The sequence below is a fragment of the Oncorhynchus mykiss genome, chromosome Y (assembly GCF_013265735.2).
Source record: "Oncorhynchus mykiss isolate Arlee chromosome Y, USDA_OmykA_1.1, whole genome shotgun sequence".
Taxonomy (NCBI): domain Eukaryota; kingdom Metazoa; phylum Chordata; class Actinopteri; order Salmoniformes; family Salmonidae; genus Oncorhynchus; species Oncorhynchus mykiss.
This window is the reverse complement of record NC_048593.1, coordinates 6773294-6845382: the sequence shown is the minus strand read 5'-3', so window position 1 is coordinate 6845382 and position 72089 is coordinate 6773294. Positions and strand designations below refer to the sequence as shown.

The window sequence follows — 72089 nt, the reverse complement described above, 5'->3', positions numbered from 1 at the left end:
TTTGGTGTGTCTCCCAGGTGGCTTGTGGCAAACTTTAAACAACACTTTTTATGGATATCTTTAAGAAATGGCTTTCTTCTTGCCACTCTTCCATAAAGGCCAGATTTGTGCAATATATGACTGATTGTTGTCCTATGGACAGAGTCTCCCACCTCAGCTGTAGATCTCTGCAGTTCATCCAGAGTGATCATGGGCCTCTTGGCTGCATCTCTGATCAGTCTTCTCCTTGTATGAGCTGAAAGTTGAGGGACGGCCAGGTCTTGGTAGATTTGCAGTAAAATATTCGAAATGACATTTGACACCTGGATTTTCACGTGCCCAAATGTTGTTTCATGGTATCACGTCAAAATGTTGCACTTTAATTTCACATGTGATCATGTTCACTTGTCACATGTTGCTTGACGTTATCACATTAACGTCACAGTAAATCAAATGATAACATGAGATCACATTTGTTTACATGTGGTTTTTCCATAAAGGCAACCGCACTTTCTATTTCCTATGCGTCACCGGCACATGTAAGTGTTAAGATTTACATGTTGGAAACATGCAAGTATTCCATAGAAATGTAATTGGCATAATACCTTTTACAGGGCTTTATATGGAATATATTTGATGCGGAAAGCTATTCTTTGGCCATTTCAGAGGCCATGATTAGGAATTAGTTTTATATTTGGTATGTACAGTGCTTTCGGAATGTATTCAGACCCCTTGGCTTTACTTGAACTGATCGAACATCTGAGAGACCTGAAAATAGCTGTGCTCGCTGCACACTCCCCATCCAAACACCCCAAATGCAAGTGTGCCAAACTTGTAGCGTCATACCCAAGAAGACTCGAAGCTGTAATTTCTGCCAAAGGAGCTTCAACACAGTACTGAGTCAACGGTCTGAATACTTATGAAAATGTAATTTTTCAAGGGGGAGGAGGGTTTATACATTTAACAATTTCTAATAAACTTTTTTTGCCTCGTCATTATGGATTATTGTCTCTAGATTGATGAGGGGGAAAAAACGATTTAATACATTTTAGATTAAGGCTGTAACATAACAAAATGTGAAAAAAAGTCAAGGGGTCTGAACTCTTTCTGAATACACTGTATTTTATAGCTATTCATTTGTATAATACTCATAATAATTAACTTCATTTCTAAAGCGCTTTTCATAATCTCAGCACATTAAAAATACCAAGCAATACATAATCATGAGTAGCCTAGCTATAGTTGGCTAGGTCAACTAATAGAGGCCAAGTCTTTGAGTACATGCATCCTCCCCAAGATGGAGAGGAACTGTTCAGGGCTTGATCAGAGGAAGGAGGTAAATGAAGATCAAGTCTGGTGACGATCTTGTAGAGGGATAGCTACTCAGGGAATCAGCCTGAATAATGTACCCACTGGGCTTCTCCTTCACCATATATGGCACCCACTTGGGTGATACCTCTGTGGCTCTGGGCGCCAGAAAGCTCACCACACGCAGTAAGTAAAGAGAGCTATAGTAGTCAGCTGCACAACTAAATGTATTCAACCCCTCTGAATCAGTTAGTGAGTTTAAAGACGAAGAACATTGAACGATACAAAACAAGCATCTAAACATGGAAACATAGACAATATTGCCTGGTGGGAGATAACAATGGAATGCTATATAAAGGTGAAGTAATCAGGCACAGGTGTGCGTAATGAGGGTAACCAGGCGTAACCAGGAAACTGGGCCCACTCCCTCTGCCAGTCCTGAGTGACCCCTTAGGAATCTCCCAATCTCCTAGTTGGTCCTCTCCACCTGCCCTTTGGACTGAGGCCAGTAGCCAGATGTGAGGCTGACCGTGACCCCCAGCTTCTCCATGAAGGCTCTTCATACACGTGACGTGAATTAGGGACCACTATGGCCTTCCGGAGGAGACTTGCATTATACCTCAGCGACCTCGAGAGCAGTAGGGGGACCAGAGAGGGCTAAAATGGCAGGATTTGGAAAATCTGTCCACAACAACCATAACAGTGGTGAAACCATTAGACAGGGGAAGATTAGTGACAAAATCTATCGACAGGTGGGTCCAAGTCCGCAGAGGCACGGGGAGGGGAAGGAGTTACCCTGCTGGTGCTTTCTGGGTAGACTTGGTTTGGGCACATACGGAGCAGGAGTTGACGTAGCGGGAGACGTCCTGCACCAAGGTAGGCCACCAGTACTTAATGGAGATGGATTGAGTGGTGTGGGTGCACCCATGTCAAAAGCTGATCCCTTACATCAGTGGGAAAGTAGGTGTGCTACGGAAGACAGCCAGTGCGGGTCCCCTCTTCAGAGCCTGGTGAATGTCCACATCCATGTCCCACAGCACAGAGGCAACAATTCAGGAAGAAGGTGTAATGGAACCACTCAGGACAGGAACCTCTACTGAATCTTGGAGTTGGGACAAGGCATCGGCTTTGATGTTCTTTGAACCTGGGCGGTATGACAAGGTGAAGTTGAATCTAATAAAGAAAAGGGTGCACCTTGCTTGGCACGGGTTCAGCCGCCTCGCTGCCCGTATGTACTCCAAGTTCTGATGATCGGTGAGGATGAAAAACAGGTCCGTGGCGCCCTCCAGCTAGTGTCTCCACCTCTAATGCCAACTTCACCGCCAGGAGCTCCCGATCACCGACGTCATAGTTTCTCTCTGCAGGAGACAGTTTTTTTAGAGTAAGTATGCACATGGATACAGTTTGGATTACCTTGGCATTGTGACAGGATGACCCTCACGTCCACTTTTGGCATCTACTACCACAAAGAGCAGCGCAGGATCTGGATGTTTCAGCAACTGGGTGGAGTTGAAATACTTTTTCAGCAGACGGAAGGCCTCATCAGCTGCACGATTACACGTCAACTTACGGGGACCACCTTTGCGGAGAGGCGATGGAGCTGAAGTTCCTGATGAAGCAGCATTAAAAGTAAACCACAAAAACATTGTAGTCCGTTTATGGTGGTTGGGAATGGCCATGACCTGACCTACAGTACCTTCCTTTCCTCCATAACCACTCTCGTCGAGCTGATCCGATATCCCAAGAAGGAGACGGCGACCTGATGGAACTGGCACTTCTCCGCTATCACGCACAGATGGTTCTCCAGGAGGCATCACAGGACCACCCAAACGTGGGCGATGTCCTCCTTCAAGGTGGCTGAGTAGATCAGGATGTTGTCGATATACACGACCACCTAGCTCCCAAGCATGTCCCGAAACACCTTGTTCACGAATACCTGGAATACAGACGGAGTATTGGCTAAATCATAAGGCATGACCAAGTTCTCTTGGTGCCCAGACACCGTGCTGAAGGCCATCTTCCATTCATTCCCCTCCCAGATGCGGATCAAATTGTAGGCACTCCGCAGGTCCAGCTTGGTAAAGAACTGGGCCCCGCGGGACTGTTCAATGGCGGCTGGCACCAACGGCAGGGGGTAGTGGTACTTGGTGGTGATGGCATTGAGACTTCTGTAGTCAGTACATGGACGAAGACCACCCCCTCCTTGGCCACAAAGAAACCAGCCGATGCAGGGGAGGAGGCAAAGAGCGCCAGAGTCCACTAGCGCTGTGAAAACACCACAAGGGACAGCAAGCGAGTGAAATCGGTACTAAGAAGGATTTGGTGGAGAGTGAACATGATGAATACTCATACCTACCCCAGACGACAGATGATCACTGGACCGTCCCTCTGCTCTGGTGACTCTCGGGTTAGAACGTAGCGGATACTGGTGAAGCTGGTTTCTGGTCTGGACACAATAGGGACAGAGCCCCAGTTGTTGCCGACGGCATCACTCAGCCGCGGGGAGGCGTGTGGCCCCTACATCCATGGGTTCAGACTGATTCAGATCAGTCAACGAAATAGGGAGAGAGGCGATGTGAGGGCCGAATCTCCCAAAGGAGGTTATCCAGGCGGCTGACTATCACGATGAGTGCATCCAATGAGAGGGTGTCATCTCAGCATGCTAGCTCCGTCTGGGCCTCCTCACACAATCCTATTCTGAATAAGGTGCGGAGCTCCGGCTCATTCCATCCGCTGGATGCTGCCACTGTACGAAAGGTCAGGGTGTACTCCGCAGTGGCCTGGTACTCCTGCCGTAGTTCGAATAAGCACTCACCCCCCTCTTTGCCCTCCGGTGGATGATCACAGACTCCTCTGAACAGAGCCATGAACCTTCCATAGGAACCCAGCTCATCCTCTCCTATCTCCCAGACGGCCGTAACCCCGCCCAGTTAACAGGGAAATAACTATGTCAACCTTGGACCTCTCGGTGGTGGGGGCTCCCGTTTGATGAGAAACATAGATGGCGCACTGGAGGAGAAAGCCACGGCATTTGGATGGAGTCCAGTAATTTGTCTGGAAGGGACAAATGGGCATCGCTGACCTGGGCAGACTGCTGAATGGGCTGGGGTGTTGGCTTGCTGGGTCATCTCAGGGTAGATTATCCTCCGCTCGTTGGGGGTGATGCCCCTTGGGGAAGATCTAGATGTAGAACACGGAGGACCTCATCCATCACCCTCCATAGATGCGCCAGCTGATTGTGGTGTTGGAAAAGTAGTTCTCACGGTTCGCCCACCATCTGGGAGATGTCTCGGTTAGCTGCTGTTTCCATTCTGTGAGGCAATATTCTGTAATGTAGACACATGGTGTAAGAAAGAAAGTGCAGTTAGTGAGTTTAATTGCGACGACCATTACCTGATACAAAACAAGAAAAACATCTAAACATGGAAACATAAACAATATTGCCTGGTGGGTGATAACAAGGAAGTGATGTATAAAGGGGAAGTAATCAGGGAGGTGATGAAGTCCAGGTGTGCCTAATGAGGTGCAGGTGTGCGTAATGAAGGTTGCCAGGTGTCCGTGAGGATGGGTTGCCAGGACCGGTGGATAGTAGACCAGCGACATTGAGCGGCAGAGAAAGGGAGCTGGAGTGGACGTGACATCCAGTTGCTCATTCTCAGTTTTCTTGAACGCATTAAAGTAGTACGTTGTGGCCATGGCATTCTACATACTTTTTACTAAACAGTACGTGCTAAATATGCAACATGCATTTATATGAGTTACAGTTCATGTAAAGAAATCAGTCATTTGACATAAATGAATGAGGCCGTAATATATGGATTTCACATGACTGGGCCGGGGTGCAGCTACGGGTGGGTCAGGCCAAGGCAATCAGAATGGGTTCTTCCCACAAAGGGGCTTTATTACAGACATAAATACATAAATACTCCTCAGCCCCCCCCCCCCCCCCCTCCAACTATGACCCCGCAGGCGAAGAAGCCAGATGTGTAGGTCCAGGACTGACGTGGTTACATGTGGTCTACTGTTGTGAGGCCGTTTGAAAGTACTACCAAATTCTCAAAGTCGATGTTGGAGGCAGCTTATGGTAGAGAAATACATGTTCAATTCTCTGGCAGCAGCTCTGGTGGATATTCCTGTAGTCAGCATGCCAATTGCATACTCCCTCAAAACTTGAGACATCTTTGGCATTGTCCTGTTTGACAAAATTGCACATTTTATTGTCCCCAGCACAAGGTGCACCTGTGTAATGATCATACTGTTTAATCAGCTTCTTGATATGCCAGAATGGTCAGGTGGATGGATTATCTTGGCAAAGGAGAAATGCTCACTAACAGGGATCATTTGTGCATAACATTTTAGAGAAATAAGCTTTTTGTGCATATGGAACATTTCTGGGATCTTTTATTTCACATTAGATGATAACTCAACCAAGTCTAAATGAAAACAAGATGTTAAACTGACATCTGTGTCCAGTGGGGAGAGACAGAGAGAGAAAGAGAAATAGAAGGAGAAACGTCTTGTCCCTACCGAATAGGTGAATCAGGAGCATTGTCACACTACCATTACTGTCCCATCTGTCCTCCGGTCGGGGTGTATTGGTTCATTAGCCAATACACACGGATGTGATGGGATAGCAGGCCTCTGATATCTGGCGCTTGTCTCTCCACACAAACCCTCCACGCTCTCTCCCCGCCGGGGCCTAATCACACCTGATTACCCATGGGTGTTTAGCTCCTATCCAAGCCTGCAATGCCCAGATCTCAATATCCCTTTAAAAACGCACACCGACGGGGAACGGGAATGGAGCACACAGGTAACAACATTTACTTTTGGTAAACAATCTGCGCTCTGCAGGGCAGTGCGGGACCATGCGGTATTAGGAACTCATCAATTAGCTGTCTGTGAGTGGAGAGATTTGTGATTAAAGAGGGAGAGAGGGGCAACGGGTGAGTAGAGGAAGTGTGTGGGACGGAGGGATAAGAGAGAAGGAAGGACAAAATCGTGTATGCACACGGCGTCGCCTCTTCAATGAAATTCCCAGAGGTTGCTAAGAGCATCGTCTAACCATCTCCCTCTAGGTGCTTTCGATATTATGCAAAATGCCTTTGTGAAAGATACAAGTCCCCCTGTCTCAATCCACAACAGCTACTTTCTCTGCTTCTGATGGACAGTAGCAGTGGCGGCAACAGGTAGGATCCATACCTGTGCACGACACAAGACATTTCAAAACATGATGGCATTGTCATCCCCCTGTGTGAAGTATATTGTGTGAATATAAACGAGAAGAATGTCATTAATATCAAACTGAATAGAACTCTCCATCCTTTCTCTCCACCATTACATTCACCTCTGTCCATATCTTTCTCTCTCCATCTCTCCTTAATGAACTGAGTGGTCCCTTGTTCAGCCGAGTGTAGAATGCGAGGAAAAGAGAAAATAAGTAATAAGTCAACATACAGTATACAGTTGAAGTCAGAGGTTTACATACACCTTAGCCAAATACATTTAAACTCCGTTTCACAATTCCTGACATTTAATCAGAGTAAAAATTCCCTGTCTTAGGTCAGTTAGGATCACCACTTTATTTTAAGAACGTGAAATGTCAGAATAATAGCAGAGAGAATGATTTAGTTCAGCTTTATTTCTTTCATCACATTCCCAGCTTGTCAGAATTTTACTATACACAATTAGTATTTGGTAGCATTGCCTTTAAATTGTTTAACTTGGGTAAAACGTTTTGAGTAGCCTTCCACAAGCTTCCCACAATAAGTTGGGTGAATCTTGGCCCAATTCCTCCCAACAAAGCTGGTGTAATTGAGTCAGGTTTGTAGGCCTCCTTGCCCACACACACTTTTTCAGTTCTGCCCACATATTTTCTATAGGATTGAGGTCAGGGCTTTGTGATGGCCACTCCAATACCTTGACTTTGTTGTCCTTGAGCCATTTTGCCACAACTTTGGAAGTATGCTTGGGGTCATTGTCCATTTGGAAGATTCATTTGCAACTTTGGAAGTATGCTTGGGGTCATTGTCCATTTGGAAGATTCATTTGTGACCAAGCTTTAACTTCCTGACTGATGTCTTGAGATGTTGCTTCAATATAACCACATCATTTTTCTACCTCATGATGCCATCTATTTTGTGAAGTACACCAGTCCCTCCTGCAGCAAAGCACCCCCACAACATGATGCTGCCACCCCCATGCTTCACCATTGGGATGGTGTTCTTCGGCTTGCAAGCCTCCCCCTTTCTCCTCCAAACATAACAGTGGTCATTATGGCCAAACAGTTCTATTTTTGTTTCATCAGACCAGAGGACATTTCTCCAAAGAGTACGATCTTTGTCCCGTGGTTTGGCTTTTTTATGGTGGTTTTGGAGCAGTGGCTTCTTCCTTGCTGAGCGGCCTTTCAGGTTATGTCAATATAGGACTCTTTTTACTGTGGATATAGATACTTTTGTACCTGTTTCCTCCAGCATCTTCACAGGGTTCTCTGCTGTTGTTCTGGAATTGATTTGCACTTTTCGCACCAAAGTACGTTCATCTATAGGAGAGAGAATGTTTTTGGTTTCCCGTTGGTTCTGAGAATGAAGCCATACGTTTCCTGACCAGTAAAACATAATTTAAAAAAAAAACATTCTTAGAGCGGAATTGAACATTTCGCATCTTCTGGGAACATATATTTTTAAGTTGCAGAGATGTTCTGAGAATGCTTTACACTGGACCCTTGAATGTTTTCCTGTGAGGTTTTATTAACACTCTGAGAAAGGAAATTATAGGTTTTTGAATGACTTCATTTCACTTTCACAGAATTTTTTTATTAAGACTTTTAATAACACTGCTTTCTTATTTTGTGTTCACTTCCTCTAACTCCAAGCTCAGGACAGAAATAGATTTCCTTATGCATTAATCATGCAAACACATTTATTTGTTATTGTGACAATTAGTGGGTGCGGTCAACACACGTGAAAACAGTTAACAAGGTAGAGAATAGAAAGAGTGTTGTAGATGCTGAGAACTAAATGTACAGTGCCTTGCAAAAGTATTCATCCCCCTCGGCATCTTTCCTATTTTGTTGCATTACAACGTTATTTAAATAGATTTTTATTTGGATTTCATGTAATGGACATACACAAAATAGTCCAAATTGGTGAAGTGAAATTAAAAAAATTACTTGTTTCAGAAAATTCTAAAAAAATAAAAAACGGAAAGGTGGTGAATGCATATGTATTGACCCCCTTTACTATGAAGCACCTAAATAAGATCTGGTGCAAACAATTACCTTCAGAAGTTACATAATTAGTTAAATAAAGTCCACGCGTGCAATCTAAGTTTCATATGATCTGTCATATGATCTCAGTATATATACACCTGTTCTGAAAGGTCCAAGAATCAGCAAAACCACTAAAGAAATGGACACCACCAAGAAGGCAACACCATGAAGACCATGGAGCTCTCCAAACAGGTCAGGGACAAAGTTGTGGAGAAGTACAGATCTGGGTTGGGTTATAAAAAATATCTGAAACTTTGAACAGCCCACGGAGCACCATTAAATCCATTATTAAAAAATTGAAAGAATATGGCACCACAACAAACCTGCCAAGTGAGGGCCGCCCACCAAAACTCACAGACCAGGCAAGGAGGGCATTAATCAGAGAAGCATCAAAGAGACCAAAGATTATCCTGAAAAAGCTGCAAAGCTCCACAGCGGAGATTGGAGTATTTATCCATAGGACCACTTTAAGACGGACACTCCACAGAGCTGGGCTGTACGGAAGAGTGGCCAGAAAGAGCCATTGCTTAAAGAAAAAAATGAGAGAACACGTTTTGTGTTCGCCAAAGGCATGTGGGAGTCTCCCCAAATATATGGAAGAACGTACTCTGGTCAGATGAGCCTGAAATGTAGTTTTTTGGCCATCAAGGAAAATGCTCTCATCACCCGGAGAACAGCATTTTTCATCGTCAGTGACTGGGAAACTGGTCAGAATTGAAGGAATGATGGATGGAGCTAAATACAGGTAAATTCTTGAGGGAAACCCGTTTCAGTCTTTGCCTTGTTAAAAGTTCATTTGTGGAGTTGCTTTCCTTCTTAATGCGTCTGACCCAATGATTTGCTTTGTGACAAGGTAGGCGTGGTATACAGAAGATAGCCCTATTTGGGGAAAAAAAAAAAATCCATATTATGGCAAGAACAGCTCAAATAAGCAAAGAGAAACGACAGTCCATCATTACTTTAAGACATGAAGGTCAGTCAATCCGGATTAATTCAAGAACTTTGAAAGTATCTTCAAGTGCAGCTGCATAAACATTCCAGCGCTATGATGAAACTGGCTCTCATGAGGACCGCCACAGGAAAGGAAGACCCAGAGTTACCTCTGAAATTGCAGCCCAAATAAATGCTTCACAGACACATCTCAACACCAAGTGTTCAGAGGAGACTGCGTGAATCAGGCCTTCATGGTCAAATTGCTGCAAAGAAACCACTACTAAAGGACACCAATGAAAAGAAGAGACGTGCTTGGTCCAAGAAATGAGCAATGGACATTAGACCGGTGGAAATCTGTCCTTTGGTCTGATGAGTCCAAATTTGACAGTTTTGGTTCCATCCGCCATGTCTTTGTGAGACGCAGAGTAGGTGAATGAATGATGTCCGCATGTGTAGTTCCCACAGTGAAATTGTTAGATATTACTTGTTAGATATTACTGTACTGTTGGAGCTAGAAACACAAGCATTTCGCTACACCTGCAATAACATGTATGTAACAAATAACATTTGATTTGATTTCCTCTGTGAAGCATGGAGGAGGAGGTGTGATGGTGTGGGGGTGTTTTGCTGGTGACACTGTCAGTGATTTAATTTACAATTCAAGGCACTCTTAACCAGCATGACCACGACAACATTCTGCAGCATATGCTTTCCCATCTGGTTTGCGCTTAGTGGGACTTTAATTTATTTTTCAACAGGACAATGACCCAACACACCTCCAGGCTGTGTGAGGACAATTTTACCAAGAGGGGGAGGAATGGAGTGCTGTATCAGATGACCTGGCCTCCACAACCACCCAACCTCAACCCAATTGAGATGGTTTGGGATGAGTTGGACCGTAGAATGAAGGAAAAGCAGCCAACAAGTGCTCAGCATATGTGGTTACTCCTTCAAGACTGCTGTTAAAGCATTCCAGGTGAAGCTGATTGAGAGAATGCCAAGAGTGTGCAAAGCTGTCATCAAGGCAAAAAGTGGCTACTTTGAAGAATTTACACAATGAAATATATAGTTTCATTTGTCACTTAGAAATGTCCTTGTCCATTAAAATTACATCAAATTGATCAGAAATACAGTGTAGACATGGTTAATGTTGTAAATTACTATTGTAGCTGGAAACGGCTGATTTTTTTATAAATATCTACAGAGGCGTACAGAGGCCCATTGTCAGCAACCATCACTTCTGTGTTCCAATGGCACACTGTGTTCGCTAATCCAAGTTGATCATTTTAAAAGGCTAATTGATCATTAGAAAACCCTTTTGCAATTATGCTAGCACAGCTGAAAACTGTTCTGATTAAAGAAGCAATTAAACTGGCCTTCTTTAGACTAGTTGTGTATCTAGAGCATCAGCATTTGTGGGTTCGATTACAGGCTCACAATGGTCAGAAACAAAGACCTTTCTTCTGAAACTTGTCAGTCTATTCATGTTCTGAGAAATGAAGACTATTCCATGCGAGAAATTGCCACGCTATGCACTACTCCCTTCACAGAACAGCGCAAACTGTCCCTAACCAGAATAGAAAGAGGAGTGGTAGACCCCGGTGCACAACTGAGCAAGAGGACAAGCACATTAGTGTCTAGTTTGAGAAACAGAAACCTCAACTGGCAACTTCATTAAATAATAGCAGTCTCAACATTAACAGTGAAGAGGCGACTCTGGCCTTCTAGAATGCTGTCCTTCTAGACAGAGTTCCTCTGTCCAGTGTCTGTGCTCTTTTGCCCATCTTAATCTTTTCTTTTTATTGGCCCGTCTGAGACATGGCTTTTTCTTTGCAACTCTGCCTAGAAGGCCAGCATCCCGGAGTCGCTTCTTCACTGTTGACGTTGAGATTGTTTTTTTGCGGGTACTATTTAATGAAGCTGCCAGTTGAGGACTTGTGAGAATGGCTCATAATTCCACTTTGACATTAGGGGTATTGTGTGTAGGCCAGTGACACAAAATGTCACTCCCTGGCCATAGTTTTTTGTATGTTTATATGTTTTGTTTGGTCAGGGTGTGATCTGAGTGGGCATTCTATGTTGTATGTCTAGTTTGTCTGTTTCTGTGTTCGGCCTGATATGGTTCTCAATCAGAGGCAGGTGTTAGTCATTGTCTCTGATTGGGAACCATATTTAGGTAGCCTGTTTTGTCATTGTGGGTTGTGGGTGATTGTCTATGTTAGTTGCTTGTGTCAGCACATTTCGTATATAGCTTCACGGTCGGTGTTCATTTATTGTTTTGTTCAGTTTACTTTGTGTTTTTGTCATCCATTAAAATGATGCATTAACACCACGCTGCGCTTTGGTCCGTTTCTTACAACGATCGTGACACAATCTCAAATTAATCAATTTTAAATGCAGGCTTTAACACAACAAAATGTGGGAAAAGTCAAGGGGTGTGAATACTTTCTGAAGGCACTGTAAATATAAGGCTGCGTTATATTTATTGTCTGAAATAGGTAGCCTAGGACATACAGTAATTATTGACACCATTGATAAAGTTGAGCAACAATGACTGTATAAAATAAATAATTAAAATAGTGAGCTATATTGTATGGTAAAAAAATAGGGAAATTATATAATTTTTGTTCTAATGCAATTGCTCAGAGAAATATATTTTGTTTAACAAGTAATAATTCATATTATGTAATATTTTTTTCTCTCAATAAAATAGGGGTCAAAATTGACATGCCTAAAGATTCTTCTAAATAATGTTGTCAAACGTTTAGTATTTGGTCCCATATTCCTAGCACGCAGATTATTTTGTATCCCATAGCAATGAATTGTCATTTTGAAGTCACTTTTATTATAAATAAGAATATAATGTTTCTGAACCCTTCTACATTAATGTTTATTATGGATAATCCTGAATGAATCGTGAATAATGATGAGTGAAAAAGTTACAGAAGGAACTTACTGTCACGACTTCCACCGAAGGTGGCTCCTCTCCCTGTTCGGGCGGTGCTCGGCGGTCGCCGTCGCCGCCCTACTAGCTGCTACCGATCCATTTTTCTTTTTCGTTTGTGTCTGTCTGTATTGTTTACACCTGTGTCCTATAAGTTGATTTTGGTGGGTTTATTTACCTCCGCTGCCTGTTAGTGCGGGATTGTTTTGCTGTGGTTACTGTGTTTGGGGTGCGTGTTTGCACCACAGGGTTTTTCTTTCACACAGCAGTTGTACCGGTTTGGTATGTGTGTAGGAGTAGAGGTTTCTCCCCCGTGTGTATCGTTTATTTTCCCTGTGTGTGTTGACCTCGTTTGGGCGTATTCCCCCCCCCCATGTTGTTGAGTTGGGACTTTCTGAATAAACCATTGTGTGGAGCGATGGGTAACGATGCTTCGTGGGTGTCAGTTGTTGATGTGTGCAGAGGGTCCCTGGTCCGAGCCCGGGTAGGGGCGAGGGGACGGACTAAAGTTATACTGTTACATTGATGCTGTTTACCCGGATCACTGGTTGCTGCAGAAAAGGAGGAGGTCAAAAGGGGGGTGAGTGTAACGGATGTGAAATGGCTAGCTAGTTAGCGGTGGTGCGCGCTAATAGCATTACAATCGGAGACGTCACTTACTCTGAGATCTTGAAGTAGTGGTTCCCCTTGCTCTGCAAGGGCCGTGGCTTTTGTGGAGCGATGGGTAACGATGCTTCGTGGGTGACTGTTGTTGATGTGTGCAGAGGGTCCCTGGTTCGAGCCCGCATAGGGGCGAGGGGACGGACTAAAGTTATACTGTTACATTGGTATTGTAATAAACTATTATTGTGGGACTTCCTTACTCTCCTGCTCTTGATTCCTGCACCTCCCTCCTTCAAGGAGGCACTTAACACTTACCCCCAAGACATGCCAAACTCTCACTATTACCAATAACAGAGGAGGTTAGCATGTCTTGGGGTTATGATTACATCTGATAAATACATCTTTACTATTAGGCCTACAAAGATCCTATTAAATTAATAGGGATTCCATATGTAATTGTATGTTTAAGCACCAGTTTCTTTTTGAGCATGTGCAAGCGTGTCCACGCATAGGAGGTACTGTAGTGGGAAGAAATGAAATCTACTTTCACCCCTGCCTATAACAAAAAATCAAGAACCCTGCCTGCTAGACTCTTATAAAGTTATTATGTAATGTTATGACATGATGTTCCAATACTGCTGTAAAAACATACTTCAAATAAGATGGAACTAGTTCTGAAAACATTGCTTCACTGTTCTGTTAATATTGATGTGTAGTGTAAAATTATGCAGTTGCCAAACATTTAAACAAATGGAATTTCAAGCTTCTTACATTATGATATTTTATTAGGGTTTTGTCCAAACATAGTTATAGCTTTTCTACAGAAAGGGCAAGTAGATTTGAACCTGCTATCTGCCATCTTCTAGCCATGTAGTCTACTTAGTCTGCTGCACAACCAGGACCCTAATGTTTCCATTGGATTTCCCTTTGCACTGAAATCCCTAAATTATTATTAAGTATCAATACTTATTTTTGCAAAGATAAAAGCCCCGACCTGGAAGTCAGAGCAAAGCTGTGAACAGCTTTCTATTTGTATCAGTACCATTCCAGTGGTGCAGTGGATTCATTCCAGGGATAACACTCCAAAGCTCCCATGTTCGGTCTCCGCTAGTGACATTCAATAAAATACAGCAAAACTATATTTGTACAATCGATGTCTAATAAACTGTCATGTAATTGTCAAATGTGTTTTTCTATTCTAATTGCTGGAAACCACATTCCTCAAAGAAATCACTCAAGGAACATAGGAAGAACATGAATGGAATATTTTGTGCACCTTAATACAAACTGTCATCATAACTGGATATATTTTTTGTTTTGGGAACCTAAACTCAGCAACAACAAAAAAAATGTCCTCTCACTGTCAACTGCGTTTATTTTCAGCAAACTTAACATGTGTAAATATTTGTATGAACATAACAAGATTCATCAACTGAGACATAAACTGAACAAGTTCCACAGACATGTGACTAACAAATGTGTGTCCCTGAACAAAGGGGGGGGGGGTCAAAATGTAAAGTAACAGTCGGCCACCAGCTGCATTAAGTACTGCAGTGCATCTCCTCCTCATGGACTGCACCAGATTTGCAAGTTCTTGCTGTGAGATGTTACCCCACTCTTCCACCAAGGCACCTGCAAGTTCCTGGACATTTCTGGGGGGTATGGCTCTAGCCCTCACCCTCCGATCCAACAGGTCCCAGACGTGCTCAATGGGATTGAGATCCGGGCTCTTTTGCTGGCCAAGGCAGGGCACTAACATTCACGAAATCATGCACAGAACGAGCAGTATGGCTGCTGGCATTGTCATGCTGGAGGGTCATGTCAGGATGAGCCTGCACGAAGGGTACCACATGAGGGAGGAGGATGTATACCCTGTAATGCACAGTGTTGAGATTGCCTGCAATCAGTCCGATGATGCTGTGACAGACCTCCCCAGACCATGACGGACCCTCCACCTCCAAATCGATCCCGCTACAGAGTACAGGCCTCGGTGTAACTTTTTGTCAGTCCTGTCTGGTCCAGCGACGGTGGGTTTGTGCCCATAGGCGACATTGTTGCCGGTAATGTCTGGTGAGGACCTGCCTTACAGCAGGCCTACAAGCTCTCAGTCCAGCCTCTCTCAGCCTATTGCGGACAGTCTGAGCACTGATGGAGGGATTGTGCGTTCCTGGTGTAACTCGGGCAGTTGTTGTTGCCATCCTGTACCTGTCTCGCAGGTGTGATGTTCGGATGTACCGATCCTGTGTAGGTGTTGTTACACGTGGTCTGCCACTGCGAGGATGATCAGCTGTCCGTCCTGTCTCCCTGTAGCGCTGTCTTAGGCGTCTCACAGTATGGACATTGCAATTTATTGCCCTGGCCACATCTGTAGTCCTCATGCCTTCTTGCAGCATGCCTAAGGCACGCTCACGCAGATGACCAGGGACCCTGGGCATCTTTCTTTTGGTGTTTTTCAGAGTCATTAGAAAGGCCTCTTTAGTATCCTAAGTTTTCATAACTGTGACCTTAATTGCCTACCGTCTATAAGCTTTTAGTGTCTTAATGACCGTTCCACAGGTGTATGTTCATTAATTGTTTATGGTGTTTTGAACAAGCATGGGAAACAGTGTTTAAACCCTTTACAATGGAGATCTGTAAAGTTATTTGGATTTTTACAAATTATATTTGAAAGACAGGGTCCTGAAAAAGGGATGTTTCTTTTTTTTGCTGAGTTTGCTGAGTTTATATGTAGTAATGTCCCCACACTGTTCCCACAATCCTTACAACTGTCACACCCTGACCATAGTTTGCTTTGTATGTTTCTATGTTTTGTTTGGTCAGGGTGTGATCTGAGTGGGCATTCTATGTTGTGTGTCTAGTTTGTCTGTTTCTGTGTTTGGCCTGATATGGTTCTCAATCAGAGGCAGATGTTATTCATTGTCTCTGATTGGGAGCCATATTTACGTAGCCTGTTTGGTGTTAGGTTTTGTGGGTGATTGTTCCTGTCTCAGTTTTTGTTCCACACGGGACTGTTTTGGGTTTACACGTTTGTTGTTTTTGTAGTTTATTCATGTATAGTTTTCTTATTAAAAACAAACATGAATTTCAACCACGCTGCATTTTGGTCCTCTCCTTCGACGGAAGAATCCCGTTACAACAACATGTTTGGGAACTTTTAAACAACATAAAAAATGTGTTCTGTGAAAGATGTTACAATATCAGGGGAATGTTTTGCCAATGTTAATACCAACATTTTATGAATGTCAGCACAAATGGACAGATTTTGTTTTCTGGGAACCTTCAGTATCTCTTGTAATGTCACCACACTGTTCTCACAACATAATGAAAGGCTTAGGAAATGTAAAATAACATTAAAAGAAATGTTCTATTAACATTCTTGCAACATTAGAGAAGTTTTTTTTCACCCTTATACAAACCTTGAATAATCATAAACACAACTGTACAGATTTTGTGTTAACTTTTGGGGGGAATGTTCTTATACCTTTCCCACCGTAATGAAATGTTCTGGGAACATTCACAGAACCAGTTGTGGTTTGCTGGGAATGGACTGAAACTGACACATTGTTACTTGTTATAAAACAGCTAATGCATGTCAAGTGCTAAATAGAGGGTAACTTTAAAAAGGTAAAAATACCTTAAAGTACTTATTAAGTAGTTTTTTTGGGGTTATCTGTACTTTAACTATTTATATTTTTGACAACTTTTACTTCACTCCATTCCTTAAGAAAATATTATACTTTTTACTCCATACATTTTCCTTGACACCCAAAAGTACTCGTTGCATTTTGAATACTTAGCAGGACAGGGTCATCCCTGGTCATCCCTACAGCCTCTGATCTGGCGGACTCACTAACACACATGCTTAGTATGTAAATGATGTCTGAATGTTGGAGTGTGCCCGTTGCTTTCCGTAAATAAAATAAACAAGAAAATGGTGCCATCTGGTTTGTTTAATATAGGAATTTAAAACTATTTTTACTTTTGATACTTAAGTATATTTCAGACCAAGTACTTTTGGACATTATTCAAGTAGAATTTTACTGGTTGACTTTTACTTTTGCTTGAGTCATTTTCTATTAAGGTATTTTTACTTTTACTCGAGTATGACAGTTGGGTACTTTTTCCACCACTGGTGCTAGTTTTAATTAGCATTGCAGTTATTCAACCCAGCAGTACCTTATATGAGAGGAAAAACATTACCTAGCTACACAATCATCTCTTTTGTGTCTACTATGTCTGAGTGAACAGTCTATCAATTTAATGGTCTGCCACAGTGCAGTCGGAAGGCCACTGTGGCCTACTCTCCTGCACATTTTATAGGTCAATAACTTTCATGCCTATTCTTTTCCATGTGTAATTGGCTTCTTTTCAGCCTTTTTTCCTTTCTTTCATGTCCTTCAAATGAAAGACAAATTGGACCGCCAGTGACAACAGTCTGAAAATATTCATTCACACTTTATTTTTATCTGAGTCCCAGATAATTTCTTCTCGCACAGTTGGCAACTTCTGAGGAGAGAGCTGTGAATGGCGAGGGACCTCGTCAAAATGACAAGTATGTCAAAATGACACAGCAGGTGGATTTTCAGCTGATGTTGGCACTCGCGATGGGACTGTCAAAGTCTAAATGTTCAACTGTGTTATTTGCTCCCCTGACAGTACACTAACACATCCGATTCAGCTAATGGTCGATGATGATTAGTTGAAATTTGAAAAAGGTGTGTTAAAGCCTGCCTACCCAGTAACTCTCCAGGGTAAGAGCTGGAGATCCCTGCTCTTGCGTCTCCTAGACACAAAGCTAATAAACAAGACTCGGAAAAGGTGGAGGAGACAGAAGGGTTATGGTGCATTGTCTAGACCACAGGAGGTTGATGGCACGTTAATTGGGAAGAATGGGCTCGCGGAATCAGTGGAACAGTATTAAATACATCAAACACATGGTTTCCAGGTGTTTGATGCCATTTAATTTGCTCCGTTCCGGACATTATTATGAGCTATTCTCAGCAGCCGCCAATGGTCTAGACTCTCTCTCAAGGACATCAATGACTGCAGAGATTCTGCTGAAGCCAGACAGACTAAGGTTCTTGCATCCTAGATCAATATAATCTTGTCCTTCACTATTTAGTTTCACATTTCCACGGTGCAGCTGTGCGTTGTGTTGGAGAGCAGCAAGGCTCGCAGGTGTTTGGGTGTCCAGTTTTACTACTGGACACATCAATCATCACGATCCAGGGGTGTAATTGCGACGTTGGCTGAATAATTCCAAGTTTACAGTGATTTTAGCATTGTGTCCATGCCCATAGGCAGACAAGAAATGTATTTTTGGATAATATACGTCAGAGTTATTACCTCTTGAGCCACATTACCCTAGCCTAGAACATGAATAAAGGGTTCTGTGTGGACACAGATTGCCCAAATTCCAACCATTCAGATATTGTGTTGCATAACTATAAACAAATATTTTATGATGATTTCCATGAAATTTCCATTTCAAACTGGACAAGGATTCGTCTACAGTTAATAGAATAAAGACCTTTGCATTTCCTTGACAGGCCACATTTTTTTCTAGCAACTGAAGAAGTGACATTTGGACTTCAGATGAAAGAAGTAATTAGGTCATTGCTGAGCATAGAAAAAGAACAGAAAGTCAAGGTCATGACTAGATAACCCCATAACAACCTTCTCCAAACCTTGGAAATGGCGTCTCTAAACTTATTCTGAGCATATTACATCCTGTACTACAAAACATTCTGTCCTATTCTCTGCGTGAATTCAATTAGAGAATACACCGACAGCTGTTACCAACAAAAAATGCAATTAGCGATTAATTAGAGAATAGCTTGTCTTGCTAATCAAATTATGACATTGCATCGAAGCACAAAATAGACTCATCAGCACACACTTAGCACATACTGAGCAAATATGCATATTTTACAACAGAGCAGTAGATTGGTTGGTTGGGCAGCGGTTGGACTGGGAACAATGTTATTAATCCCTTTAATAAATGAAAGAAACAAACCCAAACTGGGTTTGATCCTCCATTCCATTGCTTATTAATTTAGCTCCATCCTGGACAGAATAATTGCATGTATAGTGATGCCCATGAAAATGCGTGTTTGTACAGTTTTTTTCTCAATCACGTACAAGCAATTTTTGGATCTGTGTTCAAACGTATCCATAGCCGAACAGCAATGATCAAAAGCTCATATACATTTACAGAACTTTCATATTTTTCTTGCCTTAGTGCCTGTCTTGCATATCTAACACAAGCTTTTGCAAAACATGAAACGTAAATATCATCAGTGAATACATAATTCACTGTTAAGTGTTCTGTTCCCACAAGAATAGAAGAACATAACGAGAGAGAGAGAGAGAGAGAGAGAGAGACAGAGAGAGAGAGAGAGAACCATACCTAGGTTGTTTGCTCTGGGTATACAGTCTTGTTTCTGTTGTGGAAAAACAGAGCTCTTTTCCTGTGTTACCTCATGGGGGTAGAGCATTAGAGCAAAGTACACACTCTCTTGGATACGTAAAGGCTACAACTACATGTTATCATGATTGTTTATGCATGTTGGGTTCTCTATTAGGAAAATCCCTTAAATTGCCTCTTGTTCAGTGCTTGCATGGATATTTTCCCGTTGTGGTTTGGTATCCAAGTATAGCCCAACTGTCATTGTTCACTGCAGCACAAACAGCCCAGACAGAGACATCCACTAAGGTTATATATAGGAACTGGATAGAGTTCTGCAGAATAAGGTGAAATATAATCAAAGGGCGCCAATGAGTCCCAGTGAAAAACACTTTCAACAAGAAAATGATGTTTTAAATACCATTTACTATGGTTAACAATATGTAGCCTACTTTCGGATGGAATACCGTTTCTAGTTGGATTTAAGAGCACAATATTCTACTTCTGCTGTTATTCCTTCTTTCTGTTTCCTCTGAGACAAACTAAGACCTGAGAGAGCAAGTCTAAGGTCTCTCTCTACAGCCAGTAAAGAACATTATTTCATGTGTTACTGTATAGTGTCAGTGATACAGGGCAAACTGCAGCAGCAGAGACTTGCAGTCCAAGGGGACTGAAGTTGTGATTGTGTGGATGAGTTAAGAAGAACATGATTGGACTGAATAGATCGATTGCACCACCTACTGGTCAAGGGAGAGGAACACACAGAGTATGGGTGTTGCATGGTGACTTCTGGTCTTAATAGGTCTCATTCAGAAACAACCCTTAGTTAGAAAACATCAGCACCAACAAGCCAACTGCATCGCCATCATCTGGCATTAACATCATCTTGGCATCAACTGCATCACCATCATCTGGAATCAACATCATCGAACCATCGTTTAACTCAGTTTAGGAGCTGATCTAGTGAGGAAGTCATACTCTATGGCTATGAGAATGTCGTCCTGTGTTACCCAAATATGCCTAGTAGGTTAGGTCTACTGTGTAGCCTGGTCCCACTAGGAGGATTGTTAATTTTTGAAACATGTATTGAAGATGACCAGAATGGAAATACTGTTTTGTTATTTAAATGCATTATCCAAATGGGTGGTTTGTATTTTGTTTTAGATTGTCAGCTATTATTAGATCTATCTATCTATAATGATATATTGATTATGCCGGAAATTGCCTACATTTTTCCTTTCTAGCAATAAATGCCAGTGCCTAAACCGTCTCACCCACTTGAGAAAAAAAAACGTGTTCACACTCTGAATGAGTGTCTCAATTGTCTCAAGGATTAAAAATTATTTCTGTAACCTGTCTCCACCACTTCATCTAAACTGATTGAAGTGGATTTAACAAGTGACATCAATAAGGGGCCTTAGCTCTCTGTACCAGTACCCCCTGTATATAGCCTTCCTATTGTTATTTTACTGCTGCTCTTTAATTATTTGGTACTTTTATTTCTTACTTAGGTATTTAGGTATTTTTCTTAAAACCTTTTGTGACTAGGGGGCAGTATTTTCATTTTTGGAAAAATAACGTTCCCGTAGTAAACGGGATATTTTGTCAGGACAAGATGCTAGAATATGCATATAAATGACAGCTTAGGATAGAAAACACTCTAAAGTTTCCAAAACTGTAAAAATATTGTCTGTGAGTATAACAGAACTGATATTGCAGGCGAAAGCCTGAGAAAAATCCAATCCGGAAGTGACTCATCTTTTGAAATTTCTTCGTTCCAATGCATCCCTATTGAGCAGTGAATGGGCTATCAACCAGATTACTTTTTCTCCGTATTCCCCAAGGTGTCTACAGCATTGTGACGTAGTTTTACGCATTTATGTTGAAGAATACCCGTAAGCGGCTACATTGCGCACGTGGTAACCTGATGGCTCTCAGAGTGATTCTCGCATAAAATACAGAGGTAGCCATTATTCCAATCGGTCCTACTGAACAACCAATTGTCCCGGTGTATATATTATCGAATAGATATTTGAAAAACACCTTGAGGATTGATTATAACAACGTTTGACATGTTTCTGTAGATATTATGGAGCTAATTTGGAATATTTTTTGGCGTTTTCGTGACTGCAATTTCCAGGCGATTTCTCAGCCAAACGTGAAGAACAAACGGAGCTATTTCCCCTTCAAAAATAATATTTTTGGAAAAAAGGAACATTGGCTATCTAACTGGAAGTCTCGTGAGTGAAAACATCCGAAGCTCATCAAAGGTAAACGATTTAATTTGATTGCTTTTCTGATTTCCGTGACCAAGTTACCTGCTGCTAGCTGGACAAAATGCTATGCTAGGCTATCGATAAACTTACACAAATGCTTGTCTAGCTTTGGCTGTAAAGCATATTTTGAAAATCTGAGATGGCAGGGTGATTAACAAAAGGCTAAGCTGTGTCTCAATATATTTAACTTGTGATTTTCATGAATAGGAATATTTTCTAGGAATATTTATGTCCGTTGCGTTATGCTAATTAGTGTCAGTCGATGATTACGCTCCCGGACCCGGGATGGGGAGTTACTAGAGGTTAAAACTGCATTGTTGGTTAAGAGCTTGTAAGTAAGCATTTCACTGTAAGGTCCTGTTGTATTCGGCGCATGTGACAAATAACATTTGATTTGATTTAATTTGATAGATTTCATCTGGATTCACCTCATCAGTCTATGTCATGGAAAGAGCAGGTGTTCTTAATATTTTGCATACTCCATGAAGACAGATGGAGCACCAATTCGCTAGCCTGGATTTTAAATCATGCAAAGAGACTAATGTTAGAGTGGATCATTCGCTAGAGACAATACACCTTGTTAGCTAGCTAGCAATTTTTTGGTATTTCTCAAACCAACGCATTTGAAAAATTTTTTTGTTTGTTTTCTCGTCTGTTCACTCACCAAATCAAATCAAATGTTATTTGTCACATGCTTCATAAACAACAGGTGTAGACTAATAGTGAAATGCTTACTTACGGGCCCTTCCCAACAATGCAGAGAGAAAAATGGAAAAATAATAGAAAGATAACACAAGGAGTAAATACACAATGAGTGACAAGAACTTGGATAGCGCATTCGGAAAGTATTCAGACCCCTTGACTTTTTCCACAGTATGTGACAGTCTTATTCTAAAATGGATTAAATAAAGAAAGGTACTCATCAATCTACACACAATAGCCCATAATGACAAAGTGAAAACAGTAAATATATATATATATATGTATCAGAAATACCTTATTTACATAAGTTTCCTTTGCTATGAGACTCGAAATTGAGTTCATGTGTATTCTGTTTCCATTGATCATCCTTGAGATGTTTCAACAACTTGATTGGTAAATTTAATTGGACATGATTTGAAAAGGCACACATATATAAGGTCCCACAGTTGACAGTGCATGTCAGAGCAAAAACCAAGCCATGGGGTCGATGGAATTGTAGGATTTGTAGGAATTGTAGGAAGGCACAGACCTGTGGAAGGGTACCAAAAAGTTGCTGCAACATTGGAGGTCCCGAGAACACATTGGCCTCAATCCTTAAATGGAAGAAGTTTGGAACCCCCAAGACTAATCCTAGAGCAGGCTGCCCGGCCAAACTGAGCAATCGGGGGAGAAGGGCCTTGGTCAGGGAGGTGACCAAGAACCTGATGGTCACTCTGACAGAGCTCCAGAGTTCCTCTGTGGAGATGGGAGAACCTTCCAGAAGGACAACTATCTCTTCAGCACTCCACCAATCAGGTCTTTGTGGTAGTGATCAGGCAGAAGACACTCGTCAGTAAAAGGCACATGAAAGCCGGCTTGGAGTTTGCCAAAAGGTACCTAAAAACTTTCAGACTATGAGAAACAAGATTCTCTGGTCTGATGAAACCAACTCTTTGGCCTGAATGCCAAGCATCATGTCTGGAGGAAACCTGGCGTCATCCCCACGGTGATATTCTAGTCGGCTGGCCCTCGCTACATATTCGTCGCCAGACCCCCTGGCTCCAGGTCATCTACAAGTCTATGCTAGGTAAAGCTCTGCATTATCTCAGCTCACTGGTCACGATAACAACACCCACCCCGTAGCACGCGCTCTCAGAACAAGACTAGATTGACGAGTTTCAGAAACCACCATCTCCCTCACTGCTAATTTGTTTGCTCAAGTAATTAACGTTACTGCTTTCCTTCGTTAGTTAGTAGGTTTACTTGTGTAACGTTAACATCAACGAGGACAATGACACCAGCTAGCTAGCCTAACTAGTTACCGTTACTTGGCTAGCTTGCTAACGTTGGATGGCTTGCTAACGTTATTTAGCTAGCTAAATGCTGTTACGTTGACTTGCTAGTCTGCTATGTGATTGTGTCCTTGCTAGCCGAGTTACTTAGCTAGCTAGCTTGCTAACGTTAGATGTTTTGCTAATGTTAGTTAGCCAACTAGCTAGCTAGCTAGCTAACAACATTGACTAAATGTACATTTAGGAGAGAAAAAAATTACTTTCTCATGTAACTCATCTGGTTTGTCTTTCAATTAAGGTGATGGCCTTAATTGAAACGGCATCACAGTGCTAGAGGCGTCACTACAGACCCGGGTTTGATCTCGGGCTGTATCGCAACCAGCCGTGATCGGGAGTCCCATAGGGCGGCGCACAATTGGCCCAGTGTCGTCTGGGTTAGGCGAGGATTTGGCCAGGGGGGTGCTTTACTTGCCTTATTGCGCTGTAGCGACTCCTTGTGGCAGGCCAGTCGTCAGTTGAACGGTGTTTCTTCTGACACATTGGTGCGGCTGGCTTCCGGGTTAAGCGGGCAGGTGTTAAGAAGTGTGTTTTGGCGGGTCATGTTTCTGAGGGCGCATAATTCGACCTTCGCCTCCCGAGCCCGTTGGGGAGTTGCAGTGATGAGACAAGATCGAAATCCTAAAATATATATAATTTTAAGCGTTTATTTTTTTACCTAACATAAATCAGATAGATATAGGATATGGTAGAACGAGTATGTGGCCTTTGCTCTAGCCTACAGGCTGGAGATAAAATGTATGACAATGTAATGAGAGAGACACTTTTTACATCATGCAGGTTTCTCAGATCACTTCGGAGGATGTTGTTAATTTTTTTGATGGAACGTTGCTGGAGCTCTGCAGAGATGCGTCTCTCCAACAGCACCCTGGAGAGTCGCGCTGTGAATGGACAAGCTAAATATTGGCAGCATACAGGAGCTCCACAAGACATGGCTTTATTCATGACAGGCAACCACCATCTCCCTCACTGCTAACTGTCAGGCAGGCGGGCAAACAGCGAGTACTAGACTGTCCACGTGTCTTAAACGTCATTACCAATGAAAACTTTTTACCCAGACTTTTACAGATCTCGGACATGTACTTTTGCTTTGTGCACGTCATGGGAATGGGGCTTCTCCTGCCACTCAATATGGGCCCGAGCCTTGGCTTCTACAAGTTGGCTTCAACAATGATTTTATGTGTGTGGCTACATGGGGGTGCACTCGCGTGGCATGATTATTTTTCAGATCGGCTGGATGCCCTAATAGATGGAGCTGCCTTGGAGATGAGTCTCCCACACAACCGTGGGCCTGCTGTGTGTATGCACAATGAAAAGATGTACATGGGGTTCTGCTGCGACTTCTACAGCACTGTCACCGAGAGGTTCACCTTGAAGGACAGATGAATGGACTTAATTTACAAGAAAATATAGGCCTAAATGCATTTCCCTTTACAACTATAAGTAATGTATTGTTAATGTACTATTGTGTGTGTGTGTGTGTGTGTGTGTGTGTGTGTGTGTGTGTGTGTGTGTGTGTGTGTGTTGTGGTGGTGGAATTATTGTAATCAAAATGAGAGACTTTTAGATTTCTTCTAAACAATCAAACTTTATTATTTAATTACTGCAATAATGGAGCTGGTCGGTAATCACCCCTGGAGGTGATCACTGAGACCTCAATGAGCTGGTTTGAGCCACAGCATTTTATAGCAAAGTCCATCCTCCTGGATGTTAAAAAAACTTATTTGGGATAGGGGGCAGCATTTTCACTTTTAGATGAATAGGGTGCAGAGAGTAAACTGCCTCCTACTCAGTCCCAGATGCTAACATATGCATATTATTATTAGTATTGGATAGTAAACACTCTGATGTTTCTAAAACTGTTTGAATGATGTCTGTGAGTATAACAGAACTCATATGGCAGGCAAAAACCTGAGAAACAATCCAAACAGGAAGTGGGAAATCTGAGGTTTGTAGTTTTTGAACTCAGCCCTATCAAATTCACAGTGGGATATGGGTTATTTTGCAATTCCTAAGGCTTCCACTAGATGTCAACCGTCTTTAGAATGTTGTTTCATGCTTCTACAGTGAAGGGGGGCCGGATGGGAGCTGTTTGACTAAGGGGTCTGGCAGAAGCCTCGTTCTCAGTCACGCGCGTTCACATGAGAGGTATCTCTCGTTCCATTGCTTTTCTACAGAAAATGGAATTCTCCGGTTGGAACATTATTGAACATTTATGATAAAAACATCCTAAAGATTGATTCTATACTTAGTTTGACAAGTTTCTTTGAACTGTAATATAACCTTTTGAACTTTTCGTCCGACTGGACCTGAACGCGCGTTTGGATTTGTTTACCAAACGCCCTAACAAAAGAAGCTATTTGGACATAAATGATGGACGTTATCAAACTGTGATTCCTGGGTTTGCATTCTGATGAAGATCATCAAAGGTAAGTGAATATTTATAACGCTATTTCTGACTTCTGATGACTCCAACATGGCCGATATCTGTATGGCTTGATTTGTTGTCTGAGCGCCATACTCAGATTATTGCATGGTTTGCTTTTTCCGTAAAGTTTTTTTAAATCTGACACAGCGGTTGCATTAAGGAGAAGTATATCTCTAATTCTGTGCATAACACTTGTATCTTATAATAACGTTTTTGATGACTATTTCTGTAAATTGATGTGGCTCTCTGCAAAATCACTGGATGTATTGGAAGCAAAACATTACTGAACGTAACGCGCCAATGTAAACTGAGATTTTTGGATATAAATATGCACTTTATAGAAAAAAAAATACATCTATTGTGTAACATGAAGTCCTATGAGTGTCATCTGATGAAGATCATCCGAGGTTAGTGATTCATTTTATCTCTATTTCTGCTTTTTGTGACTCCTCTCTTTGGCTGGAAAATGGATGTGTATGTTTTTGTGACTAAGCTCTGACCTAACATAATCATATGTTGTGCTTTCGCTGTAAGGAGGACTGGCCACCCCACATAGCCTGGTTCCTCTCTAGGTTTCTTCCTAGGTTTTGGCCTTTCTAGGGAGTTTTTCCTAGCCACCTTGCTTCTACACCTGCATTGCTTGCTGGGTTTCTGTACAGCACTTTGAGATATCTTTAATGCATCCAAATGAAACGTAATACATTTTTAGGTACTCACATCAACCATTCCATTTGCATTTTCAAGGACTCTCCACAGCTACGAAGCAGCTCTCCAAACACTCCCAGCGGAACCAAAACAATTAACTTTTGTTTCCCGGACAATGACACCGCCCGTGATATTCATGCTCTGGAATGCGGTATCCCCAAAGACATCGTAAATCTCCTGTCAGTGTTTTCACAGAGGCCCACTTTCAGTTCACACAGACACAATATAAGAACCCTCTATTCTGTTGCATAAAACAACCATTTGATGCAATAAAAGTATTAGAACAATCTTGTGTGTGTATTGTGCATTGGAAGAATTGTAAATTCATTGTGAAAGGCTATGGAGTTTGCATTGCAAACTATTCAGATGAAAGTTGTCCATATATTGCTATTTTAGTCAAATAAAATCAAATGTTATTTGTCACATGCTTCATAGACAACACGTGTAGACTAACAGTGTAGACATGTGTAGACTACTTAGAACATGTGTAGACTACTTACAGGTCCATTTCCAACAATAAAGAGTTAAAGATAAGATTTTGATTAAATAAAGAAAATGGAAATAGTGACACGAGAAATAAATACATAGTGAATAACTAATAAAAATAATGAGTAAAATTAACATGGCTATTTAAAAGGAGTATTAAATAACATGGTTATATACAGGGAGTACCAGTACTGAGTCGATGTGCAGGGGTATGAGGTAATTGAGATAGCTATGTACTGTACATATACAGTACAGTAGGTATGGGTAAAGTGACTAGGCAACAGGATAGACAATAGACAATAGCAGCAGCGTATGTTGTGAGTTTGAAAGTGTATGTGTATGTTTTGTGGTGTCAGTGTAAAAAAAAGGGTCAATGCAGGTAGTCCAGGTAGCCATTTTATTAGTTATTCAGCAGTCTTGTTTATAAGTCTTATGGCTAGGGGGTAGAAGCTGTTCAGGATCCTGTTTGTGCATTGGTACCGCTTACCGGTACCGCTTGTGGCTTGTTTGACTGGAGTCTCTGACAATTTTTTGGGTCTTCCTCTGACACAGCCTGGTATAGAGGTCCTGGGCCATATTCACTACCCTCTGTACCAGTTGCCATACCAAGCAGTGATGCAGGCAGTCAAGATGCTCTCGATGGTGCAGCTGTATAACTTTTTGAGGATCTGAGGACCCATGTCAAATCTTTTCAGCCTCCTGAGGGAGAGAGGGAGAAGAGGCATTGTCGTGTTCTCTTCACGACTGTGTTGGTGTGTTTGGCCGAGTTTGTTGGTGATGTGGACACCAAGGAACCTGAAGCTCTCGACCCACTCCACTACAGCCCTGTCGATGTGAATGGGGAGTGGTGCTTTGTCCTCCGTTTCCTGTAGTCCATGATCAGTTCCTTTGTAATACTGACTTTGAGGTGGAGGTTGTTGAGGTCTCTGGTCTCCTGCCTATAGGCTGTCTCATTGTCATCAGTGATCAGGCCTACCACCATTGTGTTGTCGGCAAACGTAATTATGGTGTTGGAGTCATGCTAGGCCATGCAGTCATGGGTGAACAGGGAGTACTAAGCACACAGCCTGGAAGGGCCCTTGTGTTGAGGGTCAGCATGGCGGATATGTTTTTTAATACCCTCACCACCTGGGGCGCCCGTCAGGAAGTCCAGGCTCCAGTTGCAGAGGGAAGTTTTCAGTCCCAGGGAACTTAGCTTAGTGATGAGATTTGAGGGCACTATACCACCTATTGGTTGTAACTGTGGATGCTACGTTGGTCTATGCTACATTTTGTCGAATGATTTGAAGTATGCCGCCATCGGAGGCTATCGCTTGTGTATCTTTGCGACATTGGTATTTACATTTGATTAAACATTTTGTCAATTTCAGTTAATATCCTTTGACACTCTGGTAATGTTGAAGCTATGGTGAACTTGGGGTTGATCAATGTTTATTCATGAGTAAATCTGGCTTTGATAATGGCCCGTGTCTACCCAGATACCGACCTCATTACAAATCATTGCACTAAACCCATTACTTATTCAGAGATCTGTAGAGTGTACAAAGCAAATCTGGTTGTGCAAAGAAAATCTGGTTTAGCATATTGAAACAAGAACACTTACTCAAATTAAATGGATTCACAAATAAATATTTGATTGAATTTGTTGTAGTCTGCTTCTGATTGATTGCATGTGTATTGAGCTGATTGAAAGAGGAAGGGTGGGTTGTAAAAGCAGACTTTCATATCACAAAACAAACAGAATGCAATCAGATCAGATTAGATCCCGTACTATGCAAAAATCTACTCCTTGCATAATGCATTCGACGTTGTTTCAATGTTGATAAAGAAAGATGCAAGAGATTCAGACACATTTTACATCACATCATATACTTTCCTCAGAGAGAGTGACATATAATAGCCCAAATACAGTTCATTTTTCTTTCTCGCCTCTCCTGGCTGAGACTATACAAGCATAGCGGATGGCTAAGTGCATTGCTACAGCATTGTCCTACATATAAAAAGAGTGATAAGCATGAGAATGGGTACAACCAGATTTGCAATTTAAACAACATAAACATATTAATACTGTATAATCAGTCCTTGGGGTATAGAATATGTTTCAGCTGGCTACACTGATGTCTTGCCTTTCTTTTTACACAAAGCAGGATTAGTACAGAAGAACTGTAACGACTTATACACAAACTTCTTCATGCCAGAATCGGGGTCCCAGCGGGTTGCTTTCTCTTGCCAAAAAAAGAGAAACAAAAAAAAAGACATCAACACAAATCCATACTGTCTCCTGCTGGGAGAGCTCTCTTTTTTTCTCTTTCTTGTTTGTCACCTGGGACTTGCTAGTTGCCACTAAGCCAAACTCAAAAAGACGCAAAATAATACAAAAAGCCCATGAATATAAAGCATAGAACTTACACCTGAAGTGATACAACTTTATCTGTTTGTAACTGCTTATTAAGTTTGAAGTCAACGTTGGTGGTCGGGTCGTTCAGAATACACAATATTGTTCAAATACACTTCCCCTATTTGGAGCTTTATTACAGAATCAAATTTCATTTTAAATCCACACATTGAGTGTCCATCCTGGTCATATTGAAGAGCTGACCAACCATGTTCTGACATCTCCCATACCTGTACACAACACAGAGATGTAATCAACAGGCACCACTCTCTGAGGGTGGTCTCCGTCTCAGCAGAAATACATTCTAATTTCACACATACAGTAATAACACGTTCAAATAAATAAACTAATGGAAAAAGAGTGGAGAGATATCCTCTGGTAAAGCATTAAGGATACACACAGTAGCTTTCACATGAAGACCGAGGGAGCAACATCATTAAAAAAAAAATCCAAAATAAAAGTAAAAGGAGATGAACATTTGAGGCTGTATTAATTACTTGAGGACCAACATAATTAGTTATGTACATTCCTTTGAGTAGCTTTCTTGACTTGAGATGAGACAAACCTGTTGCAAGGTGAGCAAATTAATAAGCTGCAACGCAAAAACAGTCACAGTGGATAGAAAGAAAGAGGATAAGGAGGATAAATGAACTAGCGTTGGTCCTACAGGTCAACCCTCATCTTTAGCTGTATTGTCCTCCAGATCCTCATCGCTGTCTACATCACTGTAGACTGTCTTCTTGACCTTCGTCTTTCTGCTTCTCTCCTCCTTCATCCTCTGTTTCCCCTGCTTTGTTGCCATTTTCACTGAAAAGAGAGGATTAAGAAAGGAACAAAAGAGAGTTGAAGGAACTAGTTTGCCATTTACTTTTTATAATGACAACCAGATATTAGTTTGTCCTGTCATTGATCTTTGTGAAAATAAATAATTTCAAACTACTCAAAATCTAAATAATGTTGCTTGATAACTTGGGTGAGTGAAAGTGAAAAATGTCTTGATCTTGATCTTCTCATTGTGTTTTCACAGAGTTTATTTTGAGGTCACAATGGCTGGGTCTCACCTGCTGATGAAACCAACTGATTGTCTCGACCTCCGTCATCACGGATGGCAGTGCTGTCCTGTTTCACCTCATCATCAATGACAATCCTTTGTCGTGCACTCTCAAACACAGACTTGAGAACAATCGAGTCCTCAAATATCTATGGCAAACAAACACAACATTAACCACATTAGCATCTCACAATCATTAGCTGGGGGCATCATGGTATGTGGATTTCATGTAGAACCGTAGGCAGTGACATGAATTCCAGTGGCCCTAGATCACATCCCCGAGGCACACCTGAGATCCCTCCAGGTTGAAGGTCTGGGCGTTGTGACACAGCAGTATGATGTCTTTCTCCAGATCTCCCACACTCCTGTACTTATGATTGCGCACACGCTCCTACAAAAAACAACACATGGTCAGAAAACATGTATGCTCATAAATACAGTGTATATTAGTACCTGAATCCAACATCATAGAAAAGTTTGCTCAGATGAAGATGGAATATGCTGATTTTTTTGTTTATGACAACCACAGGGTTGTCGAGGGACCGTTGGACACATGAAAGGCTAGCACTGCCATCTGTGACTTTGTTAACAGACCTAGGTCCAGTTGGTATGTGGGAAGATTTGTGGGTCAATCTGGTGGGTTAGTGTTGAGATTTGGTAGTGAGCAACCAGAAGGCTGATTGGTGGGTTGGTTCTGCGCTGAATTGGTATGTGGTAAGATGTGGGTGGGTTGGTGTTGTGCTGAGTCTATGGATTGCCTTGTAGAGCAGGGGTGCCCAATCTAGGGGGTGCGCCCCCCGCGCCAATGTTTCCTGTTGGGGCTTGAGTCCTGACATATATTTTTTTTGGGGGGGGGGATGATCAAAATAATATATATCTACAGTACCAGTCAAAAGTTTGGACACCTTCTCATTCAAGGGTTTTTCTTTATTTTTTCTATGTTCTACATTGTAGAATAATAGTGAAGACATCAAAACTATGAAATAAAACATATTGAATCATGTAGTTACCAAGAAAGTGTTAAACAAATCCAAATATGTTTTATATTTTAGATTCTTCAAAGTAGCCACCCTTTGCCTTGATGACAGCTTTGCACACTCTTGGTATTCTCTCAACCAGCTTCACCTGGGATGCTTTCCCAACAGTCTTGAAGGAGTTTCTACATATGCTGAGCACAGCTGTCATCAAAGCAAAGGGTGGCTACTTTGAAGAAGCTCAAATCTAAAATATATTTGGATTTGTTTAACACTTTCTTGGTTACTACATTATTCCATAGGTGTTATTTCATAGTTGTGATGTCTTCACTATTATTCTACAATGTAAAAAACAGTTGCAAATAAAGAAAATCCCTGGAATGAGTAGGTGTGCCCAAATATAAATACAGGTGCATAATAAGAGATAATAATTCATTGTGATGCTGATATAGGTTATTTAAAATGCAATATGAACAGAAAATGGTGTGTTCCCAAATCTCTGCATTTAATAGGAATTACTTTTTAAGATGGCTACCTGTTCTACACAAAAAGTCAGGCTATTTGCATTAAAATAGCCTACTGTTTTTGTGGAGGCCTGTATTCCAATTCATTGTGATGCTGTTATGAACTATGAAGGGTTATATCAAATGCAATATGAAAATGTAAAATGCTATGTATTTGTGTCTAATTTGATCAAATGTTAAACAGGGGACCCTGTGTGAAAAAGGTTGGGAATCTCTGATGTAGAGGGTCCACTGGGCCTACCCTGATCCTCCTGAAGTCCACAGGCTTTCGGATCAGCTCGTAGTACTCTGACACCTCCTTCCTTGAAGGCAGTTGGATGAAGCCTTTGCTGATCTGACGGCCCAACCTGGAAGCATTTAGCACAGGCTCTGTTACGGACCAAAAACACACAGACCTCTCCAGACAATAGTATGTGATTTGTTTCAGGGTTTGATTGAGCCTGCCTGGAGTGGCAGATTGCCAGATTTACTTCCATTGTGCCGCCAAAGTATTTGAAAGAAAACACACTAGGTCAGGTCGATAGATAGATGATTAGATGGATAGATGGATAGATGGATAGATGGATGAAATATACTTGTGCGGAAAAATTCCAGAACTGAAGGTGGCAGTGTGCACCCTTCTAGTTTGTTTACCAACTCATAGAAATAGTAGAATAAGTAAATGGACTATATATATATATATATATATATATATATATATATATATATATATTTTTACATCTAAGTAATTTAATCTCACCCATCTTTGTAGTTGATGACCATATCCACCAGTGTGCTCAGCTGCTTGGTGAGCTCGGGGGGGTTGGGGAGCAGCTTCTCCGCCGGAGGTCGTCCCCGGCGCTTCTTGACCTTTTCTCCTTCAGCCTCCTGGCCGGAGTCTCGTGACTCTAAGTCTTTGTTGCCGTGGTGATCACCTTTCCGTTTCTTCAGGCTGATGTCCTCTTCCATGTCCTCCAAGACCCCGTTCTCCTCCACCTTGAGGAGGAGGAAGATGTTCTTCAGAAATCAAAGATGACTGCAATATACTTATACACTAAAACTGAAAATAGTTCACAAATAGTAAAATAAATCATTGGTGTATAGGTCTATTGAGGTCATCTTTGACTTCTGGGACTTTATTTTTGTCAAAATCTGTTTGTGTAAACAATTTAAATCTCATTTGGTACTTGCTCCCAGACAAACGAAACAACTTCTTTGCTTGCATTGAGGTCAATACAGTGCCACCGACATGGCCCGCTACCAAAAGCTGCGGGCTCTCCTTCACCGCAGCCAACGTGAGTAAAAAATGTAAATGTGTTAACCCTCGCAAGGCTGCCGGGCCAGATGGCATCCATACAGCATCCATACGGCATCCCTAGCCGCGTCCTCAGAGCATCCACAGACAAGCAGGCTGGTGTGTTTACGGACCTATTCAATCATTCCCTATCCCAGTCTGCTGTTCCCACATGCTTCAAGAGGGTCACCATTGTTCCTGTTCCCAAGAAAGCAAAGGTAACTGAGCAAAACGACTATCTGTAGCCCCGTAGCACTCATTTCTGTCATCATGAAGTGTTTTGAGAGACTAGTCAAGGATCATATCACCTCCACTCTACCTGACACCCTAGACCCACTCCAATTTGCTTACTGCCCCAATAGGTCAACAGACAACGAAATCTCAATCACAATGCTCACTGCCCTAACCCATCTGGACAAGAGGAATACCTATGCAAGAATGCTGTTCATCGACCACAGCTCAGCATTTAACACCATAGTACCCTCCAAACTTGTCATTAAGCTCGAGTCCCTGGGTCTCGACCCCGCCCTGTGCAACTGGGTCCTGGACTTTCTGATGGGACGCCCCCAGGTGGTAAGGGCAGGAAACAACATCTCCACCCCGCTGATCCTCAACACTGGGGCCCCACAAGGGTGCGTTCTCAGCCCTCTCCTGTACTCCCTGTTCACCCATGACTGTGTGGCCATACACACCTCCAACTCAATCATCAAGTTTGCAGACGACACTACAGTGGTAGGCTTGATTACCAACAACGACGAGACGGTCTACAGGGAGGAGGTGAGGGCTCTCGGGGTGTGGTGTCAGGAAAATAACCTCACACTCACATCTCAACAATACAAAGGAGATGATCATGGCCTTCAGGAAACAGCAGAGGGAGCACCCCCCTATTCATGTCGATGGAACAGTAGCGGAGAAGATGGAAAGTTTTAATTTCCTTGGCGTACACATCACGGACAAACTGAAATGGTCCACCCACACAGACAGCGTGGTGAATAAAGGGGAGGCTTGCAAGCCGAAGAACACCATCCCACCCGTGAAGCACGGGGGTGGCAGCAACATGCTGTGGGGGTGCTTTACTGCATAAGGGACTGGTGCACTTCACAAAACAGATGGCATCATGAAGAATTGAAAATTATGTGGATATATTGAAGCAACATCTCAAGACATCAGTTAAAGCTTGGTTGCAAATGGGTCAAATAAGTGCACCAGTCCCTCCTGCTGCAAAGCACCCACACAACATGATGCAACTACCCCCGTGCTTCACGGTTGGGATGGTGTTCTTCGGCATGCAAGCCTGCCCCTTTTTCCTCCAAACATAACGACGGTCATTATGGCCTAACAGTTCTATTTTTGTTTCATCAGACCAGAGAAAATTTCTCCAAAATGTACAATCTTTGTCCCCATGTGCAGTTCCAAACCATAGTTTGGCTTTTTTATGGTGGTTTTGGAGCAGTGGCTTCCTCATTGCTGAGCGGCCTTTCAGGTTATGTCAATATAGGACTCGTTTTACAGTGGATATAGATAATTTTGTACTTGTTTCCTCCTTCATCTCTAGGAGACAGAACGCGTCTCCTTCCTGAGCAGTATGATGGCTGCGTGGTCCCATGGTGTTTATACTTGCGTACTATTGTTTGTAAAGATGAACGTGGTACCTTCATGCATTTGGAAATTGCTCCCAAGGATGAACCAGACTTGTAGAGGTCTACAATTTTTTTTCTTAGGTCTTGGCTGATTTCTGTTGATTTTCCCATAATGTCAAGCAAAGAGGCACTGAGTTTGAAGGTAGACCTTAAAATACATCCACAGGTACACCTCCAATTGACGTCAATTAGCCTATCAGAAGCTTCTAAAGCCATGCCATCACTTTCTGGAATTTTCCAAGCTATTTAAAGGCACAGTCAACATAGTGTATGTAAACTTCTGACCCACTGGAATTGTGATACAGTGAATTAAATGTGAAATTATCTGTCTGTTTATTTATTTTTTATTTCACCTTTATTTAACCAGGTAGGCAAGTTGAGAACAAGTTCTCATTTACAATTGCGACCTGGCCAAGATAAAGCAAAGCAGTTCGACACATACAACAACACAAAGTTACACATGGAGTAAAACAAACATACAGTCAATAATACAGTACAGAAATAAGTCTATATACAAAGTGAGCAAATGGGGTGAGATAAGGGAGGTAAAGGCAAAAAAAGGCCATGGTGGCGAAGTAAATACAATATAGCAAGTAAAACACTGGAATGGTAGATTTGCAGTGGAAGAATATGAAAAGTAGAGATAGAAATAATGGTGTGCAAAGGAGCAAAATAAATAAATAAATAAATTCAGTAGGGGGAGAGGTAGTTTTTTGGGCTAAATTATAGATGGGCTACGTACAGGTGCAGTAATCTGTGAGCTGCTCTGACAGCTGGTGCTTAAAGCTAGTGAGGGAGATACAGTGGGACAAAAAAGTATTTAGTCAGCCACCAATTGTGCAAGTTCTCCCACTTAAAAAGATGAGAGGCCTGTAATTTTCATCATAGGTACACTTCAATTATGAAAGACACAATGACAAAAATCACATTGTAGGATTTTTAATTAATTTATTTGCAAATTATGGTGGAAAATAAGTATTTGGTCAATAACAAAAGTTTATCTCAATACTTTGTTATTTACCCTTGTTGGCAATGACAGAGGTCAAACATTTTCTGTAAGTCTTCACAAGATTTTCACACTGTTGCTGGTATTTTGGCCCATTCCTCCATGCAGATCTCCTCTAGAGCAGTGATATTTTGGGGCTGTTGCTGGGCAACACAGACTTTCAACTCCCTCCAAAGATTTTCTATGGGGTTGAGATCTGGAGACTGGCTAGGCCACTGCTATGGTGACCAGCGAGCTGACATAAGAGGGGACTTTACCTAGCAGGGTCTTGTAGATGACCCGGAGCCAGTGGGTTTGGCGACAAGTATGAAGCGAGGGTCAGCCAACGAGAGCGTACAGGTCGCAGTGGTGGGTAGTATATGGGGCTTTGGTGACAAAACGGATGGCACTGTAATAGACTGCATCCAATTTATTGAGTAGGATATTGGAAGCTATTTTGTAAATGACATTGCCGAAGTCGAGGATCGGAAGGATGGTCAATTTTACAAGGGTATATTTGGCAGCATGAGTGAAGGATGCTTTGTTGCGAAATAGGAAGCCAATTCTAGATTTAACTTTGGATTGGAGATGTTTGATGTGAGTCTGGAAGGAGGGTTTACAGTCTAACCAGACACCTAGGTAAACAATTGTTGTAATGATTACTTGTGTCATGCACAAAGTCGATGTCCTAACCGATTTGTCAAAGCTAGTTTCTTAACAAGATACTTGTGGAGTGGTTAAAAAATGAGTTTTAATGACTCCAACCTAAGTGTATGTAAACCTCCGACTTCAACTGTACATTTGCTGAAGCATTATGATAACTCAGTGACACAATGGTAAGCATTAACTGAGCTGGGCTTGTCTCAATGGACCCTTAAAACGCTTTGAAAGGATCCATGAACCCAAATGATTCTGGTGGGTCCAATCCTCCCTATAAAACATATTTTGTTTCCAAAAGGTATCGAAATTGTCAACAAACGTTGCACACATTAAGCTGCAATAATCACATAGCCAGTTGTGAAGAGAAAGAATCCTGCAATAGCGTTCAATGCCACGATTCAGAGAGGGCACAGGGCCAGATGTGGTCTTTTATTAGTGTCTATCAGAGAATCAATCAGCTCTTTAAAATTCAGTTTCAACTGTTCAGAGCTGCCCTTCATAAGGACTTTAAAACCCACATGCACTAAGATAGAATCGATTTCCTTGTCCTGGCCTAGAACATTCGGGAGCAGCTTAGTAATGTAATTTACTCAAGCTCCAGGATAGGACATTGTTTTTGCACCAGGAACAGTGACATTTCTTACCCTTGAGCGGCCCAAAATCACGGCTGGTGAGAAGGACAAGGAAATCCACCCACTCCCACGCTTCACAGGGTTCTGAGAACCCTTTAAGGATGGGCGAGAGACAGGATAACTTGAGCCCGCGGCTTCTGGTGCAGGCCTCCGACAGATGGAGAAGCCCCGCTCGATTTTCCGCAGGGACAGATACCTCCAGAGACAAAGGTGCAGGAAGATCAGGCTCCAGGGCGGTGAAACTATTTGTTGTTTGTATCTGCTCCGGGCCTCTCGTTGTTGATGGTCGCATCCTCCTCTTGCTGTGCTCCTTCAACTCTACTATTAGATGGGGGAGGAGAGGCAAGAGATGGCTCCCCTGGCAAACAAACTCCAGGCAACACCGGCCAGTCAGACAACGACAAGGCAGAGATGCATCCAACAAGTGAGAATGGCCTCTAGCCACCACTCTGCGTTTTCCTAAGTTTCTTACGTTGCGACTTGCTTGATCAAGGAAGTTCAATCTTATAATCCTCCGCAAGCAAACAATTGCCATATTGGAACTCTGAGTGATCCAGTTTGTCCCGAAACAAAATGTAGTAGAATCAGCTTATACAGCACTGGAACCATTAATTTACTTCTCCAGACAAAAAGGAATCCATTGCAAACTCCTCTGGGACTAACTTCGTTAGCTTGTTGGCTAGTAGCTAGCTAGCTAAGGTTAGGTTAATCATGTTAAACACTCTTATTGTACACAGAGGGAGTCCATGCAATGTATTATGTGATGTGTTAAGCACATTTTTACTCTTCAACTTATTTAGGCTTGCCATAACAAAGGGGTTGAATACTTATTGACTCAAGATATTTCAGCTTTTCATTTTTTATTCATATCTAAACATTTCGAAAAACATAATTCCACTCTGACATTATGTGCAGGCCAGTGATACAAAACATCTCAATTTAACCAGTTTTAAATTCAGGCTGTAACACATCAAAATGTGCAAAACGTTCCGAAGGCACTGTATATAAAACACAGACAAATAGCATTTTTGACTGCACTGGGCCTTTAACTTACTTTGAGCTAAGGGATAGGTCAAAAGATGGCTGAGTTATTGACAACAAAAAAAAGATTTTACTTGTCCAATTAAACTACTGTAAATTCACTACACAGTGGCCTATCAACTTGAAACTAGAAGGCTTCACGGAATCACCTGTACCCAAATACCTGAGGTCCAATCCAGGACCCGGATCCAGAATTCTAAATAATGTCACGGGTCTGGGTTGGTTCTGATATGATTGTCACGGGTCTCTGGTATGTGTAATTTTAACTGACTTGTCCGGAAGGACCCATATAAATCTGAACGTGACCGCTGCCGTAGAGCGAGAGAAATTGTATAATTTATGTTGCTGCACTTTGCTTTTCACGAGTGGCGTGTGTAGCTTGTTGTTGTTGTTGGCCAATCATAAGTCATCAAAGCGGCAATAGGCTACAGTCAAAGAGCCTCCATGTGAGGCAACAGTTAGGAGATATCAAATCAATGGAAGATGGAATTAAAATAATGGAATTAAAGTTAATTTAACCTCTTGAAGCTAGGGGGCACTATTTTTATGTTTGGAAAAATAACGTTCTCAAAGTAAACGGCCTATTTCTCAGGACCGGATGCTAGAATATGCATATAATTGACAGATTAGGATAGAAAACACTCTAAAGTTTCCAAAACTGTCAAAATATTGTCTGTGAGTATAACAGAACTGATATTGCATGCGAAACCCAATCAGGAAGTGCCTCTTATTTTGAAACCCTTCTGTTCCTTTGCATGCCTATCCTCCATTTAAAGGGATATCAACCAGATTCATTTTTCTCTGGCTTCCCTAAGGTGTCAACAGTCTTTAGACATAGTTTCAGGCTTTTATTTTGAAAAATGAGCGTGAAAGATCACATTGCGTAAGTGGTGGGGGCTCTCAAAGTGAGTCTTTGCACTACAGAGTAAAGCCGCCATTGTTCCTCCTGCTGTTATTGAAAAACCTACACACTCGGTTGATATATTATCAAATATATATTTTAAAAACTACCTGAGGAATGATTATAAAAACGTTTGACATGTTTCTGTGGACATTATGAAGACTATTTGGAATTTCCGTCTGCTTGGTCGTGACCGCTCTTTCCTGGGTATAAAAATAATCTTTATGGAACAAAAGGAACAATTGTTGTGTCTCGTGAGTGAAAACATCCGAAGATCATCAAAGGTAAACGGTTAATTTGATTGCTTTTCTGATTTTCGTGACCAAGCTTCCTGATGCTAAGTGTACATAATGCGATGCTAGGCTATCGATAAACTTACACAAACGCTTGGATTGCTTTTGCTGTAAAGCATAATTTCAAAATGAGACGACAGGTGGATTAACAAAAGGCTAAACTGTGTTTTGCAATATTGCACTTCTGATCTCATGAATATGAATATTTTTTAGTAATTTTATTTGACTGTTGCGCTATGCTATTCAGCGGTTGCTGACGAAAATGATCCCGCGACAGGGATTGGTAAAGGAGAAGGATAGGATACAGTGACCAAGAGCCAACAGGTAGGCTACTTCATATTCTGAAATAAGTTGTTGTTTGTAACTGTATAGGATGAGAAAGCGCATAAAGCCTCAATTAGCCTAGGTTGGTTGCTGTGTCTCATCTCCACTCACTCCTCCCTGTTCCCCATGTCACTCGCACGCACTAACAGTAGCCTACACACACAGCAAGGCCCCTGCTAGAGCATTACCTCTACCTCCCCTCCATCGTGCTTTATCAGCTCCGGTTATTAAAGTAGCTTAAAAATAAACTTTTATATAAAATATTTATAGTTACTCCAGATGTTGTATTTAGACTCATTAATGAGGCAGGTAGCCTAGTAGTTAGAGCGTTGGGTCAGTAACTGAAAGATCAAATCCCTAAGCTGACAAGATAGTTAACCCACTCTTCCACAGTTGGCCATCATTGTAAATAAGTGTAAATTTGTTCTTAAATGACTTGCCTAGTTAAATAAATGTAAAACTTTTTTTTTAAAATGCACTGTACCTATTTTTGCAGGTTAGCACATATGCTAATGATACAATCTTCTTCTCATGAACCATAAGTCAGATTGACTCCAGATGTGGTATTCAATGAATTCGCCTCTAATGAATTTGAGAGTGATTAGTTCCTGCATTCAAAATCGGCCATGCTACACCACTAGATGGCACCATATGACACCAAGGCTATAATAACTGAACCGATGGATATGGGGCCTTGAAATTTTGGAAATCTGACCTGTTGCCTCCAATGCTTCCCACAGTTAAAACCCAGCAACATTGCAGTTCTTGACACAAACCAGTGTGCCAAAGCACCTACTACCATACCCCAATTGAAAGGCACTTAAATATTTTGTCTTGTCCATTCTTTAGAGCATAGGTATAACTATTGCAACTAATACCTATAGAAAATAAATATTGATCAAGTGGACTTTGTCTCATGCAAATGAATGATAGCTTTTAATCATGCAGACAGACAATGTGAAATATCGCTGAAAATATTTCACAAATCTTGACATAAACCATTAGTCAAAATACCAACCCCAGAATTGGTATTTCAACTGAATACATTAAGTAATAACATTAAGAGTGATTACCAGCTGCATTCAAAGGTAACCAACCTACAACACTAGACTACAGTCATCCTTGTTGTATTGATAGATAAACATGGTAATGATTTCACTGATTGCACATAAAGACAGCTCCTAAATGATAAAGTGCTTGCTTTGTTATCCAACTGAGCTTGTGTCCTTTCTGTCATCCTGTGAACCCCGTTCATTGCTGCTTGCAGCTATATTATAAATAAAATCTGGATGTATTGAATGTTCCATGTGGTCAATATTAAAAGGGCAGTTCGTTTAATATAACAGGCTTTTAAAATATAATGTTGGTGCACAATTTCCACTTAAAATATTAAAAGATATGCAAAAGGGACTCATTTTCGTGGAACAACCCAAATATCAATATCTTTAGAAGAGAAAAAGTTAAAAAAGGTTAGAATGTAAAAATAAAAGAGTGTGAGTGTGTGAGTCTTATGTGTATAAATGTGTGAGTGTTTGCGTGTGCACGCTCATATGCGTGTGGTTTCTGTGCAGCAGGGTTGCCTGTGTGTTTTTATCTCTCATAGCTGCAAATGTCTGCAGCAAGCAACTGCTGTATTTTACACAAAGGCAATTAAAGCCTAGATGTATGCATGCAGCAGCGCTTGTCTGGGCTGGAGGGGAGAGTGAGAGAAGAAGAGAGAGCGAGGAGAGAGAAAGGGGGAGTGAATATGTATTCACATTGGGGGAATTCAGACCCGAGTTCCACGTGCTTTATAATGGAACAATATTCCCTTTTTATGCACTTCTCTCTCTATGTGTATTCTCACCTTGAACACAAAAGCATGAGGAAACGCATGTGACAGCCAGCTATTCGTTTGGGGTGGAGATCATAGAAATGGAGGTGTGGCTACAGATATGCCTTATTCTGACCTCGGCTTAATTCCCTAATAATACCACAACCTTTTGACCCACTGGAATGGTGATACAGTGAATTATAAGTGAATAAACAGTCTGTAAACAATTGTTGGAAAAATTACTTGTGTCATGCACAACGAAGATGTCCTAACTGACTTGCCAAAAGTTTGTTGAAGGACATGGCAGATTTACGCCCCCTTTGGAGAAATTGGGTACCCCTAGTAAACTGAAATTTTTTTTGTCAAAAATTGCTAATATATGCATATAATTATTATTATTGGATAGAAAACACTCTAAAGCTTCTAAAACCGTTGGAATTATGTCTGTAAGTATAGCAGAACTCACAGGGCATGCATTCTTCCAAACAAGTTTTGTGGTCATGAAAGTTGGAGCAACTTTGACGTCATCGCCCCCACCCTTCCCAACCACTTATGGATCTGGGGACACTTTCCATCTCTTCCACTAGATGTCCTCATTCTGTAGAGCGTTTAATCGTTCAAATCGCGCGAGAATTGGCCCTATGGGAGTGATTTGAGTAAGTGCCGCGAGAAAAAACCTGTGCGTTAGGGCGCGAATTGGTCACAGCCATTCCTTTGTTCCAGCACTCCTGGGAAGAGCAAACGATGCCCGGTTGAATTGAAATTTGTTTTGTGTGTTAAAAACATCATAAAGCTTGCTTCTGCACTTAGTTTGACCTGTTTAGTCGACATATAATATGTAATTTTGAAGTTTTGATGCGCAACTTTTCCGGACCAGAGGACATTTTGGGTGCATTTCAGCTGATGTTATTAGCAGTAGCTAATACAAAGACGCAAGACTTGAAACCAAACGATGTATTGGGTAAGTATGAACCCTTCCAGAACATTCTGAACGAAGACCATCGAAGGTAAGGGAATATTTATGCTTAAATCTGTTTCTGTTGACTCCAACATTACGGAGAAATGTAGCTTGTATCTGAGCGCCGTCTCAGCATATTGAATAGTGTGCGATTTCTGTAACGTTAAAAATATATGTAACAAAGCGGTTGCATAAAGAAGCAGTGTATCTTTCTAACTATATGTAGAACATGTATATTTAGCCAAAGTTTATGATGTCTATTTACGTTATCTTGCTGCGCTACCTAGATTTCCTGCGGACATTTTTGAGTAATTTCTGAACATGAGCTCATTGTAAATGGACATTTATGGATATATATGGCATATTATTGAAAAAAAAAAAATGTACTGTGTAACATGTCCTATTACTGTCATCTGATGAAGATTTTCAAAAGGTTAGTGAATGATTTATTTTTTAATCCTGCTTTTATAATTTTATATTTTCTGGGACAAAATGGCTGCCGCTTGTCTTGGTTTCGGTGGTGGTCTAATATAAATATGTGGTGTGTTTTCGCCGTAAAACATTTAAAAAATCTGACATGCTGGGTAGATGAACAAGGTGTTTATCTTTCATTTGAGCTATTGGACTTGTTAATGTGTGGAGGTTAAATATTTCTAAGAATATTTTTGCGTTCCATGCGCCACGGTTTGAGCTGAACGGGGGGGAGGAGTTCCTCTAGAGGAACTCCTGGCATCAACAGGTTTTAACTTCTTAGAACTACCCCTCCCGGGTTCCGGGAGATTTGTCATCAACTACACTAATTAGCATAACGCAACGAACAAAAAAATCTTACTAGAAAATATTCATATTCATGGAATCACAAGTGAAATATAGTGAAACACACTTTGTTAATCACCCTGTCATCTCAGATTTTTTAATTATGCTTTTACAGCCAAAGCAAGACAAGCATTTGTGTAAGTTTATTGATAGTCTAGCATAGCATTATGTCCAGCTAGCAGCAGGAAGCTTGTTCACGAAAATCAGAAAAGCAATCAAATTAAATCGTTTACCTTTGATGAGCTTCGGATGTTTTCACTCACGAGACTCCCAGTTAGACAGCAAATGTTCATTTTGTTCCATAAAGATTATTTTTATAGCCGAAATACCTCCTTTTCTTGTTCACGTTTTGTTGAGAAATCCACCGGAAATTGCGGTCACGGCAACGCTGAAAAAAAATACAAATTAGATCCATAATATCGACAGAAACATTGCAAACGTTTTTTATAATCAATCCTCAAGGTGTTTTTCAAATATCTATTCGATAATATATCAACCAGGACAATTGGCTTTTCACTAGGAGCGAGAGGAACAATGGCAGCCTTTGTCTATTACGCACAAATCAGAGAGAGCCATCACCTGACCACTGACGCAATGTTGTCGTTCACGCTCATTTTTCAAAATAAAAGCCTGAAACTATGTCTTGCGACTGTAGACACATTAGGGAAGCAATAGAAAAAGAAATCTGGTTGATATCCCTTTCAATGGTCAATAGGGATGCATAGGAACGCAGAGGTTTCAAAATAAGAGTCACTTTCTGATTGGATTTTTCTCAGGCTTGCAGGCCTGCAATATCAGTTATGCTATACTCACAGACAATATTGTTACAGTTTTGGGAACTTTAGAGTGTTTTCTATCCTAAGCTGTCAATTATATGCATATTCTATTATCTGGTCCTGAGAAATAGCCCGTTTACTTTGGAAACGTTATTTTTCCAAAAATGAAAATAGTGCCCCCTAGCCATAAGAGGTTTTAATAAGACATTTGTGGAGTGGTTGAAAAACTAGTTTTAGTCACTCCAACCTAAATGTATGTAAACTTCTGACTTCAAATGTACATTTTCTAAGTCTGAATTAGGCCAATTCAGCAGAGAATGAGGAATGCATTGCAGGCAAGAGGAGAAAGAGTGCCCCCTCTTCTTGAAGCCACAAAGTTCAAGGCCGAATGCGGTACTGCAGGCATTGTTTGCAGAAAACAGGATCCCTATTATCGTGAATGAGAAAATGGCAATCTTTATGGTCAATCTTCATGTAAAATAAATGCATAATCGAAGACTATGTTACCAATAATAGCTTCTATCACACCAGATGTATGTCCTTGAATCAATTTATTTTAACATCTCACACAGAATAAGTTATAATGATGATTTAGTTGTTAATGCCAGCCAGCAGTACCCAAGGTCGGCCTTCAACTTGAGATATTCAATGAGAGAGGGCAACACTAGGCTAGCCTGCAACGTAACTACAGGGACTAGCTCAAACTGCACGTTGTGTATCAGTGAGAGTATCCATGAGACGCCATCTTAACCAAATTCCTTGGCTTCAAATGCTCTATTGTAATCTTCACATAAGGAATGAATGGTATCACGTAAGTGTACAAGCACTATGTTTTTTGACATAGACTGACCATGTGAATCCTATGATCCCTTACTGATGTCACTTGTTAAATCCCCTTCAATCAGTGTAGATGAAGGCGAGGAGACAGGTTAAAGAAGGATTGTTAAGCCTTGAGGCAATTGAGACTTGGATTGTGTATGTGTGTCATTTAGAGGGTGTATGGGCAAGACAAAATATTTAAGTGTATGGTAGTAGGTGCCAGGCACACCGATTTGTGTCAAGAAGTTTCCCATGTGTATCAAGAATGGCCAACCACTGCTGCTTGCTTGACATCCAGCCAACTTGATCCAACTGTAGGAAGCATTGGAGTCAACATGCGCCAGCATCCCTGTGGACCGCTTTGGACACCTTGTAGAGTCCATGCACCGACAAATTGAGGTTGTTCTGAGGGGGTGCAACTCAATATTAGGAAGGTGTTCTTAATGTTTTGTACACTCAGTCATTGATGTAGGCTGGCCAATCTAACGAAAATATTGATGTATGAAATGAGTCATACAGCCACGCAGGCATGTAGACACATAGACACAGCACACCCACATGATATTATACTGTCTTAGCACATATCTACAACGACACAAAGATGAATGCGCATGTAACTGTATATTCATGCAGATATGTCGTCTGTGCTTATGAATACACATTCATATTTGGTCAACCGACACACACACACACACACACACACAGACGACCACAGTGGCCTAATAACCATTATCAATGGCGAAAAATCTGAATGACATTCCGACAGTGGAATATGCATGTACGTACACTGATACACATGCACACACACAGTGAAAGCGAGAAAAGCATGCATAGAACAGAAATTATAGAGAGTGTCAAGAACAGTACAAAGGACAACAAAAGACATCATGCTGATAATCTGTCAGCTTTAAATGGTCATCTTTATAAAGCCTGGCAAACATTTCTCTACCGGGCTACAGTGGAATGCACAGGGATACAGAGTAATCCTGAAAGACGGGCATAACAGCTAAACACTGCCTTTGTATGCAAGTGTGAGTGTGTGTACAGTATTTGTTGCTCCATGCCTGTACCATCATCACCAAAAAAGCCTGCCTCTTCCTTCCCCTCCTCGACTGGAAAACGATACCCCCTCATCCGTTACAGCTCACACCTACACACCCACACCCTCTACCTCTCACACACTCACACAGGCACCGTGCACACCTACACAGACGGACAGACACGCACACTCTCTCGTCTCCCTCTGTGCCGATCTGTGCGATGCAGCAGAATCCTATCCTGAGAATAAAGAGAGGGAGAGTGAAGAAAGAGAGTGAAAGAAGGAATAAATATTTACCTGGCTGCAGTCTGCAGTCTGTCTCTGTGGATCAGGATGGGTTGTAGCTGGATCGGCTGCAGCTGCAGCTGGAGGGGAGAGAATTAGCAAGCCAGCATAGCGGCGAGCTGCTAGCCTCTTCATCAGCTGATCACTCAAAGAGCAGGAACCCAGAAGGGGGGCAAGCATGCAGAAGAAAAAGAAAAGCACTAGGTTTTCATACACAAATCAATGGGTAGCTGAGCAGGGGAAAGAACTATAATAGTAGTCATCTCACTCTGGCTCAGTGTGGCGGGCTGCAGTAAGCATTTCTCTCCCTGTCCTCTCGCCTCTGCTGCAGTCTCATTCCTCTCAGTAAGGCCCCAAGCTCGTCTGCCTCTGCATGTTTTAATATCGACTGTCGCCATACGCCTTTTTTTCCAGATCCTGTTAAAGTTATCGGGTCCAGTTTTTTTTTATGAATGATTTTTGCATTGCTTTTCAGCGTAGGGATAAGACTCTGTGAAGGGTGGGGTGAGGGATAGATGAGATTCTAATGTGAATGTTACACACACACACGGCTCAGACTGCACACAAATAACTCAAGCTCAGTGCTGCCACGATGATGTCATGCTAGTGGTAATTTAGGTTTTTGGTCGCGTGTCCACGTGTGTGTAGAAACAATTTATTCTGTAGCTCTAATTCCTCTGCGGAACTCCACTGAGAAACCTGATGCCAACGTAGCTACAGAAAAAAATTAAAACAAGGGCTGGTGACCATTTACATAAAACATAAATTACCTTGTGGCCATGATGCTTGCAAAAAAGGTTCAAAGTCTGTCCGAACAGAAGGACCTGTTGATATGAACTCTGCAAAGTTCAGACATGGAAATATTTTGATTTTGATCGGACTTACATTTCTCAGCAAAATCTTCATCATAATCATTGTCTTCACATTCAACAGCATGTGTCCTGATCCAGGAAGCTGCTATTCCAGACTGTCTGTGTCTGTGCTGCATAGAGCATTACATCATTTGGCCAATACGCCACTTTCAGGCTACTGGTCTTATTATTGCTCCATCTTGAAATTAGATATATATTTTTTATATATTTTTTTGTGTGGTCATAGTCCCCTTACGTGGTCCTGTCCTCACCTTGAAAACAGGGGCGATTAAACAGGAAAAAGGAATTTGATGTGAGCAAGACGATCAATATCAAATCAATGTTGTGAAGAGTTGGTTTTATATCAAATATCGATTTGTGTGTATGAGTAACGTCGTCTAGACGTGTTCATTCCAGTGAGACAGAGATATCATTTTATTTTTATCTCCCTGAGATCACCACTTGCTCAAAACAACATTTTCCACTGCTGCTTGTTACCATAGCAACATCACATTTTGATTATGGACCTCATAGGCACTAATGTATTCCATCACTGAGCTGGGGAATCACACGCTCAAGGAGGCCTGAAGACAACCATAAAAGAACCAAATGTACATGATTTCAGACAACGATAATATTACATGGTTCACACACATTTGGGATCTGAGAAGACACACACACACACACACACACACACACACAAGCACTCACACACACACACAAGCACTCACACACACACACAAGCACTCACACACAAGCACTCACACACACACACACACACACACACACAGATACACACACAAACACAGACACACACAAGTCAATCACAACCAATTACAGATCTTCTCTCACCACACTCCCTAGACCCCCTCAAACACCTCACCCTAAAGGCTTCAAAACGTTAAGAGTTTACAAAGTCATCAAGGATCAGAGGAAGTTCACGTGAAAGTTTCATAGAGAGATTTTTTTTCTTCTGAAGGAAAACTCTACAGACAGAAGTGGATGGAATGGGGGTCTGGTCCCCCTGGAGGACGGGGAGGATTGGGTAGCATGTAGTATTAGGCGGAGATGTAGAGCTGAGTCCTAAACGGTGTGCGTCCCTATGTAGTGCACTTCTTTTAATCAGAACCGTATGGGCTACATAGTTTTGTACTATATTCCTAATACTGTATATATGGAATAGGGTGCCATTTGGGACATAGCCTAGGATGGAGATGAATGAGGAGTATCTGCTTCATCTAATTGAATCCCTCAGTTTTAACGATGGGAAACTGTATATCCCCCTCACTTATTTCCAAATGTTCAGACACATTTCACTGTTAGGGTGACACATTTCTCAGCATTTTGGAGAACAGTGGAAGGGATTGAATATGTCCTAGTGGGGGGGTCAGGCTGTCAGTTCTGGAGGAGGGATGGCGGGGCATGAGCTCACAGGCATAAGAGAATGTTTTGGAGAGGAAATTAGTCCCTGGAAATTGCGTACTGTGTCACATATGTGCAGATATGTGCACCACGTCACCGCTCTCTCGCTCTCTGCTGTGTGTGCATGATGTGCCTCTTGCTAGCTGTCACTCAATTGAAGAGGGACTGAAGCTCATTGGTTGAATTTGAATCGCTAGGGGGCTGGCCCAAGTGGGGGAAAATATAGAGAAAATGGAGCAGCGCATCCAGAAAAACTGTTGCTTTCAAACTAGGGATTTCGTGGCAAATTTAAAAAAATACTTAGTAGTCGCCAAAGTTTCGGAGCATGTCTTTAAGAAATGCTGGAGGCCATGACTGAATTAAACCTGATTTGGTTTTGTGGGGTGTGGTTTGATGTGGGTACCTCGTGTATGTGTTCCAAGGTGGTAAGAGATGGCCAAATATTTTAGCTAATTAGCTACAGCCGGGTGATGTGCAACTGTGGCGAAGCTGGTTTGACTTTGGACAGCCTATCTCTGGGGATCGTTAGGGGCCGTCAATAAGTTACACAATGTAAATGGGACAATATTTTCATCTTAGTTGTCTCATTAAATGCTTTCAAAATTTGTATATGAATTTCTACAATTTATAGTTGTTTTTAAGATTTTTAAGTCATTGACATTTTGAGCTATTGCCCTTTTAGAATATTAGCCCATTTACATTGGGTAATTTACTGATGGTCCCTAAGTAGCTCCATAGGGATATCTAATGTCAAACCAAATTGACCATGGGCATTATGATTGGGTCAAGTGCAGCTGCACTCCGAATTGATAATTACATGTACCTGGGTGCTGCCAGCTGTGGGCAGGAATGAAAATAAACCCTGGGAAAACAGTTGCCGTACCCTTGATTCATTCATAACGTGACATACCATTATTTCCTATCATCTCACAAATCTCCATTTTGGATGAGACTGATTTTATGACCAAAATTATCCTATTTACACGTTGTAGTACATTTTTACACTAGAATAAAAGTTTGACTCATATCGATGCCACATAGGCCATTTTCAAAATTAGAAGGTGTTTTTTTTAGGGGCAGTCGCTCTTTAAAGCTAAAATCCTTAATTGAAACAATAGTAAAGCAGTCATCCCGTCTGTGTTTTGGCAAAAAGTTGAGGGATGGGCCTGATACAGAGCTATGGATGCAAGAACTGAATTGTTTTAACTATGTTTTGAGGCTATTCAGTGTTTGTTTACGAATATTGGAGTAAAACAAGCTTGTATTTTGGGTTCTGATGGCATTTATAAGTCATATTCTTCAAGAATCAATAGGTTTACAGTATATCATTAATGAGTCCAAAAATGTATGTAGCAACTAAGGATTCCAAATTTAAGCGATCCATTCGTTGTCAGGGGTATGAGAGGGTAACAAGGTAGTCTAATTGGCTCCCCTGTGTTAACCGTGATTAGTTGACGTCAATGGGAGGTTTGCTTAAAAGTTAGTGTTGCATTCTTACTTCAAGTTACATTGCTACAGAGTTGCCCTCAATCTCTATTAGCTTCTGAAGGAGAGAAACCAATTTAGACAACGACGATTAGGTGAGGGCTCCAGATTAATTGTTTGTTGTAGACAATACTACGGTACTCATTGGAAAACTTCTGTGAAAACCTACAACTGAGAGAAATGCTATGAGGAACATTCACAAAATATGATTGTTTGCTATGACTACTTCCTCACCTTCGAACCAAGGTGCATGAGCAAACGGAAGAGAAGAAAATATTCAACCTTCCTAGGAGGACAAAGGAATGGAATTCAAAAATGTGTTGGTTTTAATTAAAGAGAACCAGTTTTGAATTCCCCTGCCGTTGTACTCCAAGAGGGGCTGAAAGTTTTGCTCACGAGGACCATTCACCAGCAGGAGAAAACTTAACGGAGTTCTGTTCCTCACACAGTGTGTTCCTCTGAATATGTTCAACCAGAAAGCTCCAGCAGGTGGCGCCAGGTACAAATATATCAACTTTACCCAGACCTGTCGGTCATGATGTACTGTATGTTACAGTCTTAATCTAAAATGGATGAAATTGTTATTTTCCATCAATCTACACACAATAGCCCATAATGACCAAAGGTTTATTAAAAATAAAAAACTGAAATATCACATAAGTATTCAGACCCTTTACTCAATACTTTGTTGAAGTACCTTTGGCAGCGATTACAGCCTCGAGTACTCTTGGGTATGATGCTACAAGCTTGGCACACCTGTAGGGATGGTGCCTGGTTTCCTCCTGACGTGACTCTTGGCATTCAGGCCAAAGAGTTAAATCTTGGTTTCGTCAGACCAGAGAATCTTGTTTCTCATGGTCTGAGAGTCCTTTAGGTGCCGTTTGGCAAACTCCAAGCAGGCTGTCATGTGCCTTTTACTGAGGAATGGCTTCTGTCTGGCCACTCTACCATAAAGGCCTGATTGGTGGAGTGCTGCAGAGATGGTTGTCCTTCTGGAAAGTTCTCCCATCTCCACAGAAGAACTCTTGAGGTCTGTCAGTGACCATCGGGTTCTTGGTCACCTCCCTGACCAAGGCCCTTCTCCCACTCGATTGCTCAGTTTGGCCGGGCGGCCAGCTCTAGGAAAAGTCTTGTTGGTTCCAAAGTTCTTCCATTTAACAATGATCGAGGCCACTGTATTCTTGGGGACCTTCAATGCTGCAGACATTTTTTTGGCACCCTTCCCCAGATCTGTGCCTTGACACAATCTTGTCTCGGAGCTCTACGGACAATTCCTTCAACCTCATGGCTTGGTTTTTGCTTTGACATTCACTGTCAACTGTGGGACCTTATGTAGACAGATGTGTGCCTTTCCAAATAATGTCCATTCAATTGAATTTACTACAGGTCTATTCCAATCAAGTTGTAGAAACATCATGGATGATCAATGGAAACAGAATGCACCTGAGCTCAATTTTGAGTCTCATAGCAAAGGGTCTGAATATTTCTGTAAATAAGTTCTGTTTTTATTTTTAAGACATTTGCAAAAACGTCAACAATTATTTTTTTCACTTTGTCGTTATTGGTCATTGTTCGTAGATTGATGAGGAACATTTTTTTATTGAATGCATTTTAGAATAAAGCTGTAACGTAAGAAAATGTGAAATAAACTTAAATCAAATGTTTGTCACATGCGCCGAATACAACAGTGAAATTACAGTGAAATGCTGACTTACAAGCCGTTAACCAACAAATAAGTGTTAAGTAAAAAAATAGATAAGTAAAAAATAACAAGTAAAAGTAACAAATAATTAAAGAGCAGCAGTAAAATAACAATAGCAGGGCTATATACAGGGGTACAGAGTCAATGTGTGGGGGCACCGGTTAGTCGAGGTAATTGACGTAATATGTACATGTAGGTAGGGTTAAAGTGACTATGCATAGATAATAAATAGAGAAGCCTCTTGGACCTAGACTTGGAGCTCTGGTACCGCTTGCTGTGCAGTATCAGAGAGAACAGTCTATGACTAGGGTGACTGGAGACTTTGACAATTTATCAGGCCTTCCTCTGATACCGCCTGGTATTGAGGTCCTGGATGGCAGGAAACTTGGCCCCAGTGATGTACTGAGCCGTACGCACTACCCTCTGTAGTGCCTTGCGTTCAGAGGCCGAGCAGTTGCCATACCAGGCAGTGATGCAACCAGTCAGGATGTTCTCGAAGGTGCAGCTGTAGAACTTTTTGAGGATCTGAGGACCCATGCCAAATCTTTTCAGTCTCCTGAGGGGGAATAAGTTTTGTCGTGCCCTCTTCACAACTGTCTTGGTGTGTTTGGACCATGATAGTTTATTGGTGATGTGGACACCAAGGAACTCTCAACCTGCTCCACTATAGCCCCGTAGATGAGAATGGGAGTGTGCTCGGTCCTCCTTTTCCTGTAGTCCATAGTCATCTCCTTTGTCTTGATCAAGCTTCCTGCCACATAATTACCTCAACTATGTACATAATTACCTCAACTACATTGACACCAGTGCCCCCACACACTGACACATTGACTCTGAACCGGTATCCCCTGTACATAGCCTCGTTATTGTTATTTACTGCTGCTCTTTAATTATTTGTTTTTCTTATCTTTTTCTTATGTCTTATTTATTTGTATTATTTTAGGTATTTTCTTAAAACTGCATTGTTGGTTAAGGGCTTGTAGTAAGCATTTCACTGTAAGGTCTACCTACACCTGTTGCGAGGCCACGCAGTCATGGGTGAACAGGGAGTACAGGAGGGGGCTGAGCACGCATCCTTGTGCGGCCCCAGTGTTGAGTATCAGCGAAGTGGAGGTGTTTTTCCCTACCTTCACCACCTGGGGGCAGCCTGTCAGGAAGTTCAGGACCCAGTTGCACAGGGTAGGGTTCCGACCCAGGGCCTCAAGCTTAATGATGAGCTTGGAGGGTACTATGGTGTTGAATGCTGAGCTATAGTCAATAAACAGCATTGTTACATAGGTATTCGGCCACGGTGTCTCCCAACCCTTCCTGTCTCATTCTCCAGTATTTATGCTGCAATAGTTTGTGTCGTGGGGCTAGGGTCAGTCTGTTATATCTGGAGTATTTCTCATGTCTATCCGGTGTCCTGTGTGAATTTAAGTATGCTCTCTCTAATTCTCTCTCTTTTTCTCTTTCTTTCTTTCTTTCTCTCTCTCTCTCTGAGAACCACCTGAGCCCTAGGACCATGCCTCAGGACTACCTGGCCTGATGACTCCTTTCTGTCCACCAGTCCACATGGTTGTGCTGCTGATCCCGTTTCAACTGTTCTGCCTGCGGCTATGGAACCCTGACCTGTTCACCGGACGGGCTGCCTGTCCCAGACCTGCTGTTTTCAACTCTCTAGAGATAGCAGGAGCGGTAGAGATACTCTGAATGATCGGCTATGAAAAGCCAACTTACATTTACTCCTGTGACGCTGACCTGTTGCACCCTCTTGCAACCACTGTGATTATTATTATTTGACCCTGCTGGTCATCTATGAACATTTGAACGTCTTGGCCATGTTCTGTTATAATCTCCAAGCCCGAAGAGGACTGGCCACCCCTCAGCCTGGTTCCTCTCTAGGTTTCTTCCTAGGTTCTGGCCTTTCTGGGGAGTTCTGTACAGCACTTTGTGACATCAGCTGATGTAAGAATGGCTTTATAGATGCATTTGATTGAAATTTGATTGATTGTCCAGATGGGATTTACTGCTAACCTACAAAGCATTGCATGGGCTTGCTTCTACCTATCTTTCCGATTTGGTCCTGCCGTACATACCTACATGTACGCTACGGTCACAGACGCAGGCCTCCTTACTGTCCCTAGAATTTCTAAGCAAACAGCTGGAGACAGGGCTTTCTCCTATAAAGCTCCAATTTTATGGAATGGTCTGCCTATCCATGTGAGAGACCCAGACTCGGTCTCGCCCTTTAAGTCTTTATTGAATGCTCATCTCTTCAGTAAGTCCTATGATTGAGTGTAGTCTGACCCAGGGGTGTGAAGTTGAATGGAAAGGCACTGGAGCGACGAACCTCCCTTGCTGTCTCTGCCTGGCCGGTTCCTCTCTCTCCACTGGGATTCTCTGCCTCTGACCCTATTACGGGGGCTGAGTCACTGGCTTACTGGTGCTCTTCCATGCCATCCCTAGGAGGGGTGCGTCACTTGAGTGGGTTGAAACACTGACGTGATCTTCCTGTCCAGGTTGGCGCCCCCCTCGGGTTTGTGCCATGGTGGAGATCTTCGTGGGCTATACTCGGCTTTGTCTCAGGGTAGTAGGTTGGTGGTTGAAGATATCCCTCTAGTGGTGTGGGGGCTGTGATTTGGCAAGGTGGGGTTATATCCTGCCTGTTTGGCCCTTTTAAACAATAGATATTTTAGAAATGCAAATGACTTAGAAACACAAATGACGGTCACCTTATAGGTGGGCGCTGCCAATAAACTGCCTGGACCATAAACCAGCAAAGCCTCTCCAAACAACCAAACTGAAAACAAAAGGACATTATTGCAGTGACTTTATATAATGAACATCTTTAATCTTAAATAATGTCACACATTAATTAACTCACTGATGGTCAAACTCAACACATACCGTTGAGAACAAATAAACCACACCCCAAAAATGTCTTCAAGACAGCATGGTCAAAAAATGGTTTCTCACAAAAATCAACCAACAACACAGTACAGCCTAAACACAAAATCCTCCCTTCATCTCAACACCACCTTGGCAGAACCAATCATACCTCAGGTAAGACGGCACCATCTAAGTTTCTTAACCTCTCCAACATATTCTAGATGATTCTCACACTTAAAACAAGTAAGGAACATAATCCTTACAGATATAGTCCAAAGAAAGGATTTTCTGTGAAACGGTTTCACATAACATTCCAAGAGCAGGAAAATATACTTATAATAAGATTATTGAATGGATGTAGGTTTATGATAGCTAGTGATGATGACCTAGCCTGGTAGCCAGACCTGGTTATGTTTTATATGGGGCCATATGACAACAAACTCACCACAGATTGACTTGAGTTGAAGTAGATCTGCCATCTGGGCTACAGATGACCATGAGGTAGAAGTTATTTTTTTATTTTACCTTTATTTAACCAGGCAAGTCAGTTAAGAACAAATTCTTATTTTCAATGACGGCCTAGGAACAGTGGGTTAACTGCCTGTTCAGGGGCAGTACAACAGATTTGTACCTTGTCAGCTTGGGGGTTTTGAACTTGCAACCTTCTGGTTGCTAGTCCACCGCTCTAACCACTAGGCTACCCTGCCACCCCAGTTAACAGTTAACATTAACCACAGATTTAGGATCAGATTATCCTGCTCCCAATCTTAACTTTTACCCATTGGGATGAAGGAAAATAGATCTTACACACGATCAGTGAAAGCCTGCTTGTTGGTGACTACGTCCTGGTGCAGCTCTTGGTGGCAGTGCCAGTTGGCATGGGTCAAGTGTATGGCTGTGACTGCACCTGGAACGGAGGTATCTTCATTGTAGCCCTGCTGCTTTCATCCCCAACCATCTGCCTGCACGCTGTACTGTGCTCTACTGTTGGCGTGGTCTCCGGTAAGAGAATTCCTCTCATAGAAAAGTGTACACCTGACCTTTAACCCTAGCCCAGACGACTGTGGAAGTGGTGATTGAGATACAACAGACAAAGCTTGGTTTTAATGGCTAAACCAATGAGCAATCGCAATGGATATTCTCTTTAGTGATATAATTCATGGTCTAATAACAGTTACATCACAGAAAAACTAGGAGCTGTACTTCTAAAAGAATGTTTCCACTGTGGAGTCGAAGCGTTGTCTCGTGGGCTGCACAAGCAGCCAATTCTTTTTTTTCACTAATTGGTCTTTTGACAAATCATAACAACTCTAAAAAAAAGAGCTGATGTGAAAAGATCTGATGGGATTAGTCAAAAGACCAATTAGTGGAAAAGATATCAGAATCAGAATGTAATGTACTGCTGTCACATTATGAATGCAGTGTACAGTTGAAGTTGGAAGTTTACATACACCTTAGCCAAATACATTTAAACTCAGTTTTTCACAATTCCTGACATTTAATCCCAGTAAAAATTCCCTGTTTTAGGTTAGATCACCACTTTATTTTAAGAAGTTGAAATGTCAGAATAATAGTAGACAATGTTTTAGTTCAGCTTTATTTTTGTCATCACATTCCCAGTGGGTCAGAAGTTTACATACACTCAATTAGTATTTGGTAGCATTGCCTTTAAATTGTTTAACTTGGGTCAAACGTTTCAGGTAGCCTTCCACAAGCTTCCCACAATAAGTTGGGTGAATGTTGGCCCATTCCTCCCAACAGAGCTGGTTAGCATTAACATCTGCTAACCATGTGTATGTGACAAATAAAATTTGATTTGATTTAACTGAGTCAGGTTTGGTGGCCTCCTTCCTCGCACACGCTTTTTCAGTTCTGCCCACAAATTTTCTATAGGACTGAGGTCAGAGCTTTGTGATGGCCACTCCAATACCATGACTTTGTTGTCCTTAAGCTGTTTTTCCACAACTTTGGAAGTATGCTTGGGGTCATTGTCCATTTATAAGACCCATTTGCGACCAAGCTTTCACTTCCTGACTGATGTCTTGAGATGTTGCTTCAATATATCCACATAATTTTCCTGACTCATGATGCCATCCATTTTGTGAAGTGCACCAGTCCCTCCTGCTGCAAAGCACTCCCACAACATGATGCTGTCACCCCCGTGCTTCAAGGTTGGGATAGTGTTCTTTGGCTTGCAAGCCTCCCCCTTATTCCTCCAAACATTATGTCCAAACAGTTCTATTTTTGTTTCATCAGACCAGAGAACATTTCTCCAAAAAGATAAATGCTTTTTATGGCAGTTTTGGAGCAGTGGCTTCTTCCTTGCTGGGCTGCCTTTCAGGTTTTGTCGATATAGGACTTGTTTTTCTGTGGATATAGATACTTTTGTACCAGTTTCCTCCAGCATCTTCACAAGGTCCTTTGCTGTTGTTCTGGGATTGATTTGCACTTTTCGCACCAAAGTTCGTTAATCTCTAGGAGACAGAAAAATTATCTTTTCAGAGCGGTATGATGGCTGCATGGTCCCATGGTGTTTATACTTGCATACTATTGTTTATACAGATGAATGTGGTACCTTCAGGCATTTGGAAATTGCTCCGAAGGTTGAACCAGATATGTGGAGGTTTTTTCTGAGGTCTTGGCTGATTTCTGTTGATTTTCCCATGATGTCAAGCAAATAGGCACTGAGTTTGAAGGTAGGCCTTGAAATACATCCACAGGTACACCTCCAATTGAATCAAATGATGTCAATTAGCCTATCAGAAGCTTCTAAAGCCATGACATCATTTTCTGGAATTTTCCATGCTGTTTAAAGGCACAGTCAACTTAGTGTATGTAAACTTCTGATCCACTGGAATTGTGATACAGTGAATTATAAGTGAAATTATCTGTCTGTAAACAATTGTTGGAAAAATGACTTGTCAAAGTAGATGTCTTAACCGACTTGCAAAAACTATAGTTTGTTAACAATACATTTTTGGAGTGGTTGAAAAATAGTTTTAATGACTCCAACCTAGTGTATGTAAACTTCCGACTTCAACTGTAGGTGTCTACTAAGTTACAAAAAAGAGCATTTCATCCTAAACATTAGGGAATTTTAAAAAAGACAGTTGAATATTATTGATTGTTTAGTTATTCTTCTGGCATTTATTCCGAGCTTTTGGTTACATAATGCAGTACAAGCAGCCGACTCCATACCATAATTAGCTGCAGTGGTACTTCTGAATGAATCTGTGAAAACCCTTATCTAACCAGGTCCTTTTCTGAAGTGAGTCTGTTACATCACAGAGTAAAAAAAATCAACAATACCTAGGGCCGTACTCATCATGCGTCTCAAAGTAGGAATGCCAGAAAAACTGATCCTATATCATAAACTCCTATTCTGATATGCATGATGCATATGGCCCCTGATCTGGAATCTGCTCTTAACTCCCCTTTTCCATATCTGTTTTCAGTTTGGTATACCAGCATGCACCTGGCCTTTATGCCTGTCCGCTCTCACCTTCCACCACAGACACCACAGCCATCCACAGACTGCCTCGGTTGGCGGTGACCTATTCCGAGGAGAACAGGCACTTCTACAGAGAGAGGAGAGGCTGTTCGAAAGTAGCACATCAGGAAAGACTGCTGGAGGAGTGAAGATACGGTCGCATATCAAAAATTATAGGAAAATGTTAGCGATTGATAGTAAAGTCTACTCTGGAGTTTGGCATTTCAAAAACATATTGGCTTGGATATCAATAGCTATTTGGCTAGTGTTACAGTCAACGAGACCTCAGACTTCATTCATTTCAGCTTCCTCTACTGTTCTCAATAGCATACAGAAGTTTTCCCACCAGAGGGGTATCCTACGAAACAGGTTTCAGGAGTTAGAGCTAACTTTGGTCAACCGAGTACAACTCAGGATAACCGGTCATACAAAAGTGTCTCACCTTTTAGCCAGGTAAATTTCTATGGCAATGAATCCTTCTGAACTAACCTGCTCCGAGTTGAGGACCAATGACATTAGATTTCCTCCTCAGATTTCCCCCTCTTGCAAAGACAGCGTCATCATCATCTTCATTTGAGGAAGGCAACACGCAATGTATTAGTGAGAAAAAATGATTTTTCTTTGATAAGCACACTAAAGACTGCAATAACGATAAATTAATTGAAAAAATATATCCACGCAACATGCAACAATTTCAAAAGATTTTACTGAGTTACAGTTCGTATAAGGAAATCAATCAGTGAAATAAATTAATTAGGCCCTAATCTCTGGATTTTACATGACTGGGAATACAGATATGCATCTGTTGGTCACAGATACACTACAATGCACATCATTTGAGAAAAATAAGCTTTTTGTTTGTATGGAACATTTCTGGGATCTCTTATTTCAGATCATGAAACATGGGACCAACACTTTACATGTTGAGTTTATATTTTTGTTCAGTATAAAACAATCTGTAGATTACCTTACTAGACTACCTGGCTTCGTATTATGTTTCTTAGATTAGATGAGATTTGGAGAGGAATTTACAATGCAGGAGATCATCACAGCAGTTCAGGCAGTGAGTTGTTAAAGGGTGCTCTCATATAGTCCTCTTCCAGCGAAAACAGGCTATTTTAGGTACTGTACATCACTGGCTTCTCCTCCTCTGCACTCGGCGGTAGATTCCTATCATCGGAGAAGCTGTACTTTTGTATACTTTTTAGCCATTAGATCTGAATATAGCGCCCTCGAGACAAAAATGGTCCCCAAAAATTGGGTACTATGTCACAAATGTGCACCATGCCAGCTCTCTCTCTCGCTCTCTTTCACTGAGGGGCTGAAATTCAAATTGGTAGGGGGCTGGCCCACATGGGGGTAAATGTAAGGAAAATGGCACTGCACAACTTCCAGAAAACAGTCGCTTTTAAACTAGGGATTTTGTGGCTAATTGAGGTAAAACAGTAATTCTGAACATAGATTATGGATGTATGAACTACACCTTGACACATCCGGCCGAAAGTAGAATGTTTTTAAAAAAAAATTACCAGTCTCCAAAGTACCATGTCATGCTCAGTGATTTTTTTGTTGTTATCAACATTCAGAAAGTTTGCATAGAAAATAGATGTGACAATTGCCTGCTACAGTGGGTTTCCATTTAACTATCTTGTGTTGATTAAAACCAGCTGGACGTAATGACGTCACCAAAAGAAAAACGACGTTGCAAAAACATAGTGTCAAATAAAAATAAATTGGTTGAAGTGTTTCCATTACCCATTTAGGCATTCATAAATTAGCAACAGCCTTTACTAATATTTGCCATATTATAATAATTCTCATGTGCCAAGGTATCACCATGGTCCGTGCCATGGTGAGACTTGCACTTCTGTATATCTGAACTAATCGGATGGTGAAACTTGAATCTAGCTAACCAGAAAAACTAGGCAAAGTAATTCAGGCATTTTTGAAAGTCAAGACAATCCTTGTCCTGCAATGAAAATGTTTTTAACACTTTACTTGACACCCAGCGTCATAAGACGTTATAACACAGTCATAACAATGTCATAACAGTTGACAACTTGTCATAACCTGTCATAATATGGTCATAACACTCATGACACATTTAGACCTGTTGTCACATTTATAGCATTATTTTATGGCTGGTTATGACACCTAAATAAAAGGGTCTCAAAACCCACAAAACCTACCACACAAGGCAAAACATTCCATTACGCCATAGCCTACTCGTTTGTTATAACGTTTTCTGAAATTGATCATTTTAAATTATCATTGTAACTGCACACAAATTGATGTCAGACATGCACCTGCCCCAATGCTATGTGGCTGATGAAGAGGCTGAAAGCAGGAGCAGATTTCAGGAGCAGGACAAAACATCTTCAAAACATATTTTTGACTGATGACTGACATAAGGGCATGCATGTGATAGGCCTATCAGATTGCCAAGCGTGTGCAATGCTGTCATCAACGCAAAGGGTGGCTACTTTGAAGAAACTCAAATAAATTTGTATTTGTTTTAAACTTTTTTAGTTACTACATCATTCCATGTGTTATTTCATAGTTTTGATGTCTTCACTATTATTCTACAATGTATAAAATAGTAAAAATAAAGAAAAAACCCTGGAATGAGTAGGTGTCCAAACTTTTGACAGGTAGTGTAAGTATTCAGACCCTTTACTCAGTACATTGTTGAAGCACCTTTGGCATCGAATTTTCTTGGGTATGATGCTCGCTGCTTGGCACACCTGTATTTGGGTAGTTTCTCCCATTCTTCTCTGCAGATCCTCTCAAAATGTGTCAAGTTGGATGGAGAGCATCGCTGCACAGCTATTTTCAAGTTTCTCCAGAGATTTTTGATTGGGTTCAAGTTCGGGCTCTGGCTGGGCCACTCAAGGACATTCAGAGACTTGTCCCGAAGCCACTCTTGTGTTGACATTCTTCCTGTTTGGCCCTGTCCGGGGGTGTCCTCGGATGGGGCCACAGTGTCTCCTGACCCCTCCTGTCTCAGCCTCCAGTATTTATGCTGCAGTAGTTTATGTGTCGGGGGGCTAGGGTCAGGTTGTTATATCTGGAGTACTTCTCCTGTCCTATTCGGTGTCCTGTGTGAATCTAAGTGTGCGTTCTCTAATTCTCTCCTTCTCTCTTTCTTTCTCTCTCTCGGAGGACCTGAGCCCTAGGACCATGCCCCAGGACTACCTGACATGATGACTCCTTGCTGTCCCCAGTCCACCTGGCCGTGCTGCTGCTCCAGTTTAAACTGTTCTGCCTTATTATTATTCGACCATGCTGGTCATTTATGAACATTTGAACATCTTGGCCATGTTCTGTTATAATCTCCACCCGGCACAGCCAGAAGAGGACTGGCCATCCCACATATGCTCTCTCTAATTCTCTCTTTCTTTCTCTCTCTCGGAGGACCTGAGCCCTAGGACCATACCCCAGGAATACCTGACATGATGACTCCTTGCTGTCCCCAGTCCACCTGGCCGTGCTGCTGCTCCAGTTTAAACTGTTCTGCCTTATTATTATTCGACCATGCTGGTCATTTATGAACATTTGAACATCTTGGCCATGTTCTGTTATAATCTCCACCCGGCACAGCCAGAAGAGGACTGGCCACCCCACATAGCATGGTTCCTCTCTAGGTTTCTTCCTAGGTTTTGGCCTTTCTAGGGAGTTTTTCCTAGCCACCGCGCTTCTACATCTGCATTGCTTGCTGTTTGGGGTTTTAGGCTGGGTTTCTGTACAGCACTTTGAGATATCAGCTGATGTACGAAGGGCTATATAAATAAATTTGATTTGATTTGATTTTGACTTGGCTGTGTGCTTGGGGTCATTGTCCTGCTGGAAGGTGAATCTTCGCCCCAGTCTAAGGTCCTGAGTGCTCTGGAGCAGGTTTTCATCAAGGATCTCTCTGTACTTTGCTCCGTTCATCTTTCTCTCAATCCTGACTAGTCTCCCAGTCCCTGTCGCTGAAAAACATCCCCACAGCATGATGCTTCACCGTAGTGATGGTGCCAGGTTTCCTCCAGAGATGAAGCTTGGTATTTGCTCTGACATGCACTGTCAACTGTGGGAACTTATATAGACAGGTGTGTCTTTCCAAATCATGTCCAATCAATTGAATTTACCACCGGTGGACTCAAATCAAGTTATAGAAATCAAGTTGTAGATTTTTAATACATTAGCAAAAATGTCTAAAACCTGTTTTCACTTTGTCATTATGGGGTATTGTGTGTAGATTAATTAAATATAATTTTCCATCAATTTCAGAAAAAGGCTGTAACGTAACAAATTGTGGAAAAAGTCAAGGGGTTTGAATACTTTTCAAATGCACTGTATGTAAGCCATAAAATAACGCAATATGTCACAACAGGTGTAAATGGGTCATGAGTGTTAAGACCAGTGTTAAGTTATCTTATGTTATGATAAGTCTGCTGTTATGACATTGACATGGTTATGACTAACGTTCCCTCCAAGCTGCATGCAGCTCCCAGGACTGCCGTGCAGAGCAAAAAATAAATATCAGCCCATGGAGAGAAGCACGAGATTGAACTTCACAATTTCTAGAGTTTTCCCTGTTAACACTATCAACGTTTCCCTTATCAACATTTCCCATGGCAATAGTGAAAGAATCAACGCAATATTAGCCACTTTCAGTGCAACATACCGAAACAAAACGAACTATGCAAGAGATGTTGTTGTAGGCAGAACTAATTTGAGTAGGACTCTATTGTTCATAACTCAGACCAAACCATACTCTACACTGACCGGTGAGGCATAATCAATCAGAGCTGCAGTAGGCCTACATGCAAATAGACCATTGCCATTTATGGATCTGTGCCATTTATTTTGAACTGGACTGTGTTTACAGATATGGTCATGAGTAGATGACTTGTTTCGAGATCAAAGCAAGAGCTGCATGTAGCCACGTACAATTTTTGTAATATATTTTGCCAGTTAGTGAGTTATTAGCCCAGTTTTAATCATTTGTAGTCAGCAATAGAGGAGTGATTTCTTCCTACAAGAGCACAAAACATGCATTTCTAGACATCATTGAAAAGCAAGTCAGTTAAAAAGCTTTTTATTGCCTTAAAGGGGCAGTGTTGTATTTTGAGACAGGCTTGAATAAGGTAAGTAGCCAATAGGCTGAGGGTAGCATCATTTTTCAGATTCTTTGTAATAAATGCATTTTATTTTGTAAAGTGGTTTCTTGTATCAAACAACTTTTCAGTCACCTCCTTGTCTGAAGGACAAGTGGATAAACAGGTTAATGTCAAGCCCAATATAGGCCTACATTGAACACCACACAGTGGCTGCTACTGTAGGCTGAATGATAGAACAGCAGTTTCCATGTTAAAATGTTATGGGATGCATTTTCTACATTGTTTTTCATGGTAAGCCACTCTGGTAGGCCTACATTATGATCAAATAGCCACAGTAGCCTACTTGGCCACTGTTAAAACTGACTTAAAGTGGGTACAGCCTCAGTGTTCACAGTAAACGCGTTGCACAGAATTTTTACAAAGATCAAGTTTGCGCTCAGAGGACCTGAAATTTGCTCAGTGCTGAAAAAATGAGGGAACATTAGTTCTGACTGTGTCATAACGTGCTATGACACTGGGTGTCAAGTGTTACCCAATTTTCTTAGTAAATAAAAATTATTTCACAAGCAGTAGGCATTTAGAATTGAATGTGCAGTGAATCTTTATAGCCCCCAGTACCTTAATTATTTATTTATTATGAACCCCTTCAGTTTGTGCCGTGGGGGAGATCTTCCTGGGCTAAACTCGGTACGGTCTCAGGATGGTAAGTTGGTGGTTGAAGATATCCTTCTAGTGGTGTGGGGGCTGTGTTTTGGCAAAGTGGGTGGGGTTATATCCTGCCTGTTTGGCCCTGTCCGGGGGTATCGCCAGACAGCGCCACAGTGTCTCCCGACCCCTCCCATCTCAGCCTCCAGTATTTATGCTGCAATAGTTTATGTGTCGGGGGACTAGGGTCAGTCTGTTATATCTGGAGTATTTCTCCTGTCTTATCCGGTGTCCTGTGCGAATTGAAGACTTCTCTCAACCTCGACCTGAGCCCTAGGACTACTTGGCCTGTTGACTCCTTGCTGTCCCCAGTCCACCTGGCCGTGCTGCTGCTCCAGTTTCAACTGTTCTGCCTGCGGCTCTGGAACACTGACCTGTTCGCCGGACGTGCTACCTTGTCCCAGACCTGCTGTTTTCAACTCTCTAGAGACAGCAGGAACAGTAGAGATATGAAAAGCCAACTGACATTTACTCCTGAGGTGCTGACCTGTTGCACCCTCTACAACCACTGTGATTATTATTATTTGACCCTGCTGGTCCTCTATGAACATTTGAACATCTTGGCCACGTTCTGTTAGAAGAGAAGAGGACTGGCCACCCCTGATAGCCTGGTTCCTCTCTAGATTCCGGCCTTTCTAGGGAGTTTTTCCTAGCCACATTGCTTCTACACCTGCATTGCTTGCTGTTTGGGGTTTTAGGCTGGGTTTCTGTACAGCACTGTGTGACATCAGCTGATGTAAGACGGGCTTTATAAATACATTTGAATGAAATTTGAATAAATTATTTGGCAATCATTTATTCAAAAAAACAGTTTCCATCATCATTTATCGCAATAAAGAAAGTTAGGCAAAATAAAAATCCACCCTTCGATCGGATAAAAATGTTGTCGATCTTTAGATTTTACATTTATCTGCCATTTTCATTATGTGTCTTTTTGCTTTTGTTGAATAAACCTGGGTCCATGGAAACCTGCCTAGTGATGTAAATACACATTTGTAAGAGATTCTCTGAAACGTGTCCACAATCTTCTCTTTGTTGCACCATTTCTCCTCCCACTATCAGACGTGATGTGACTGCATGAACTATGCAAATCTGCGTGTGTCTGTGTTGAACTTTGATACATTTTCAAACGGTCCAGCTGCTGTGACAGAGTCACACTCCCAGACGTGTGAGAGCTGAAGGAGACTGGGAAAAAAGGTGAGAGATGGGAGGGGGATGGGGAGGAAAGGAGACAAGCGGTTGGACGAGGAAAGAAAAAAGGATTACTCAACAAAAAATTCACAGCCATTTCTTGCTAGTCCTCTTCCTCACATCCTCAACACTCTCCCCATTGCCTGAACTTCACACTCATTAAAAACATGCCTGGGGGACTATTTCAAACACACAGTCTCTAGGGACGGATAGTTCTGATCTGATTCTTCAGGGAACACAGTGTCTGCTGCTTTCATTCTCACACGTGACAAACATCAGCAACTGATTTAGACTGGGAAAACCAGATGAACTCTCTGCATTCAATCTATCAAATGTATTTTATCAAGCCCTTTTTTTACATCAGCAGTTGTCACAAAGTGATTTACAGATGACCAGCCTAAAACCCCAAAGAGCAAGCAATGCAAGGCAGAAGCACAGTGACTAGGAAAAACTCAATGATATCAACTGATGAACAGGGTAAAGAGAGAACCCAGCAGATACTGCAGGATTAGTTGTCAAACCCTGCTCTACTCCATTCTACACACTACTGATCGACACCACATTACACTGGACTCTAACCTTTCAGTGACTGAATAGACTGACAGACACTCTGTGATAGTGGGATGAAGTGTCACTTCCTTTGTGAATGTACTGTCAGCAATGTGACTCTCCACCTCAAGGATCCAGCATTACCTACTACTCCCACATTAGCATGGGGGAAGGTGGTGGACTGAGCTGAACCTGTGAAGGATAGCACTTGCCACACACACACAAACAAACACACACACACACACACACACGGGACTCCCTAAAAACCTGCTATTTTGATACAGAAATGACTTTTCGTAGGATAGGAGAATTTACACAGCAGGTTAGGAGAATTAGGTTAAGGGTTGGGGTTAGCAAAAATGCTCACCTAACCTACTATGAAAAGTCACTTGTATCGAAGTACTGTGTTTTTTTAGGGGGACACGCACACACCATAATCTGTTAATCTGTCACAGGTCTAAACATTGATCAGAGGAAGAAATATTAACTCCTGGGATTTTGATATTCATATTCACGTTTTCAGTTTCTCATTAGCCATGAGTCATGATAACTGTATCTTTGTCACATGCTTCACAAACTGGTGTAGACTAAATTAAATGTTTACTTACAACAACGCAGAGGCAAATTTAAAAATAGAAAAATAATAACGCAAGGACTAAATACACAATGAGTAACAATAACTTGGCTGTATTCATAGGTACCAGTGTCGAGACGATGATCTAAAGTCAGGCATTTTAGAAAAATGTAATACGAGTGATATCATTTTGGTAGGCACCGTTAAGAGCGCTGTGGTGACTCATTCCACAGCGAGTCTGATGTAAACAACAAGCAAATAGTGTTGATTTGAGATTTTCAGAACCATGGACAGCGATCGTCTCAGGCGAAGCTGAAATATCACTGGGAAAATAAAACATTTATGGGAGAGGAGGCCTAACAGGAAACAAAAACCCTAAAGTAGGCTCCTCACCAACGCTACGCTAGACTGTTCAGCCATATTGATTTCAATTGTTAACCCTTTAGAATTGTGGTAGGCTTAATTACCAACAACGACGAGACGGCCTACAGGGAGAAGGTGAGGGCCTGCGGAGTGTGGTGTCAGGAAAATAACCTCACACTCAATGTCAACAAAACAAAGGAGATGATTGTGGACTTCAGGAAACAGCAGAGGGAGCACCCCCCCTATCCACATCGATGGGACAGTAGTGGAGAGGGTAGTAAGTTTTAAGTTCCTTGGCGTACACATCACGGACAAACTGAATTGGTCCACCCACACAGACAGCGTCGTGAAGAAGGCACAGCAGCGCCTCTTCAACCTCAGGAGGCTGGAGAAATTCAGGTTGTCACCAAAAGCACTCATAAACTTCTACAGATGCACAATCGAGAGCATCCTGTCGGGCTGTATCACCGCCTGGTACGGTAACTGCTCGGCCCACAACCATAAGGCTCTCCAGAGGGTAGTGAGGTCTGCACAACGCATCACAGGGGGCAAACTACCTGCCCTCTAGGACACCTACACCACCCGATGTCACAGGAAGGCCATAAAGATCATCAAGGACAACAACCACCCGAGCCACTGCCTGTTCACCCCGCTATCATCTAGAAGGCGAGGTCAGTACAGGTGCATCAAAGCAGGGACCGAGAGACTGAAAAACAGCTTCTATCTCAAGGCCATCAGACTGTTAAACGGCCACCACTAACATTGAGTGGCTGCTGCCAACACACTGACACACTCAACTCCAGCCACTTTAATAATGGGAATTGATGGAAATTTATGTAAAATATATCACTAGCCACTTTAAACAATGCTAATTAATATAATGTTTACATACCCTACATTACTCATCTCATATGTATTTGTATATACTGTACTCTATATCATCTACTGCATCTTTATGTAATACATGTATCACTAGCCACTTTAAACTATGCCACTTTGTTTACATACCCTACATTACTCATCTCATATGTATATACTGTACTCGATACCATCTACTGCATTTTGCCTATGCCGTTCTGTACCATCACTCATTCATATATCTTTATGTACATATTCTTTATCCCTTTACACTTGTGTGTATAAGGTAGTAGTTTTGGAATTGTTAGGTTAGATTACTCGTTGGTTATTACTGAGTTGTTGGAACTAGAAGCACAAGCATTTCGCTACACTCGCATTAACATCTGCTAACCATGTGTATGTGACAAATACATGTGGAAGGACCACCAGAGGGCAGGCTGGGCTCATGGATAGTAGCCCAACAAGGCATGGGAGACAAGGTAACCAGAGGCAATTAAGCACAGCTGACGGTACTAATGACATACTCTCCTTCCCCTATAAGAGAGAGAATGGAACCAGCAGAGAGGGGGGGAAACTATCTCTGGAAGATGGCCACCGAGAGAGAGGAGCTATCCAGGAAGAACCACTAAGACGGTGACAATCCCGTGACTTTTTGTTGTAGTTTAAAGATAAGCCTATTGTGTTCCTGTTTCATCTGGAGAAGAAGATGTATGTTTTTCCTTGGAAGATTTTCATTGATTATGTTGGAATGTTTGTGTTAACCAAATGCCCTCAATAGAGAACTGTGTTCAATCAAGAAAACCTACTCCTGACTCGTTTATTCCACCTTCCCGCTTTAGAGTGACGCCCAATTACTTGGTCCGCTCACATTGGTGGAGGATGCGGGCATTAGGTGGACGAGTGACACAAGGATAAGTGAGTAAATCAAGATTCTTCCAGTAGACCCAGAGGAACCATCCAAGAACGATGGATAACAACAATTCATCACGGCACAGCAGACAACCATAGAACTCCTGCAACAACGGCTGAGCCGACGAGAAGAACCTAGAGTTATGCCAAGAGCGGCTGCTCACGCCATCTTACCTTGTCTCTCCAAGGAGGATGACATTGAGGCCTTCCTCATGACCTTTGAAAGAATGGGCGAGCGCATTAGCCCCTCTTTTGACCGGGGTGGCTCAGGAAGCCTACTTTGACCTGGATTCCCGCGAAGCTGCGGACTATGGGCGACTAAAAACCGAGATCCTGTCCCGGTACCAGCTGACTGCCAGAGATAGGGCTGTAAAGTTCCATCAATGGACCTATACAGCTGATCAACCCGTCCGTGCCCAGATCTTTGCATTAATACGACTGACGAAACAGTGGCTAGAACCTGGAAAGGGAGTAGGACATGTGATAGAGACTCTCGTAGTGGACAAGATATTGAGAGAATTACCCAGTGACTTAAAAAGGGTTGTGGGGCAAGCCAACCCGTTGTCAGCCGACGACATAGCCCAGGCGGTGGAAACATATCGGTCTACAGGGGAGTTGTTAAAAAGTGACAAGGAGGAACGGAAGGAGTCTTCCAATCCCGTACCACGACTCACCCCGGCGCGCCTGCCACCGAAACAGCAGGGTCGGTGTTATAAATGTCAGTCTCCCAACCATTATGCCTCACAATGCCCTAGCAAGGATGAGCCCATGGTTACGGATTCATCACTGCCTACCCCCACACATCCCGTTAACATCTCCCTCACCTCTTTCTTAGTGATGACTCGGCGAGCCTCAGGAATCCTGTAAGGGCGTATATGCACCTTCTTGCCGGGTTCAGTGTGGATATGGTGGAACAGGACATCTGTTTGTCCTGGGAATGGAGAGAATATTCGACGGGGATATTGGCAAGTGCCGGTGGCTCCGGAGGATCGCCCAAAGACTGCCTTCGCCACCCCAGAGGGGCTTTTCCAGTATGTGAGGATGCCCTTCGGACTGCACGGTGCCGCTGCAACCTTCCAACGCCTCATGGATGCCATTCTACGGCCCCATCAAGAGTATGCAGCGGCGTGCATAGACGATGTGGTCATCCACAGCGAGGACTGGGATAGTCACCTCCTGCGATTACGGGCGGTGCTCGTGAGTTTGGAAGCCACAGGGTTGACAGCCAATCCAAATAAATGCTGCCTGGGCCTGTCCGAAGCAGAATACCTGGGGTACACCGTGGGGAATGGGAAAATACGCCCACAGGCAGAGAAGACCAGGGCAATTCGTGACTGGCCTCGACCCCGGACCAAGCGAGACGTTCGGGCCTTCTTAGGGATAACAGGATATTATCGCCGTTTTATCCCGGGATATGCAACCATTGCCAACCCCCTCACAACCCTCATCAGGAAAAACCTGCCAAACAAGGTAGAGTGGAAAGACGAGACGGAAGAGGCCTTTCAATTGCTAAAAGATGGCCTGTGTTCTGATCCCGTTCTACAGGCTCCGGACTTCTCACAAGAGTTCATTGTGCAGGTTGACGCCTCGGATACAGGGCTCGGGGCCGTACTAGCTCAGGGTAAAGGTGAAGGAGAGAAGCCGATTCTCTTCATTAGTAGGAAGCTCAGCGATCGGGAACAGAGGTATGCGACCGTAGAGAAAGAGGCCTTAGCCATCAAGTGGGCCCTCGATTATCTCCGGTACTACCTACTGGGTCGGAGGTTTGCATTAGTTACTAACCATGCACCCCTCACGTGGATGGCTGGTAAGAGAAACAATAACAACAGAATAGCCAGATGGTTTTTGTCTTTACAACCGTTCTCTTTCCATGTCATCCACAGGGCCGGATCGAGGAACGGGAATGCAGACGCGCTGTCCCGACGCGACCAAGACTGTCTGGCGCCCGACCCTCCGGTTCGGTCCTGGGGGGGAAGGTATGTGGAAGGACCACCAGAGGGCAGGCTGGGCTCATGGATAGTAGCCCAACAAGGCATGGGAGACAAGGTAACCAGAGGCAATTAAGCACAGCTGACGGTACTAATGACATACTCTCCTTCCCCTATAAGAGAGAGAATGGAACCAGCAGAGAGGGGGGGAAACTATCTCTGGAAGATGGCCACCGAGAGAGAGGAGCTATCCAGGAAGAACCACTAAGACGGTGACAATCCCATGACTTTTTGTTGTAGTTTAAAGATAAGCCTATTGTGTTCCTGTTTCATCTGGAGAAGAAGATGTATGTTTTTCCTTGGAAGATTTTCATTGATTATGTTGGAATGTTTGTGTTAACCAAATGCCCTCAATAGAGAACTGTGTTCAATCAAGAAAACCTACTCCTGACTCGTTTATTCCACCTTCCCGCTTTAGAGTGACGCCCAATTACTTGGTCCGCTCACATACATTTGATTTGATAAATATTAAGGAATACATCTGAAAAAAAAGGATTATTTGAAAATGCATACAGGTGCCTCGACAACAATTGAACATCGACAGGACACATCGGCCCTCAGGCAAATCACAGACTAGAATAAAGGTGTACAATAATTCTGTGTTGTACAACAATGTGTTTGTGCATGATAGTCTTTGTATCATGAACACATGTTCGGCTCCATAGCCCATAAGTAGACCTGTGACAATTCAGCCCCTAGCATGCGATAATGACAATGCTTAATTGGATATAAATAAAGTACTGAAGTGAGACTGCATGTGAGTGTATGAATTCTGTACGTTTGTCTGTGTGTATTGTTGGTACACTTTGGCATGTTAGCTGTCCCCCCTGCCGTCCCCCTCCGGCCATAGTCTCAGTGTGTTAGGACAGGCATTAATAACTGTGATTTCCTCTGTGTGGAGAGCAAGAAAGGCGAGAGAAATAGTGAGCTCAAAGTCCCACCAGTCCCAATGTTCCCGTGGGCGGATGGGAGAGTGAGAAGGCTGTGAATAGAACATAATCTTCTGATTCACTTCATTCTAGAACCATCTCTCTCTGTTGTAGTGGAGCTCTACTCCAGCCAGAGCCAGTGACGCTGCTGACTCCCCATGTTCAGACCAAATTTGTCTCCCATTTCCTGTTGGGAGTGACTGGGAGAATCCACTGGAAGATGGAGAATCCATCTCTCCCATTGGCTGTCATAGAAGTGGAAGCATTGCCATGTGTGTCCGCTTTTTGTTCCATAACCATACACTGGTGTACACAAGGCAGGTCCTCACTTCAACTGTAGTGGATGTCCACGCTATACAATGCATACTGCTAGACAAAACAAGTCTCGCAGGAGGCTCCCTCACAAAAGGTTATCTTGAATCTATCAACAGTCCATTTCTATTCCATAATGTGTTCTTATCAAATCTAACCAGATAACAGCCAGAGGAGCATCCTCAAATAAAACACTGCTCCCCCAACAAATATAATTT

General features: G+C 42.1%; 1 protein-coding gene across 2 annotated transcripts; it reads right to left on the bottom strand.

The window, feature by feature from the left end:
- Positions 1 to 28782: 28782 nt before the first annotated feature.
- On the bottom strand, positions 28783 to 47280 carry LOC110509567 (probable global transcription activator SNF2L2). 2 transcript variants are annotated; one of them, XM_036968116.1, is made up of 6 exons: positions 46580 to 47280; positions 33052 to 33287; positions 32554 to 32659; positions 31104 to 31205; positions 30825 to 30963; positions 28783 to 30570 (listed from the first exon to the last, which is right to left on the bottom strand). In XM_036968116.1, exons 1-6 carry the CDS (start codon positions 46745 to 46747, stop codon positions 30434 to 30436), a joined length of 888 nt encoding a protein of 295 aa, XP_036824011.1. In that variant the 5' UTR covers positions 46748 to 47280; the 3' UTR covers positions 28783 to 30433. The 2 variants fall into 2 exon arrangements, with proteins under 2 accessions (XP_036824011.1, XP_021446199.2); XM_021590524.2 differs by lacking the exon at positions 46580 to 47280 and adding an exon at positions 35238 to 35294.
- Positions 47281 to 72089: the final 24809 nt, after the last annotated feature.

Bases quoted from the DNA above. Each gene is read 5' to 3' on its own strand.
- LOC110509567 (XM_036968116.1), bottom strand. From the start codon at position 46,747: ATGCTTGCCCCCCTTCTGGGTTCCTGCTCTTTGAGTGATCAGCTGATG. The intron at 33,288-46,579 runs GTAAATATTTAT...CTCCTCCTCAAG, and splicing joins AGACTGCAGACTGCAGCCAG to GTGGAGGAGAACGGGGTCTT. The intron at 30,571-30,824 runs GTGAGACCCAGC...CTCTCTTTTCAG, and splicing joins TCAGTTGGTTTCATCAGCAG to TGAAAATGGCAACAAAGCAG.